This window comes from Sturnus vulgaris, unplaced genomic scaffold (genome assembly GCF_052056855.1).
Source record: "Sturnus vulgaris isolate bStuVul1 unplaced genomic scaffold, bStuVul1.hap1 Scaffold_192, whole genome shotgun sequence".
NCBI lineage: Eukaryota > Metazoa > Chordata > Aves > Passeriformes > Sturnidae > Sturnus > Sturnus vulgaris.
Window position 1 is genome coordinate 8,157,536 of NW_028276155.1, and position 71,508 is coordinate 8,229,043.

Sequence of the window (71,508 nt, forward strand, 5' to 3'; positions counted from 1 at the left end):
CTGGGGTAGGGTCCTAGAGCACTGGTATGCCTGATGGAAGCTTCAGACCACGGCCACTGGGCCGAGTTTTGGCCATGGTGTGGTGGTAGGATACAGAAAAATATCAAAAAGATGATCATGGTTCGTCCAGTCCCCATGTCCCTCGGTGGTCTTCTGTGAAAGCAAACATAACAGAGTCTGCCACCAAAAGGCAGGAGGTCAAAATGATGGAACAATCCAACGGGTACTTATCCGATGCTCTTTTCCCAGAGCATTGGTGGCTAGCCATGCATATTTATTCAGAGGAGTTTTTAGTACTAGTGGTACTTCTCCTACAGTAGGGAGGTTTACCAAAACAGGTTGCCCAGGATAATGGACTGGATTTTTAGAATCATTAGGTCCCTGTAGTGCAGGAATGATGCTTGGGGCTTTTAGACAAAAAGCAGTTATTTTGGGACACCCGTTTACCCCCCATCTATCATTTATACCTTTTACAGCTTGCCATAATCGAAGATCCCAACCTCCCTCATGTGGCTTTAGGAGTCGCTTTAGAAGACCATTGGTCCTTTCTACAGTCCCGTTGGCTTGAGGATAATAGGGGGTGTGAAAAGTCCACTTTATTCCTTCCTCCCTTGCCCATTCCTGTACTACTTTAGCAGTAAAGTGGGACCCATTGTCAGATTGAATCTCCTGCGGCTTTGGAAATGTTCCAAACCATTCTCGCAATGCCTTAACAGTATTTTCTCCTGTAGCTCTATTAAAGGCTTCAGCTTGAACTAACCCTGAAATCATTTCCACTCCCACCAGCACGAAGTGTTTACCACCAGACTTCTTAAAGGGGCCGATATAATCTACCTGCCATGCATCCCATAGGCCTTTACCTTTCCTTAAGTGCAAAGGGTCATCTTCCAAAGGATGCCTTTCTAGTCGTCTGCGGCATTGCTCACAGGCTGATATGCATGTTTTACACATTTCCCTGGTGACAGGCCAGCCACGAGCAAGGGCTTCTTTGTATAAATCTTTGGCACCTGTGTGTTGTCTTTTTATATGCAACCATTCTAACAGATGTTCCCAATCTTCTGTAATTTGTTCCTTTTTCAGGGGACTTAGTCTTGCTAACTCATCAGCAGCATTATTCCATTCACCAGCTAAATTTCCATCTGTCTGATGAGAAGCCACCCACCCCACAGCAAAGTTCCCGTGACTTGCTATATCTAGAATTTCTTGCCATTTTTCCTTGTGCCATACTGGGATTCTGTTGACTTCCCAATCATTTTGCTGCCAGAAAGGAAGCCACTCTATACATCCTTTAAACACGGCATAGGAGTCAGTGTAAATACAAACAAGAGAGGTATCATGTGCCTCCTGCTTGAAAACACTCCAAACGGTAATCAATTCACCAACCTGAGCACTGCCTTCTCCCTCAGTAATAATTCGTTCACCAGACGAAGTATGAAGGGCTACTGCCCTGTATTTCCACACTTTTCCCTCTCGTTTAGCAGAGGCATCAGTAAACTAGGAATTCACTGATTGTTCAGGGGAGAAAGGAGGGGCCACTTTAATTACTGAGGCAGGTTTATCGTGGCTGTTAGCCAAATTCTCAGTTTCTTGTATAGCCAGATTTTTTGCAGCTCCTTCTGTTACAGAGAAGATGTTACAGTAATGTTCTATCTGGGCATACCACTTCCTGACTGAGGATCTCTGGGCCACCCCGTCAGGGGGAGGGGTCCCGCTGGTGACTGCTTTGATAACTTTGAAGGGGCCTCTTAATACAATTGGTTGTTGACGTGTAATTTTCTCCACTTCTATGAGAGCTATGCTAACAACAAAAAGCCCCTTTTCCCAGGTAGTGTATCTTTTTTCGGCATCTTTAAAACCACGAGAATAAAAGCCAACCAGCCTTGTAGGGCCTTCTGGACCCCGTTGCCATATGTGCACTGATAGCCCCGAGGTAGCAAATCCCCATTCTACCTGGAAAGGATCTGTGGGATGAATAGGGCCTAGGGCTTGATGTGCAGTTGCTTCAAAAATCAGAAGTTGTAGTGCTTCCTCCTGAGAAGTCCAATCCCATTTTACTCTTTTCCTCAGCAAGTCATAAAGGGGTCTGGCAATAATTGGAAAATCAGGGATGTGTTTTCTCCAAAACACTAATAATCCCAGAGCTTGCTGAAGCTCTTTCCTGGATCCGGGCATTTTAATTTGATCCAGGGAGGTTAGGGTATCAGGTGGAATACATGTCATGCCTCCTTTCCACCAAATCCCTAAAAACTTCACTTCCTGTGAGGGTTTTTGAATTTTTTCTGGGGGAATTTGTAAATCAAGGCTTTCCAGATGAGAGATTATTTTCTGTTGGGTATCCCCCACTACTTCTATTTCATCCCCTCCCACCAGAATATCATCAATGTATTGATAGACAGCTACATTGTCAGGTTTGGGTAGCTTTTCTAATTCCTGTGCTAAAGCATGGTGGGCCAGAGTAGGGGAGTGTTTATAGCCTTGAGGAAGCCTAGTGAAGGTGTATTGCTGTCCTTCCCAGGTGAAGGCAAAACAGTCCATGTCCTCTGGCTGTATAGGTATCATAAAGAACATGTCTTTGACATCTATAGTTGCCATGATTGTATGAGCCTTCTCCTGAATTGAAGTTATAAGTTCAGCTAAATTTGGGACAGCTGCTGTGAGAGGATCTGTGTTTGCATTTAGTCTGCGAAAATCTACTGTCAGCCTCCACTTTCCGTTAGGTTTATGGACTGGCCACACTGGGGAGTTAAAGGGAGAATGAGTGTCAATTATCACTCCCTGATTTCTCAGGTCCTGAATAACTGGCTTGATTCCTTCTTTGGCACCAGTGGGAAGTGGGTATTGTTTCACATTAGTAATTTTACTGAAAGGTAAGGAGGGTGCGGTTTGGAGCAGACTAATATTAAAACGTGGTGTGCCAAAAGACCAGAGACAACCCTCCTCGTCTTCCCACTGTCTCCCAGCAAGGACATCCATTCCTAATAAATCATTTGGAATATCCCCAATTACAATTTTAATAAGTAACAAATTCTCCTCTCCAGGTAGTAAGATTTTTATCAGAGCTATATCCATAGCTTCTGTGGTCCCCAAGGCATTAAGAACAAAGCATTGTCTCCTCGTTGGAACAACTCCACATTTCTGTGCAGCTTTTCTTGTTAGTGCAGAAATTTGGGCTCCAGTGTCAACCACAAAAGTGACAGGTGACCTTCTAGGACCAACTATTGCTGTTATCAGGAGGTCCCCAGTATTAGGATTTCTGGTGAGCGTTCTAAGAAATAACCAGTTTCCCCCCCCATCCCTCTGCTCACCCACGAGAGACGGGGTTTCTAGTTTCCCTGCTTCTGAAGCCGTTTCAGTTCCATTCCCAAAAACTGAGAAGGAGAAAACTCTGACTCAGCTCTCAGAACCTGTAGAGGAGATTGATTTGGCTCACCGCCCAGAATCTGAGGAGGGGTTAAGTTTGACTCACTGACCACGACTGGTGGAGGAGGTGCACTAGGCTGAACAGTAGGAGAGTTTGATGTAAGGATCTTAGGGTAATGCCAATTCACAACAATTTTTATCAACTTGTCAAGTGGTAAGCCATCCATAACATCTTTAGGAATTTGTTTCTTTAACCCCAATGACCACCAGTACTGACGAGAAGTATTCAACTTCACCTTTTCTGGCTTATCACTACTAGGAGAAATGATGTGTCTAACACCTTTGGTTTTCTCCACTTTATCCTCTGGGATTTTTACGGGTCCATATTTCCTACTGAAATTCAGCAATTCCTCTGCAACTTCGCTCCATGTCCAAACTTTACGGTTATTGTCCGGAGACTCTGGAGTCCGTCTAGAGGGGGATTCATAGGGAGGGAAAGAGTCCACGGAACCAGATCGCTCATGTGAGTTTCCAAGAAATCTATCTAATCTTTCTACAGGTGTCATGGATGCAATAGTTTTTTTGAAGGAGAATTGTGGTAGATTTGAGAGTTTCTGGGAGACCACGAATTAAAGGGGTCATGATTTTCAGGCATTACAGGTAATTGCATAGGTGATTCATAGGTGGTGGTCAGTTTTCTCTCATGCATCATTTGCAAGCAAGCAGCTTTGTGAATGTTTTCCAAAAGCTGGTCGGGAGCACCAACTAAAGCTATAGGGTCTCCCCTTTCCAGGGGGTTAAGCCCCCCGGCCCAGAAAGCTGCACGTTGGGTCAAGGACCATGGGTAGCTCTTATCTTCGGTTGTTAAGAAAACCCCATGTCCCCAGTACCCACTAGCTTCGCTTTCTGATAATTTAATCTGATCTCCCCCAGTAAGAGACACTCGAAATACATATTCAGTCTCTGTTTCATGAGGGAGTCGCCCATATTCCTTTCTCAGTTTTGCTAATTCAGTGGCAGAATATGGGATTTCTTTTGAAGATATGTTTGGTTCAAAATCATCAGGACCAAGATAAGCATTTTGTGTTTTTACCACAGGTCTCAATTTCAGGCAGCAGTGTTCCCCAAGATTTTTCATTATAGTTAACTCCTTTTGGGGATAAATTTGATTAATGTGAACAATTTCCTTCTCCTCTGTTTCTGTGTGTGTTTCATTCTGCTTTGATTTTTTGGCACGTTCTTCTCTTAGGGCAGCCTGTAGCAAATGATTTTCATCTCGCAACAAACGGTTCTCATTCCTTTCTTGATCTGATTGTTGTTGCAGAATTTGAACAAGATTTTGCAAAGAATCTATAATTGTACTTCCCTCACTAACTCAGAGCGAGTTTCTATGGCTGCCGTAAGACAAGCTCCCAAAACTGAGCAGAGCATGATTTTATTTTTGCCCAGTTTGAACTTTGATTCATGTTGCCAAGAACATTTTCTATCAATCACATTTTCTAGATTAAACCAATTATTGTTCGCCCATTCCTCCCTACCTTGGGACAGTCTGGCGCTATACTTAGCTAATAGAGCATAAAATGCAGCTTTATCTGTTACAGTGGAATTCTCAGTCATTTTGTGAAGGGATAGGAAAAAACCAAAACAGGGAGGTCTATTGCTTAAGTTACCACACACAACGAAACAGCTTTCGCTGTGTGCCCCCCCCCCCCCCCCTTTCGCTTCCCTGTGTGGGTGAAGAGACCAAACTACTTGGGAGGCACTCCTTAGTTACAAAACACCAGGTTGTCTCTTCACTGCACCAAGTAGGCAAACGTCATAAAAAACAACAACAACAACAACAACAACAACAACAACAACAACAACAACAACAACAACAACAACAACAACAACAACAACAACAACAACAGTGTCCCGCCTTTTGCACCAGTAGATCTTTTGTGAAATTCTGATGACAAAGCCCTCAAGCTAGTCTGGGGATGCTCCACACCAAGGTGTCTGCAGTGTGTGGGAAATCAGAAAAACCCCCCTTGCTTTCTAGACAGGCTCACCCATTCAAGGTGGCCAGCTAGGGGCGGCTGGACTAAGACTTCCTTCCCCTGATACAGACTACAGACAACCTTGCATCCCTTCTGTCTGCCAGAAAATCCTGTCCGTGACGCCAATTTAATGTCACTATCCACTGTTAATACGGAGCGGGGGTCGTGATGGTTCGTTTGATCTCAGAGGTGTAAACAGGCAAAATGCAGGGGACAAAATCAGTTTATTCAACAACAGTAATGCATTTTTATTAAATGCCAACAACTCAGTTGCGACAGAGGGGAGAGATATAGGAAACAAAGTATAGAGAGAAAAATAGGGGGATGGGAAAATAGCTACCAACCAGACGAGACAGACGTCCTCATGCACCAGTCAATAGATGAGTTTTCATCTCAAGGGAGATCTCAAGGGTCTTCTCCAGAGGGTCGCTCTTTTATAGTCCTTCTCCAAAGTGAGTGTCTTCTGGTCCAGGAGTAGGGAGATTTATGGACCATTGTGAGGGCTGCTGCAATAAACAGGTGTACAGAACCTGCCGCTCAAACAAGTGCCTGCTCTAGATCAGTGCACCATGAGGCACAGCGAGCACCTGCACACAGTCCCTTGGCAAGCATCCACCTTGGTCTGGCCAGAAAATCATTGTCCAGAGTCAGCCTGGGTGGGGGTCCTCGGGGTCTTCTTGTCACGGTCGGGAGGCAAAAATGAGGGAAACTTGGGACCAACCCTTACAAGGGGGAGGAGAGAGCCAGTGTGTGCAGCCCCGGGCACGGCCCCGAGAGGAGGGGCTGGGGGTCAGGGCCTTTTACAGGGAAGGCGGAGAGGGAACCTCCCAAAGGGGGAGCGACACCTCCTCCATTCTCAGGCCTGTGAGGTGCCATGGCAAACCAAAGGCCAGGGAGCTGCCTCGGAAGGTGAAATTATCAAAGATTGCAGACACACAGCCCGGCAGCGGAGTCGCAACAGGTCTTGTATGATGCTTTCCAGGATTGGGACCAGCCGAGATCGACTCTTGGCTACAACAGAGTCAGACAGCTCTTACTCAAACGACTCTGAGGAGGAAGAGGAGGATGAGGAAATGGACGAGATTATTGCTGCCTTAAACAGGTGGAGGAGGGGAAGGATAGCAAGAAAAGCCCTCAGAGAGCATAGCCCAATTGCTCACCGCACTAGATCAAAAAGGGAAAGAGACAGAGAACCAGTTTTGCAAGCCCCTTTATGACAGGCAGTCGGTAATCAGGGGCCAGTATATGTGAAAGTACCATACTCCCTTATAGAGTTACAGCAGTGGAAAACTACTGTGGGAAAATATAAAGAGAACCCAAATAAAGTAGCAAAATTGGTGGAACAGGCTATTAACTCACAAACCCTGACTGGGCAGACTTAAACTCCATGTTAGATACATTACTCGACCACACTGAGAGACAAATGGTCAATAAAGCCATCATAACCTCAGTGGAGGGGAGCATAGCCAGTGGATTGCTTCAAGGTACTGTCACTCAGATATTTCCCCTTGAGAATCCTGGGTGGGATCCAAATATACCAGAACATATCGCGAGGCTAAAACGATATCAAAGTCTTGTGGTACATGGGTTAAAACATGGAGTACCTAAAGCTATAAATTGGTCAAAGCTTTATGAAGTAAGACAAAATGATGATGAATCATCATCTGATTTTTTGAACAGGTTAAGAGAAACTGCTATCAAATATACTGACCTAGACCCTGAATCAGCTGATGGTAAAGCACACTTGGTTTTGTTGTTTATGGGCCAGGCCTCAAATGATATAAGAAGGAAGCTGCAGAAGATAGAGGGGTCCGAGATATGGAGAGACTGCTAGAGGTTGCCTGGAAAGTGTTTTGAGATAGAGGTTCAACTGAAAGAGTTAAATCCCAACCCAGTAAGAAGGCAGCTCAGGAAAAGTCACCCAACAAAGCTTCCCCTATACAGAAGGACCAGTGTGCATACTGCAGAAAGTGGGGACCTTAGAAAAAGGACTGTCCAGTGTCAAAAGAAAAATCCTCAGTTCCCCAACTCTCAGTAGCACAAACCTCAAGTGGCTCAGGCTCTGAGTGATGGTGATCAAGGGCTATTCCCCCAGCAGGGTCCTTGATTATAACTAAGCTGGGGAAAATTGACATCAAGTAATTTTTGTAGATTCTGGAGCAGCACATTCTATGTTAAATACCTTCGAAGGGAAACTGAGTCACGACACTGTACATATTATTGGGGTGGCTGGGGTAAGGGAAACACAGTTTTTCTTCTACCTTTGGAATTCAAATTGGAGAAGCATCAATTCCTTTACATGCCTAACTCACCAAAACCATTGCTGGGGAGAAGAATTGGAAGCTTGGAAGCTTGTAACCAGACTGTGTTTAGTAACTTAAATACGTGTATTTGTAATGTAACTACAATTAGAGACTGTGGTTTTGTGTATAAACTTAAACACTTGTAAAAGAAATGTTACAGCATGCAAATCTGCAGCAGCTGCCAGAAAATGCCAAGGCCAAAGCTAAAAAGATCCCAATAACAGTTCACCATGATGGTAAAGTTATAAAACAGGGAATGGAACAAATTAGGAGGGCAGGAGAACACCACTGGTGGGAAGTTCCTTTTGGCTGGTTCCCCATGGCCACTGGCATTTTCAACGAGCTGCTGCACCCCATTGTAGTTCCACTGTTAATGCAAATTTGTCTGCTTTGGTAGCCACTTGTTGCCGGATGAGGCAGGTGAAACTCTGCTTTGATAACCAGGTGAAAGGAGCAGGGCTGGCCAAGACCCTCATGAAATAATCAGGGGCAAGCCTGGGTTGGCCTCTGTGTTTGCCACCAAGAAGATCCTATGGCTCTGCTGTTGGCTGCAACCCAGCAGGTGTTGGGTGGTGGGGACACACGCCATGCCAGACCTTGATGAAAGGGAGGGGAGGACAGGCCAAAGAGCCTGCAGTTAGTCTGAACCAACCTGCTCAAGTCAGGTCACCTAGAACAGATTGTCCAGAACTGCATTCAGCTGGGCTTTGACCATCTCCACAGATGGAGACTCCACAACCTCTCCAGGCAAATATGTTTCATTGTTTGATTGAAGCAAAAGTTAACATATGGTAGACCATGTAAAACCCCACATATTCCAGGTGAAATTAATCCACATGAAGAGGAAACGGGATTTACAGTGTTATTTAATGGCTCTAAGTTTCACTTTGCAGAAGTTCCAAAAGCTTCAGAGTTACATTGTGCTATCCAGACCCGTAGGACTGGACACCCCTGCACATCTGTTCCAGCCTGGAGACTGGGTCTATGTGAAGTGGTGGGACAGTGATCCTCTGCAAGCCAAGTGGAAAGAACAATTTAAAGTCCTGCTGACTACCTTCACTCTAGTCAAAGTTGCTGACAGAGGACCCTGGATTCACTACTCCAGAATTAAGAAAGCTTCTGCTTCTGAACAGTTGTAGCAACAAAGACTGGTGGAAATGATAGTTTTTCTTCTGGGTCTAATTACTTTTCTTTTATATAACATTTGATTGTGTAAGATATTGTTCTTGTTGGAGGTTTTTTATTATTATTAGGTTTATGTTTACGTTTATTATGATGTATGCATTTACTACTAGGTATTTATTTAATGTTAGGTATTTATTATTATTGGTCACTTATCTGTAATTAGTTGTTGTTAGTAATATTTAGAATAGAGACTCGACAAGGCAGAGGCCTTCTCAAGCCTCTAAAGGGGGGAAATGATGCCTTTAGTTTTAAGTTTTCCTATTCTCCTTGGATGTGCTTTTCTGATGTGCTAGGGTAATGAAGACAAGACAGTCCTATTCTAGTTAAGAACTCAAGGACAGTTTCTCCAGACTTCAGACCCTAAGCACAAACTACGTGGAAAGGTGGAGGGTGGGTTCATGCAAATTAACCAGAACCTATCAAAGTGTAAGATTTTGTGACCAGCCCCTCCTTTGCTTCCATCTTGGAGCCATCTGGGCAGGGACCACGACTGTGGCAATTATATTGCTGGGGTGTGGCTTTTGGAGGTCTTTCGTGGGCCTCACAATAAATACCCATTTTGCTCCCCTTAACTCTGTGTGTAGCCTCTGTTCCAGCTCCTCAAGACATCAGAGCACCCCCAGAAGTTGCTCCCAGTGGAGTGCCAAGCATGCCCAAGCTCCCTCCCAGTATAACCCAGTACACCTCAGTTTAGCCCAGTAAAATCGAGAACATCTCTGTATAACCCAGTATAAACCACTACAACCCAGTCACTCCCAGGACCACATCCCAGTATAAACCAGGATAACCCAGTATAACCCAGTGACCCCAGCACACCATCCCAATATAAACCAGTGTAACTCAGTATAACTTGCAGTCGGCCACCAGATCCTCCCAGTCATCAGAGGGCACTCACACACGCTTCCTCTCCCAGTATAACCCAGTCCAAACCAGTAACACCCCAGCACCTCATCCCAGTACAAACCAGTATAACCCACTACAACCAGTACACACAGTGCTAGGTCCTCCCGGACACTCACACACTCTCTCCCAGTATAACCCAGTACAATCCAGTAACCCCAGCCCTATCCCAGTATGCCCTGGATCCTATCCCAGCACAAACCAGTATAAACTAGTACAAGCCACTCACAGTTGCAGGAGTCGGCCACCAGGAGGTGCTCGCACAGTGCCAGGTCCTCCCTGGCCAGCAGGGGGCGCTGCAGCGCGGCCCAGCACTCAGCCCTGGTGGTGCCCCACCCCATAGGATTTGGGGTTCACCCCCAGGCACTGCCCAATGAACAACAGCTCCGATGGCACCCTGAAACCTATATAAACCAGTCCAGACCAGTATGGACCAGTATGGACCACTATGGACCAGTGTAAGTGGTAAAAACGAGTAAAAAACAGTAAACAACAGTGTAATGCAAGCCAATAGTAACCAGTACAAACCAGTATAGACAAGAAAAAAACAGTACAGACCTCTACAAACCAGGAAAATAGGTAAAAACCAGTACAAACCAGTGAAAACCCTTCTCTGTTTCAAGAGCCAAGCTGGCTGGGCCCGGTAAAAAACCTGTTGCCCAAAGTCAGTAGAAATGTTACGACCAATTTTAAACACCTTAACACCCATCCCTTCACCCACCAAATGATTTGTAAAGACATGAGCACACATCTTTCCTCTCACATTGATGGTTCCTGTGCTGGTGACAGTCTGTTAAACCCAGCCTTCAGCCTGAGCTCTCTGCTGTTGCAGTTCCATGCACAGAGGTTGTTGTCTCTCAGCCCTTCCATGGGCAGGCCGGTGTTCAGCCATCTCCAGGACAGCAGGGCCCCAGCCCACATCACTGTGCCCTGGGAAGACAAAAACCATCACTCCAAATGTCCCCTCCTCCTTCTTCCCAGGCATTTGGCCCTGCCAGTGGGGTTTGCTGCTGGTTGCCACAGGGAAAAGGAGACCCCTGTGACACTGTGGGGCCCCACGGAACCAAGAGTCCATTGTGAGACACCTGGGCCACGTGGAGCCAAGGAACCATTGTGACACTGGGGAAACTCATGGGACCAAGGGGCCACTGTGACGTTGTGGGGCCTCATGGAACCTGTGAGCCATTGTGACACTGCACGGCCTTGTGGAACCAAGGAGACCACGGTGACACTGTGGGGCCACCTGGAACCAAGAGTCCATTGTGACACTCTGGAACTACAGAGACCATTGTTGAGAGATTGGAACCTCGAGGACCTAAAAGTCCATTGTGACAGAGCAAGACCTCATGGAACCAAAAAGCGCATTGTGTCACCGTGGGGCCCCATGGACCCAAATCTCCATTGTGACAGAACAGAACCTCATGGAACCAAGGGGCCTTTGTGACACTGCAAGGCCTCAGGGAACCAAAGAGTCCAGGGGTCTGAAACATTCATTGCAGATTTCTGAGTTTGGAAAGGGGAACCTGATGGTGGTACCTTGGGCTGGCACACACTAATCTAATGTGTGTTTTCAATGAGGAAATTAGGGAGTTTTAGATTGAAAAAAAAAAAGGAAAAGCATCTCTTTTCCTGAAAGTTGCCTATTCTCCAAACTAAGCAGGTCCCAGGTGAGTAAGGACAGACAGGATGGGGCTGGGGAATGTGGAGCAAGGTTATCCACAGTGGCTCAGACCTCATGGCACAGCTTCTCTGAGCAGGCCAGACCTCCTGAGGGGAGACCCTGGATGAATATCAATCACAGAATGCTGCAATCACCCCTGCTCTAAAGAGAATAGTAATGAAATACACCCTTTAAAATAAGATTGTGTATTTCTCAGAATCTCTTGGAAATATGTCTCCATAACTGGATTTGAAAATCTTCCTAATGAATGGCACCAGACGAGAGGGAAATCAAGGCAGAGCCATGGTTTGTCAGGACGAGCTTGATCCCAATCAGCCCCGTGGTGCATTTGGTGCTGAGCCCTTGAAGCTCAGGGCCTGAGAGGAGATTGCACAAACCTTTCCACGAGTCCAAGGCAGAAGAAAAACCCAAAGTGTCTCAAAGCATTAATGGGTCTCACTGAAGTCCATCCCCAACACAGGCTCCTCATGGACTCCTTGGAGGAGAGAATTGGACAGCAGGATTGCCCAAAAACCTCTCAGAGAGTCAGAGAGGAAAGGAAAATCCAAACTACCTTTAAAACCTTGAGTATCTCAATGTATTAATGAGACCCACTGAGTGTCAATATAAAGCTCTCAAGGGACTAATTAAAGTAGATAATTGGGGCCATGATTGCATAAACTACTAGAAGAGTTGGTGTAAAAAGGGAACCTCCAAGTACCTTAAAAAATGAAGTATCTTGAAGCATTAATCAGCCCCGCTGAGTGTTGTTACTGACAAAGCCTCTCAAGGGACTAATTAAAGAAGATAATTGGAGGCCATGATTGCACAAAGCTCTCACAGACTCCAAGGAAAAAGCAAAATCCAAAGTCCTCTGAAAAACCTGCAGTCCCTGGGAGCATGAAGGAGCCCCCAGGGCCATTCCTGACCAAGGCTCCCCAGGGACTCGTCCCAGCACATCCCTGAGGCCACTGGGATGTGGGGGGATGCTGAGGGCAGCACAAGGGGTGACAGTGGCCAGCCTTGCTGGGGCTGTGCCAGGAGGCCCCAGTGGCTCAGGACAAGGTGTCTCCTCATAGCCCTTGGTGGCACAGACCCTGCTGTGCCCCAGGGCACCGAGACTTGGCTTCTCTTTGTCCCCACCTGTCATCTCTGCCTCCAATTTCCTGTTCTAACTGGAACCTGGGGACATTTTCTCAGTTGTGTCTCTCAGAGGGAACCATTAAAACTTTAGGAAACTTTGGAGTTTGATTGTGACTTGGAGTTCTAGAGAGGTTTCTTCAGCTCCCTCTCAGGGACTGATGCTCAGAGACTCAGCCCCAATCCCCAAGAGGGTCATTAAAGTCCTTGTGCTATGTCTGTGCTGATGAGCCGGGCTGGGCTCTTGGCTCAGAATGTGATCCTGGCAACGAAGAAGAGCTTCAAAAGCACATTTCCCTTGATGAGCAGCTCCTGTGCACAGTTCAGCAGGGCTGGGGCACTGCCTGCAGCCACCCCGGGCACAGCACAGAGGCACAGAGAGCTTCAATCAGTCAGGGCTGGGAAGATGCTCAGAAGTGACTGGGGCAGAATCACTCCCAGTCCTTGACACAGGAAGCCTCTGGCTGCAGGACAAGGCAGCTGCAGCTCCTGCAGTGATCTCCTAAAGCTGGAACATCCCAATGCCTGCAGACTGTGTGAGTACATTCTCTGATGATCTCTTGTGTAGAGCAGCCAGGGGTGCCCAGGGCTGTGGTGCAGAGCAGGGTCCTGCAGCCCAGGGCGCTGTGCTGGGGCAGGGACTCTGCTGCCTGCCAGGGACAGCTCTCAGCCAGCCCTGGGAGCTGCTCCCAGCACTGGGGGACAAGGTCTGGGTGGAAGGAGACAGCTGGTGAGGCTTGGAAGGGTTGTCCTTGTGTGGTGAGGATGCTGCATTGTTCAGGACTGCTGCTCCCAGCATTTAACTCCAGAATGTTTCTAGGTAGATTAGACAAGGAGCACAGTGAGGCAGGGCCTGCCTAAAAAAGAAAATCCTGATTCTATAATCTACTGCTCTGGGTTGCTTAGATGGGAAATTGCATATAGATATTAATCTCTAAGTTCAGTTTGGAAAAAATATAATATTTTTTCTTGGATTTTAATAAAACAGTCACTGACAGAAATTAGACCAGGGTCCCTCACAGGCAGCATCAGTGTCACTTTTCCAGGCTCCTCAGGATAGCTATGACATTGCCATCAGAGCCTGCAGAGGCAGAGCTGACCCTGGGCAGTGCCCTGTGCTGGGAGGGGTCTGCAGGGCAGAGCTGAGCCCCCAGGGCTGGGCTGGGCTCTGGCAGCACTGGCAGGGCCCAGCCCTGGGCACAGGGAAGCAGCTGCTGGCAGGGACAGCTCCAGGCAGCCGAGCCCTGGGCAGGCAGCGGGGGGAAAGTGACACCAAGCTGGGCTGGGATATTTCAAGTCCTCTCCAAACTGAACTATTCCATGATTACTTTTCTTACAGATCCCCACGCCAAGACACAGCAAATGTCCAACAGCAGCTCCATCAGCCACTTCCTCCTGCTGCCATTGGCAGACACGCGGCAGCTGCAGCTCCTGCACTTCTGCCTCTTCCTGGCCATCTCCCTGGCTGCCCTCCTGGCCAACGGCCTCATCATCAGCGCCGTAGCCTGCGGCCACCACCTGCACACCCCCATGTTCTTCTTCCTGCTCAACCTGGCCCTCACTGACCTGGGCTCCATCTGCACCACTGTCCCCAAAGCCATGCACAATTCCCTCTGGGACACCAGCAACATCTCCTATGCAGGGGGTGCTGTACAGCTATTTCTGTTTATGTTCTTCATCTCAGCAGAGTTTTCCCTGCTGACCATCATGTGCTACGACCGCTACGTGTCCATCTGCAAACCCCTGCACTACGGGACCCTCCTGAGCAGCAGAGCTTGTGCCCACATGGCAGCAGCTGCCTGGGCCAGTGCCTTTCTCAATGCTCTCATGCACACAGCCAATACATTTTCCCTGCCCCTATGCCAGGGCAATGCCCTGGGCCAATTCTTCTGTGAAATCCCACACATCCTCAAGGTTTCCTGTTCCAAATCCTATCTCAGGGAACTTGGGCTTCTTGCAGTTAGTGTCTGTATAGTACTCGGGTGTTTTGTGTTCATTGTTTTCTCCTATCTGCAGATCTTCAGGGCTGTGCTGAGGATCCCCTCTGAGCAGGGACGGCACAAAGCCTTTTCCACCTGCCTCCCTCACCTGGCTGTGGTCTCCCTGTTCCTAAGCACTGCAGTGTTTGCCTACCTGAAGCCCGCCTCCATCTCCTCCCCATCTCTGGATCTGGCCCTGTCTGTTCTGTACTCAGTGGTGCCTCCAACCCTGAACCCTCTCATTTACAGCCTGAGGAATCAGGAGCTCAAGGCTGCAGTGTGGAGACTGAACACTAGATGGTTTCAGAAACATTGAACTACTTGCCAATTTCTGAAAATCACTTGTAATAAAAGTCTCCTTTGATTCTTCTTGTGGGTTTACTTGTTGGTTTGTTCTTTTCTTTCCTTTGTTTTAGCTTTTCAATATTGCACACAAAGAAATGTCATTATTTGTGCTGTATTTTCTTTTGATTTTCTGCATCTTTTCTGTGACCCAGAGACTGTGTCAATGAGGAGCTGCGCTCTTGGTAACTTTAAATAAAATAAAATAAAGGATCTCCCAGCAAAGATTTCTCCAGAGATTCCCCTTCTGTTCCCTTCTCTGGAGCTGCAGCAGCAATGTCTGTGTGCAGAGCTGGGGCAGATCAGTGCTGGCACAGCAGCTGTGCCCAGCAGCAGCAGCAGCACTTGGTGTTGCCAGTGCTGCTCCAGTGCCTCTACCCCACTGCCCTCCTGGCCCTCGTGTTGCTGCAGGGCCTGAGTGCTCTCGGGGCCGGGCACAGCCCTGGGGGTGGCAGTGCCAGGGCTGCAGCAGGGACAGGCCATGGGCACTGCTGGGGCAGCACTGATGACTCAGGGCAGGGCCTGGGGGCTCCAGGCTCCTTGGCCAGGCTCTCTCCACAACACTTGGCCAGGACAATGCTGAGCACAGAAAAGCCCCGGGAGCAGCCCCAGGCTGGCCGTGGGCAGGCTGGGGGCAAACAGCATGGCTGGTGCTCTGCAAGCTCCCTGCAAGGGGGACACCCTGGCAAGGAGCAGCAGAGCAGGAGCTGATCCATCCCCACTGCGCTGGACACCCCAGGGCAGCGTCCCAGAGCGTCCTCATGCACCTGCCAACAACATCCCCCCTCTGCAGCCCTGGCCTCTCCCCCAGCTCACACAGGAGCCGCATCCTTGCAGGCACACACACGGCAGCACTGGCTCAGGAGCCCCTGTTTGCATTGCACACAGCAGGCTCAGCACCCCCATGGTGCTGCTGTGGGGACATGGAGCTGAGTGAGCACAAATGCCATCAGCCCCTGGGGCCAGCAAGGGCTGGGGGACGGCAGGGAAACCACTCAGCTTTGTTGTGGCCTCTGAAGTCAGCCAGGAAGTTTGTTCCCATGAGCTGTGAGTTTCCTGTCCCACTGCAGATGTTGTTGCTCAGATCCAGGGCTGCCTGGCAGCCACCCCCAAACTGCCCTGAGCATTTCCTTTCCTTCACCTTTCCTTTCTTTATTCTTTCCTGCTCCAGATTTCTTCCTCTTACCCATCCCTGTACCATCCCCAGCACACAGCCCATCCCTGTTTGCCCTTTCCTCTCTGGTCCCACTCTCCATTTCAGTTCCTGAGCTGGCACCATGGGAACATCCCTTGGGGAGCAGGATCATCCTCCAAGTGCTTCAGGAATTATCTGCAGGGTCCTGCAGTGCCTCGTGCTGCTCCCTTGCCAGAGGCACCACAGGCCAGGGGGGCACATCTGGGCTGCTGTGTCTGGGTGTGGGGCTCCCTGTTGTGGGCAATGAGGAGGGGCTGGAGAGGCTCTGCAGGACTGACAGGATGGGCTTTGGGGCTGTGTGGAGAAGCTGAGGGACCTGGGCTGCTGGACCTTGTGAAGAGGAGGCCCAGGGCTCATCCTGCAACTGCTCCAGGGGCAGTTTCAGAGAATCACAGAATCGGAAAAGCTGGAAAAGTCCTTGGAGATCATCAAGTCCAACCTGTGCCCTGACACCAGCTTCTCTCCCTGAGCCTTCTCTTCTCCATGTTAAACAACCCCAGCTCCCTCACCTGCTCTTCACATGACTTGTGTTCCAGACCCCTCACCAGCCTTGTTGCCCTGCTCTGGACACGCTCCAGCCCCTCCATGTCCTTCCTAAATTGAAGGGCCCAGAACTGGACACAGCACTCCAGGTGTGCTGAGCACAGGGGAAGAATCACTGTCCTGCTCCTGAAGGCCACACCATTCCTGATCCAGGCCAGGTGCCATTGGCCTTCTTGGCCACCTGGGCACACTGCTGCCTCATGTCCAGTCTGCTGTCCATCAGTGTCCCCAGGTCCCTTTCTTCCTGGCTGCTGTCCAGCCACTCTGTCCCCAGCCTGTAGCACTGCAGGGGTTGTTGTGGCCAAAGTCCAGGACCTGGCACTCAGATTTGTTAAACCTCACCTTGTTGGATTTTTGCCCTGGATCCAGCCTGTCCAGGTCCCTCTGCAGAGACCTCCTACCCTCCAGTAGATCAGTACTCCCAGCCAACTTGGTGTCACCACGGTTCCAGGAGTCCCTGGAGTGTCACAATGGTCTCCATGATTGCATGAGTCCTCCCAGTGTCACAATATTCCTTTGGTCCCATGGAACACCTTGGTTTCACAATGTCTCTTGGATCCATGAGCCCCACAGTGTCACAATGGCACCTTGGTTATACAAGGTCCTGCAGTGGCACAGTGGTCTCCGAGGTTCCACAGGGGCCCAAAGATTAACACTGACCCCTTGGTTCCATGGGGCCCTGCACTGTCACCATGGCCCCCTGTTATACGAGGTTCCACAGTGTCACAATAGACTCCGTGTTTCCACGAGGCCAAAAGGTGTCACAACTTCGTTCTGGATTTCCTAATGCCCCACAGAGTCACAGGGGCCCCTAAATTCCATAAGGCTCCAGAGTGCCACATGGACTCATTGTTTGCACGGTGTCACAATGGCCCCATTGTTACCCAAGGTTCCACAGTGCCACAATGGACTCCTCGTTTGCACAGTGTCACAATGGAGCCCTGGTGACACAAGATCCTGCAGTGTCACAATGGATCCTTGGTGCCATGTCACCCTGCAGTGTCAGTGTCACAGTGGTGTCTGAGTACATGAGGCCCTGCAGTATCACAGTGGGCCCTTCATTCCAGGGAGCACCCAGGTGTCAAAATTGTTGCCTTAGTTCCACAAGTCCCTGCAGTGTAACAATGGCCCCTTGGTTCAACAAAGCCCTCTGTGTCACTGTGGCCTCCTCGGTTCCACAATGACCCAGAGTCATCAATGGACCTTGGTTCCATTTAGCCCCACAGTGTCACAATGGGACCTTGCTTCTTCAGGGTCCTGCTCTGTCACAATCATCACAGAATCACCCAGGCTGGAAAAGATCTTTGAGAGCATCAAGCCCAACCTGTGACCCAACACCACCTTGTCACCCAGACCATGGCACTCAGTGCCACATCCAGTCTTTCCTGAACAGCTTCCAGGGACGGTGACTCACCCTCCTCCATGGGCAGCCCATTCCAATGCTCAATCACCCTTTTTGTGAAGAATATTTCCTAATGTCCAGCCTAAACCTCCCTTGGCACTGCTTAAGGCTGTGTCCTCTTGTCCTGTCACTGTTCCCGTAGAAAAGAGCCAGATCCCCACCTGGCTACACCCTTCTGTCAGGGAGTTGTAGAGAGTGATGAGGTCTCCCCTGAGCCTCCTCTTCTCCAGGATAAACATCCCCAGCTCCCTCAGCCGCTTCTCATAGGACTTGTGTTCCAGACCCCTCACCAGCCTTGTTGCCCTGCTCTGGACACACTCCAGCCCCTCCATGTCCTTCCTAAATTGGGGACCCAGAACTGGACACAGCACTCGAGGTGCTGCCCAAGCAGTGCTGAGCACAGGGTAAGAATCACTGCCCTGCTCCTGCTGGCCACACCATTCCTGATCCAGGCCAGGTGCCATTGGCCTTCTTGGCCACCTGGGCACACTGCTGGCTCATGTCCAGCCTGCTGTCCATCAGTGTCCCCAGGTCCCTTTCTGCCTGGCTGCTGTCCAGTCACTCTGTCCCCAGCCTGGAACACGGCAGGGGTTGTTGTGGCCCAAGTGCAGGACCTGGCACTTGGTCTTGTTAAAACTCACCATGTTGGATTTGGGCTTTGGATCCAGCCTGTCTAAGTCCCTCTGCAGAACCCTCCTCCCCTCCAGCACATCCACACTCACACCCAGCCTGGTGCCATCTGCACATTTGCTGATGCTGCACTCAATGCCCTCATCCCAATCATCAATGCAGATATTGAAATCCACGCTGGCTGGCTCTGATCCCTCAGCCATCCTGTAGGTGCCCTGTGATGGCACTCAAGGTGATCTGTTCCATCACCTCACCAGGCACCCAGGTCAGGCTGACAGGCCTGCAGTTCCCCACATTCTCCTTCCAGCCCTTCTTGGGGATGGGCTCCCATTGGCACCTCCAGTCCTCTGGCACCTCCCTGCTGAGCCAGCACTGATGAAAAATGATGGAGAGCAGCTTGGGCAGCTCATCCAGCAGCTCCCTCATCCCCCTAGGATGGATCCCATCTGTTCCCAGAGACATCTGTGAGCATCTGAGTGGCTCAGCAGGTCCCCAGCTGCTTCCTCCTGGATTACAGGGGTCTGTTCTGCTCCCTGTCCCCATCTACCAGCTCAGGAGAACACTTGTCCTCAAGACATCCTATCTATTATTTGGAAACTGTAGCAAAGAATGGGTTAAGCAGCTCAGCCTTTTTCTCATCTTCAGTTTCTCTATTCCCCACAGCATCCAATAAAGAGCTGAGATTCTCCTTGTCCGCCAGTTTGCTAATAACATATTTATAGAAATATTTTCTATTATTTTTCACAGAAGTGGCCAGGTTTTGTCCTAATTGAGTTTTCACTTCTCTCATTTTCTTTCTGCATGACCTAACAACATCCTGAAACACTTCCTGAGTTGCCTGCACCTCTGTCCAAAGGTGATGCACCCTCTTTTCTCTCTGAGTGCCTGGAAAAAGCTCCATACCCAGCTAGGAGAGTCATTTTCCTCACTAGCTCACTTCTGGCACACTGGGACAGGCTCCTCCTGCTCATTCATGATTTCTTTCTTGAATTGTCTCCATCCTTCTTGTAATGCTTTGTTTTTAAGGACTGTTTCCCTTAAAACAGTCAGTTATGCCCAAATCTATATCCTGAATAGGATGAGTTCTGCTCTCTGTAAGGGCAGTGTAGAAATTTTGTTGATGCCCCTCCTTCTTTCACAGAATATTTAAAAACTCAATAATTTCATGGGCACTGTACCCCAAACAGCCTCTGAGCACCACATCTCCCACCAACCCTTTTCTGTTTATGAACAGCAGGAGACAGAGCTTTCCTGGGCGGTGGGAGTGTTACCAAAAATACAGTTAATAAAAACTCCTTTACACCAATGTAGCATTAAAAAGCAGCATTCTTTATGTGGCTGGATACACAGGGGGACAGCTCCTCCCAAAGCCGTGCATGCTGAGTACAGGAAATTTCTGTTTATATTCTGTACTTTGCAAACTTATTCATTGATTGTCCTCGACTAAACACACATACGATAATCATTTCCCCAAAATCATGAACATATTTCCCCTCCTCTTTACCCATGGCTTCTTCTGTCCTGGGGGTCTCTCTGGTGGTCCCTGGTGGTCATGGACCCCAATGTTCCAGTTCAGCCTGGCTGAGCTGGCAGGACACTGAGGCTGGGGAACTTCCAGTTCTCTTTCTCACACAACGGGCATTGTGCAGGTTCCAGAGGCCAGTGGTTTTGGAGAACAGGAATTGTGTTAGCTCACCTGGGGCAGGCAATTTATCATCTGGTAACATGAGGTCACAGAGTGGGCTATGACATCACAGAGTGGGTTATGAGAGGTCATTGAGCAGCTATGACATCATATGCTGGCTGTGTGACATCATAAAGCTGACTGTGACATCACAGGACAGAGGTGTGACATCACAGGGCAGGCTGTGACATCACAGGAGGGGTTGTGTGACATCCCAGCAGGGCTGTGTGAGGTCACTGCGTTGGTCACTCTGCCCCAGCCCCCCCTCACAGTTTCCCCAGACAAGTCCAATGCTGTTCATGCCCAGCAGGGTCCCCTGTCCCCCGGGATCCCCCTGGTCCATCTGGAGCCACAGCCTCCCCCAAGGATGTTCCACAAATCAACCCCAGAGCCTGACACGGGGACAAGGGGCCAGGGCTGTGTGACCAGGACATCAAGGATGTGGATTATCCAGGTCACTGGGGCCTGGTTTGGGTTGCCCAGGGCAGGAAAGATGTCTGGCAGCTGGAGCAGGGTGAGGGAAGGGCCTCCAAGGTGGGGCTGGAGCCCTTTGGCTGTGAGGAGAGGCTGAGGGAGCTGGGCTTGTCCAGCCTGGAGCAGGGAAGGCTGAGGGGCTCCTCATGCCAGACTGGCAGTGCCAGCCAGGAGCTGATGGAGAACACAGAGCCAGGCTCTGCACTGGAGGGGCTGGGGAGGACAAAAGACAATGGGTGGAAGGCGAATGAGGGGAGATCAGACAGGATATGTGGAAAACCTTTGTTCCCATGGGCTTAGACAGGTTCTGAGATGCTGCCCCATCCCTGGCCTTTGGGATTTTCCAATCCACACCAAATCAAGCCTTGAACCCCTTGGTCTGACCCAGTTCCTGACAGGTTTGGCTGCAGACTCCCTGAGGTCCATTCCAACCTCAGCTCCTGGATGATCTTGGGATGATGCTGCTCCCCATTTTGGAATGGGCTGGAGCAGATGTTTATGGGACAGGAGCCCTCTGGGGCTGTAGGGGACCTGCAGCTTGTGAGGTGGACGAGCACATCTCATTAGCTGGGGCATTTGAGTACTTTAAAAAATGTCCAAAATTTCACACCAGAAGAGAATAGAAATTTCCTGGGTGTGTACTGATGGCAGGACAAGAAATACTGATCTTCCCCTGTACCTGTGTTACCACTACACTGTCTATTATTTCATGTCCCCCTTCATTTGGGTGTTTCCACCTCTCCTCTTTAAATGGCCATGTCTAAGGACATTTCTTCCCTAGACCAGCTCCTATGGCCTTGCCACTGCTCCCAGATTTCCTCCTCCACTTGTTCTCTGGTCATTCCACATTAGTCAACATCTTAATTGTGTCTACATCTATCACAGAATCACCCTTTCTAATGTCTGTGTCTAAAACTGTTCCTGTATAGAAATACCTTGTTCATGGTGGATACATCAGATACTGCTTTGACATTGCACAGAGCTGAGGAAAGAATTTTGAACTTTATTGAATTTTATCATGGGTGCTTTGTATTATGTTGGCCAAGAAGAGAAACCTTCTGTGCCTCTGAGTCTCACCAGTTGCTGACCCCCAAAGGGCACAAACCTGATGAGTTGTGGTTCCCACTGCAGTGCTGGAACTTGCACCTCCCTCCATCCCCACAGCAGAGCTCCCTTGTCCCAGAAAGTCCCTGGCAATGCAGGGATGAAGGAAACAGGACAGGCTGTGGGGATCAGGGGCAGGGCACAGGCAGGGATTTGGGGTGGTTGTGAGCCCAGGGCAGGAGCCAGCCCTTGGCCTTGGTGAACCTCATCCAATTGTCCTGGGCCCATGGCTCCAGCCTGTCCAGATCCCTCTGCAGAGCTTCCTGCCCTGCAGCACAGCCACACTCCCACCCAGCTTGGCCTCACCTGGACACTGACTCAGGGTGCCCTCCATGGCCTCGTCCAGATCAGCAAGAAAGAGATTTCACTGCCCTGGCCCCAATCCTGAGCCCTGGGGACACCCCTGGATGTGGCTCCATTGCCCAGCACTCCTTGGGCTGGAATTCTGTTTTTTATGGAGCTGTGCCTGCCTTTGGTTTTGTTTGCTGACAATAAATGAACATCCCTCTGTGTCTGGGGCAGCTCCTTCTCCAAGGAAAGCAGGTGGGAGTTGGTGCCAAGGAGCTGAAAGCTGCAGGCACAGCCTGGAGGGGAGAGAGCTCAGATTTTCACAAGGCTGCTCTGAGTGCCAGGGGTTGGATGGGGGAAATGGTGGGGTGGGTAGGGACAAAGTCAGCCACAAAGAGTCTTGATTTTCATATTTCTTCAGACTGCATTAGGAGGTGCTTGGGATCAATATCAACTGGAGATTGCTGATAACAGTGTATAGACTGGAAAAGAATAAACAGGAAAAAAATATTCTGTCATTACTTTTTAAATGTAATGCATTCATTTTCAGTACAATTCTGAAATCTGTCTAATTAACCAGAATGGAATTAAAACTCAAATTATTCCCATGGGCTTCCCTTGTTAGGGTGATTTGAAATGTTCATGAGCCCTGGGGCACTGAATTCCTGAACTGAAGAGCTGAAGGCTGAACAAGCCTCTGGAGCAGTAAAATTCAGCAGCAGCCTCCAAGATGCTGAGGATGTCAGCAGCCCCCACTGAGGCCATCCCTGCCCAGAGACCGTGGGGGAATGGGCAGACAAGGAGAGCGTCCCTGGGGCTGGGAAAGCAGAACTCAGAGGCACCAGCGGGTCCAGGTGGAAATGGACTCTGGAATGTGGCTGTGAAAGCCCTGCCTGGGCTGTGCCAAGCAGGACACACAAGCCCTGACCCCATCCCCTGGCAATGGGGACTGGTGACCTCACAGGATGCTCGTGGCTGTCCCTGAGCAGTGGGATGTGGGGTGGGAATGGTGAGGGCAGGAGAGCAGCAGGAGCCCTCCAAAGCTCTGTGGGATTGGAGAGGAGGCCACCAGCCCTGGGGCTGGAATAAACTGGTGTCATCTCATGGGTCTCAGTGGGAGGGACAGCAGCCACAGCCAGGGGACACAAATGTCATTGCTGCTGGCAGGGGGGGTCCCAGCCCCCCAAGGCCTTTGGTCACCCCCACTGCAGCTCTCCTAGCCTGGCCTAGGTCTGTGCTGGTTCCTTGGCAGACTTTACCCAGTGCCCCATTTCCCCAGCTCCCTCTGACCCTGGGAGCTCCCAGAGCTTTACTGATGTCTCTCTGGCCTCCCTCGCTGTTGCTTCAAATAAAAAAGGCAGTGTTTGGTTGAGGAATGGCCAATTCCTGTGGGATTCCCAACACCTGCCTTCTTCCCACACCCTGCTAAAGCTCCCGTGGCACTCAACCAGTCCCAGGCACAGCCTTGCTTCAATCTGTTCCTTCTCTCCCTCTGCCAGCACTGAAATCCATGTCCCATCCGCAGCCCTGCAGAGCAGCCCAGTCCTGTCTGGCCCTGCAGCAGGAACTGGAGGCACGGCAGGTCAGGGACAGCCACTCTGTGTCTGGAATGCTCAGCAGATGCTCAGCTCGGGCAGCTCCTGCAGCCCCAGGGCCAGCCCCGCTGCCCAGCACAGCAGCAGAGTTGGCCCCGGGGCTCCTCAGGCCCTTAAAGCACACAAACACACACGGAGTGAAGCTGGAATACACAGAGAGCAAACACTGAAGATTGAAAGGACAGGGCAAACTCTGGTGATCAGGTACCAGGATCAGCCAGCAAAGTCCACTGAGCAGCCCCTGTTCACCATACAGCCAGAGAATGATTTGGGTTGGAAGAGCTCTCCTCTCATCTGACCCCCCTGCAATGAGCAGGCACATCCTTCACCAGATCAGATTGCTCAAAGCCCTTCACTGTTTACAGGAATGGGACATCCACCACCACCCGGGGAACTCGTTAACACAGCAATTATCAATCACACTTGTTACCACAGCAACTACCACAGCAACTGTTAATTTAGGATTCCTTCCTAAGTGTGGTGCCACAGCAAGCAAGGCTTGAACCACTTGTGATGCTCAGTTGCCATGGAAACCAGCAATAGGACCCCATTGCTATGGGCTTGTGCCATGGGATTCCAGAGCTGTGATGTCACCATGACAAGCATCAGCCAAACGTGCTGCTGGTGCCCAACACCATGGCAACCAGACATGGAAATGCTAAGCCAGGGACTGTTTCCATGGTAACCACCACTTGGGATGGCTGTCATGGCAACCATCATGGATACACTGCCATGTTGCCATGGACATTTCACTGAGACCTGTTGCTGTGGTTGGCTGCCACCACAACCATTTCAGGTCCTGTTGCCAAGGCTGGTTGCCATGACAACCATCGGGGCAGTTGCCATGACAACCTACACAGACACCCTCCATTGGTGCTGTTTCCATGGCAACCATCAAATAACCAGTTTCCAGGGACTTTGTACAACATTTGCACAACTCATTTGCCATGGAAACGATCCCACAGTACTGTGGAAGGTCAGTGCCATGGCAACCATCATAAAACTCCATTGCTACAGTTGGTTGTTGTCTTGGCTTGCAAAGCAGGATGTAACCAAAAGTGTGCATTCTATCACCATCTGTTAAAACCAGGTGGGGCAGTGTTCTTTATCTTTCCCACAACCCATCCTTCCTCCAGGAGATATCTCCTGTTAATGGGCCTTTGACTCCCAGTGCATGGCTGATAAAATTCCATCATCCCATTGGGAGATGCTCCAGCCAGGGGGAGGAGCCAAGACTTTCCTACCTAGACAAAATCTGAGCTTTAAAACATCAGAGCAGCCTTTTTCCACTGGATTCCAGAGGAAAACCAGACCCTTCTGCATCATCACTGGACCTTCAGAGGAAAACTGCACCTTCTACAGGAGCACTGCTCCAACTGAACCACACCTGTCACTGCAGGAGGATGCAGCCACCATTTAATGGGACTGCACCAACACCCTGACTGACTGATGGGGTGTCAGGTTGGATTCTGACTCTGTCAATGTTTTGTGGTTTTTTGTATTACTGTATTTTTTTTTCCTAGTAAAGAACTGTTATTCCTATTCCCATATCTTTGTCTGAGAGAGCCTTAATTTCAAAATTATAATAATTTGGCAGGAAAAGATTTACATTTTTCCATTTCAAGAGAGGCTTCTGCCTTTCTTAGCAAACACCTGTCTTTCAAACCAAGACAGTGGCCATGGTAACTATCCTGATGCCTCATTGCCAGGGCTGGGTGCACAGCACTGACAGTGCTGGTCCCTGGTGCTGGGGACTGGTTTGGGCTGGGAGGAGTTAACTTCCTTCCCAGGGGCTTCTCTGGGGCTGGGCTTGGATTTGGGCCAGGAAGATTCCAGGAGGTTTTTGGTCCTGCCCAGAGCCAAGGCCTTTCCTGTTCCTCATCCTGCCCTGACAGTGAGGGGTTTGGGGGAGCACCAGAAAGGGGGAGAGACACAGCTGGGACAGGGGACCCTGACCTGGCTCCAGGGGACTCCCAGGCCATGTAGAAGAAGAATCAGTCTGGAAAGAAGGGACAGAAGCAGGAAGGGGGGGATGCTGGAAGTGATGGAGTTTGTGTCCCCAAGTGCCTGGAAAGGAGCCCTGCTTACCTGGGGAGAGATGAACACGCACCAGCCTGGGGGAAGCAGGGAGTGAATTCCTGGCTCTGCTTCCTTGCACAGCTTTTCCTTCCCCCATGGACCTGTCTGTGTCTGAGCCCTGGAGTTGTTTGGTCTCTTTCACCCTCTGGATTCTCCCCCAGTGGGTGCTGCAGTGAACTGGGAATGAGGGGCAGGTGCCAGAGAAAGGGACACAGAGATGCAGCTGTGGACTTGTCATGGCACAAGCACAGGGACCCTGAGGCACAGAAACAGGCAGGTATCATTTCACACCCTTCCCTGCTCTTTGCATTTCCTGCAAGCTTTCTGGAGCATTGCTGGAAATATTTTTGTAATTTCTGAGGTGATTTACACAACACCTCACAGGACACACTCATGGTATCAGGAGAATTATGTGATATACTATGGATTCATGTCCCTAGAAAATACCAAGGTTCTGATTGATTAGTTACTGTTTGAGTCTAGAAGTGGGCAGTACAAACTTCCATTTTTCACTTTCAACTGCTCATGTGGAAAGCACAGTATATTCTTCCAGATCTTTGCACAATATTTGTTAGTTACATACAAAAAAAAAAAATTATTTACATCCCTACCCAACATAAGGAACCCAAACTACTGGCCTATCCATAAGACTACACAAAAAGAAGGCAATAAATATGTTTTGCTTTCCACTTCAGACAAATCTCGGATTTTTGATTTTTGATTCTATTTGAAGATTTTTGATTCTATTTGAAGATTTTTCATTCTATTTGAAGATTTTTCATTCTATTGGAAGTTTGAAGAAACTTGTAGGTTTTTTGTTATCTCTAGGCTCTGAACTGGGAGTTGTCATTGTTGTGAAACCAAGATTAATCAGGATTAATACAGAAATAGATGTTCTAATCTATCCTTACACTTCTGTGGCAGAAGCTGCTGGTCCCTAGGAAGGCTAGCTGGTGATTTCTGTCTGTGTTCAAATATTTAAAGCAACAACATTTAGTCCCACACTTTATATTTCAGAAAAACAATTTAATGGCATCTTAACATTGCTTTCATATCTTATAACATGCATATTTTACTCTTTATGAAGATGAAATATCTTTTAATGCGAGTAACTCTATTGAAACTTCCATTTTAGAAATTTCAAAGCCGTTTTAACATAGTGAAAACAAAACAGTCTAAAAAGACAGGTCTAACAGCCAGTGAAATGGAAAAAACCAGAAGACTTCAGGCAAAAGTGCATACATTTAACACCTACATTTCTTTCACTGTGCTATCTATTCAGAGAAACAGTAAATTTAAAAGAACAGAAGTTCTTTAAAACCAGAATTTCTAATGACAGAAGCAGCTTTGAAACAACTTTCTATGTAGTTCTATTTTTTTCAAAATTTTAAATTGGCTAATTTGTGTCCCAACATTTTGAAGCACAAGGGAGGAAAGGTGGAAAATGCTCTGCAGGGGGATGCAGTTATAGATCTATGAAGTTTATATGTGTAAAGGAAATGAAAATAATATTAAACACACTGAGCACGACAGAAAAATGCAACAAAGTACTAACTCAGAGAATAACAACGCTGTGGAGGCACCAGGGAGCAATGCCAGGGCACTGGGCCTTTCTGCATTTTAAGCAAAGAGCTTTACAGCTTCTTGAATTTTTCTTTTCCTGTCCATTTTGGAAACCGCCGCCCACCCCGCCTGGCGCATTCTCCTCATGGTTTGGAGTTTCAGTGCAGAGCCTGGAGATTTCCCATGGCATGGAGCTGGTGTCTAGGAAGGGAAATAAAGCCATCCATCAGTTTCTGTAAACAATCTCATTAACTGTTTGGTTTAATCTTATGAAAGGATAACATACCTTTTTTGGTGCTGTCGAATGTAATTGTGAAGCTTGTGGATAATCTTTGTACAATTGTTTAAACATTTCTTCTTCTGAGACTATGCTCTAATAAATTAAAAAGTTGTTTAGTCACACTATATTAAAAAATACTTTTTCTTTCCCCCTCAGGATATTAAACTATTAAAAAAAAAAAAGGTAAGATGTTGTTATGAGGCATAACAGTTGAATAAAAAGAATGCAAATTATGTACATATAACCACAATTCCAGAAAGAGCCAATTAAGTAAAAATATACACATAAATACTGGCTTGAATGTAGAAGTCCCAACCCTTTATCTTCACTCTCAGACACAGCAGTGAGCACAAAGAACTGTTCAGCACAGGATTTGCTCTCTGGCTCTTACCAGGAGGTCAGTGTGCTCAGAGCTGTCTGACTGACAATCCAGCTGGACAAGCACTTTTTGCTTTTTCCTTGTGCTCTGCTCCGAGGGCAGGTTTGTGCTTCTTCCACTTTGCAGTTTATCTGTTGGAGGAGTCTTTATAATATATGTCTGGGAAAGAAAATGTTTGTAGTTTTAAATTTTATTTTATGGGGTAAATATAGAGTCTAAACCCAATCTCATGACCCACTTTACAGTCTGAGTGTCCAAGAAGACACCTGAGAGACGTGGTGGAATTATTTTCTTTCCATCCAAACACGAAGAAAAGGCCCAAACAAAGTGGGGTGGGGTAGAAATATCCTTTTTTTGGTTGCCAAACTAGGAGAATGAACAGGAAGCTGTGGAAGAGTTGAGTTTCATGGCACATTGTTCTTTATGTTTATCTGCAGAAATTCTGGTTATTCTCAATTGCAGCCACTACACGTGGACTGTATCAAACATCTCAGAAAATGGAAACTAACAAAACTGCAGGAAGAGGCTTTCAGAGAAAGATTGACAGCAATATCAAGATTGGTGTTACTTGAAACAGCCCTTTCACTAGAAGTTAAACTGAGAAACATTGCAATAGTCCAGTGCAGTCCTTTTTTAGAAAGGTAACACCAAAACGATGGTGGATTCTGTTGTTCCAAAATGAAAACCACAAGCAAACTCCCGACAGGGAAGAAGGGCAAGTTCTGCAGCATTCAGTATTCAGGAATACTTTGATACTTCAATAATTTTTGCAGCTATATAAACTTTTTTCCCTTCCATAGAGAAAAAAGTGCTTTTATAAATGGACACTTTTGAAGACTAAGTAAAACAATTCTAGAGATATAAAGCAACAACTGAGAAAGAAAAATGACACACTGGGAGCCCTTCCATAAACTGCTGTCTAATATCTCCATGGAATGGTATCACCCTTTAAAATCCCTGCTTATCTCAGGAAAAAAATTAAGTATCTACAGAGAAGTAAGAAATACAGAGAAGTAAGAACACAAAATGTGTTTTGATGAACACAAATAATTTATCATGGCACTTCAATTGATTCTACACATATAAATACTTCCAAACTCTAAAACCAATTAAAAAGTTAAAGTTACCTTGTGTTTCTTTTCACTTTCAGGAATCATATTTCCAGAGTGCTCTTTTACAAGATTCTCCTAAAACAGAGTTATGTGATAGGAAGGAAATATTTATTTGAATTCAGTTGTTAAGAATCTTCTTGGTGTAATTACAGAACACAGTTTATAATCACAGACTGTTACAAACTTCACACAAATATATGACCAGACACTGTTTTTCTATTCAGTTTCATTCCTTACACAACTTCTAGAGCACAAGCCCAGGCCACACCTCACCCACACTGCTCAGTTAGTGAAAAACTCCACCTTTTCTTCAATTTCTGCTTTCAGTTGTTCCTTAAGGGATGACAGTTCACGTTTCAAACATGACAGCTCATTTTCCTAAAAACAATTAAAAAAAGGCTAGGGTTAACTATGCCCAATCCAGAAAAAAGAAAACAGTCCAAAATACTTAATAGGGATATTCATTAGATACAAAAGATAATTCTATTTGTTTTTCAACCCTATACTTGAAGCTTTGCTTTACCTTGTTTAAAATTAAAGACTGAAGTACTATAGGAAACAGGTAGTTGATCATAAGTGTTCAAGATAAGACCTTAAAACACTTGGGAGAATGGGGTGAGAGGGCAGAATCGAACTATTTAAAACAAAAATTTCCTTTTCAAACTGTGAAGTCAGAACATGACACACTGGCTGGAAGAGTAGACACAAACACACTGCTACTCCCATTTATTTTTAGAAGCATTTGGAGATTTTAGTGCCCAGAATAAGATCTGTAAGACAATAAAAGGAAATAAATTAGTGGGCTGATTTTTACTGTTCAGTCCCACTAAAGCAGATAGTTAACCCCTCCCCAAATATTCAAAAGGAAGAAGTAAAACATGACATTTATAATTCTATTACACTCAAGGTGTGTGGGTTTAACACAGCTTGGCTCTCAGTGGGGGTGGAGTGTTATAAGAACATATTCTATTATTGGCTTTTCACAAATATTAAAATGAATGCTGTATGTATAATGTTGGAAAACTCTGCTGTATGAATATAGTTTCTTTTAGTTCTGCTATTAACAAAACTTAGAAATAGTAGTGTGATAAATACATATATTTTTCTTGGAGTATAAAATGATGATGTAAAAAGGTTCTGTTCATGTATGAGAACGATAAAAATGAGAGAATAGTAAAAAAGATAATCAGGAAATTGTTCACATTCTTGGATTATTGGACACCAGAACCCCAGGGAAGAAGAAAAAAATTGATTTACAGGTTGGGGGGGGGGATGATTTTGAATAATGCTTGAAGATCTATGAATATACAACATGTTGATGCATTTAAAGAAGTGTTGTCTGAGTTAGTGGGTGGTCTTGGCTGAATGTCAAGCACCAAGCCTTTATAAACTTTTGCTTTATTTTTTGTCTCATTGTTTTTTCTTCAACCTTTTAAATTTTACCAGGAAAGGGAACCTCGTTTTTCACAGGAGGAAGCCACAGAAGTGGCTTCTGAGAGAGAAAGCTTCTTCTGTGTCCAGCAGAGCCAATTTCTGAAGGTGCTGGTGATGGACACATTGCTGGCCCGATTGAAAAAGTTGGTAATGCCTCTGTGATGACAGATTTAAGAAAGAAAAAAACTGTGTGCACTTCTTCTTCTTCTTCTGAGGGGTGGAAATGTGCGGCAGTAACGGCGCTGCAGTGTTCTCATCCCCCATGGTTTGAGGGAGATGTTGCAGTGTGTTCTCATCCCTCATGGTTTGAGGGAGATGTTGCAGTGTGTTCTCATCCCTCATGGTTTCAGGGAGATGTTGCAGTGTGTTCTTATCCCCTGTGGTTTGAGGGAGATGTTGTGGTGTGTTCTCTTCTCAATAATTTGTTCCATTCCCCCCTGCATTGTTAAACTGTACCTTCCCACCTAGTTGTCCATCTTGCCCTAAACCTGCCCCTTGATCCAGAATGTTCCCTGTTCCTCCTCCCATTAAGTTGTCAATCCCACTTTTTACCTACCCTTTAGTTTGGAAACTTCCCTGTCAATTCCCTGCTCTTTGAAGCCCCATTGATCTGTTTCAATTGTTCCCTCCCCGTGTTTCCTTGGGTTATGTATTGTAAACCTCACCTTGTGCTCCTCCCCAGCCTTCCCCTATTGGTAAAGAATTTGTGCCCTCCCCGAGAACCTCCCCTGTATAAATGTCCCTGCACACCCAGTTTCTTGGTGTGTCATCCCTGGAAAACTGAGATCAACCTTTCAGAGCTGCAAAACCCTATAAGAACTTTACAATTGATTTTTACAAGTGACAAACTGACTAGAGATCACGTTTTGTCTCCCTGTGCTGTTGGTGGGCAACAGGGAGGGACTGGGATAAAAGGTGTTCTAAAGGTTTATTTTAATTCTCATTACCCACTTTCAAATCTATTTATAATACATTTTCTTGATATTGTTGAAGTTCGAACTTGTTTTACCCCTAAAGTGTTTTTCTCCTAATCCTTATCTCAATTCATGAACCCTTCAATTTTTCTTTCCCCTCCTCTACTCAACTACAGAGGAGGAAAATGAGTGAATGGTTTTTTTGTGTGTGCCTGAAGCTTAGCCAGTATCAAACCACTACACAAGAACATCAGCCCCTCCACTGAATTATTTAACATTGGAAAGTACTCCTTACCAGTGCTCTTTCTGAAGATAACTGCTTTTGCTGATTAATTTTATATACTCTTAATTCTGCATCTTTTTCTTCAACCATTTTATCATATTCGTTCTGTGTTAAAAAAACCAAACCAACAACAAACTCAAAACATGTGATTTGTAACATGGAAATGTTACAATTATAGATCTATCCAGTCTTAAAACATCATTTTTTCAAACAGGCTCCTCAGAAGATTCAGAAAGCACCATAAACAAACACTGATGCTTCTGCAGAAACTGCAGAAATCAAATGCTCAATGCAGTATTATTTTGTGGACTGGCAGAGAGTGCTTTATTTCTATGCAATATTGTTCAGCACCTAAGAGCCAGCCATGCTATTTTTATTAATGGGATCTGCTAAAGATACTGCAAAAGAGAGTAATAGAAAGGTAAACTAAAATGTGTCAAGATAAACTGCTGACAGGCACTAAGTAATTTCCCCAGAGAAGGAGGCCAAACTGATACTGAAAAATACTGCATTCAGAGGGTATTAAAGGAAGCCTAACTTTAAAACAAAAAATTAAATCCTAGAAGTTTAGAGAAATGAAATTTATCTGCCCATAGGCATATTTCCAAAATCTTCAAATGAATTTGATTTTAGGTGATGAAAAGTCAAGCATGTGTTCAGCTTCCTTTTCCCAGACTCAGGCCTCTTTGTGGGTTTGAAGGGTTATTAACACATTACAAATGCCAGCAATCAGTAAAATCTCTTACCTTGTGCTTTTCCATAAGTGCCACCATTTCAGTTATCTTGTGCTGACAGTGGATATCAGTTTCTCTCTGTATCACTGCTGCTTCCTCATAAAGCAACCTCAGCTTTTCTACCTGGGAGCAGTAAATTGCATTTCATTCATAAACATAGCAATATATATTTTAAAAATATTACTTTAATTTCTTCTTCCCCCTGTGGGTGCAATGTAGTCTTGGACTTCATTTGCTTTTGAGATCCTTTTCAAATCTGACATCTTTTATGGAGATTGTTAAAATGGGCAAGATTAAAGGTACAAGTTCACTTTGAACCCAAAGGCCATTTCAAGCACTCTGCCCTAACATTTCTTAGCATTACCATAAAAACATGTGTGGGCAAAAAAATACTAATATGGGAGAAGTTATAATCTCATTTAGCTATGCTGACTTTATACCAAGGGTAGAATTTATTTGAACTATATCAAGAAAGAAAGAATTTTTAACTGGGTTCTTATTTTCAAAGACATACTCAGATACTTCAACTTAAGCACCTGATGTACTAAAGCTTTGCTCACAGGCATACACAACAACCATTTCTGTTGATAAGACTGAAATGGAAGAGCAAGGGCTCTGGCCAATAAAGCTTCATAAAAATATTTTAAATAAAAAAAATTAATTGCAGTAAAAATTAACACCTCTCACCTGTTCATTAAGTTTCTTTTCATTCATTTTTCTTGTTTCTATCTCTTTTTGATAGATGTCAACTGCTTCCTTATGTTGCTTGTTCATATTTTCCATCTCTAACTGCAATTTATTCACCTTTTGAGAATGCAGAATTGCTGCTGTTATTTGTTTAGGAATTAATATGTTAATTTTGGTGTTTTGCCCTTTATTTTTGAGCAGAAGCACACTGTTACTTCTCAGGTATATGATTAAAGTGTTTCCTATTTAAAAGTTCAGCTTTTTTTTTATGAAGAACTGAACTTTGTCCTGAAGTGAGTTCGAAAATACTCAAAGAAACAATGGCAACAGCACAATGGGAAAGACTACCCTAAATGCTGTGAATTCCTTGGAAAAAAACAAATACAGATGGAGATTTTATTCTCTCTCTTGTAATTCTATGTAAGATTTTCGCAGGTTTTATGGGACATTTTCCTCCCAGCTGTGCATTTGGATTACAGTTTTTCCTTTTAAGTTTCTCATATGAATATCCTCCCAAAAGTCCACTTCTTTCTCTAAATGCAGTACCCAAAGCTGGACACAATGTTCCCATCAGAGGGATTTACAGTGCAGAACACATTTAAAGAACAGCCTGAAGTGAGTAATGTATGTAAGTCTTTTAAATGCTTTTCTGTCACAATGGGGTTACTGTTCAGTCCACTACCAATAAATGAAAAAAAAGAAAGGGACTGATTGGAAACATAATTAAATGTGATGTGAAGTCTATCTCTTTTAAATGTTCAATAGTCAGTGCCCAATGATTAAAAATGGAAGCATCTTCTAAAAACTATGAGCTCATTCCTGCACAATCTGTATCCTAAATCCATAAACCAGCTCACAATGTATTTAACAAATATTGTCATTAGTTACACAGGGACTTAAAAACACTCACTTCATCTTCTGTGTGATGTTATTTAAACCTACCTTCCCTTCATGAATACTGGTTTTCTTGCTTTCTGCAGTAATTTTCTTTTTCAGCACCTGATTCTGTTGAAATAAAACAAAACAAGCACTGTACTTTAATAAGTTAACAGAATTATGTAATGGTTTAACTGTTTCGAGAATGTCAGAATCTTCAAAATTCCAGCTTTCATCAAGTTCCTGTTATTGAATGGAATTCATTCCATAACTCTCTCTTGTGCAGTTCAGGTTCCAGAACAATTCTCCAAACAAAAGAATGCTCAGATAACTACTGTGAAAATCCTGTTTCTTCACGACCTTAAGAAAGGCTCCCCCTGAGCAACAACAGGGAATAACAAATGAGGGGCAGAATGGGAATTAAAACTAAGATGCTGCTGACAGAAGGTGTGAAGACGTCATGACCAAAAATACAAGTTATATATATTTTACAGTGAAGTTTCTACAATTTGTGCTAGTGCAGAATTCTTTTCTACAAGTGGTAACTGTGATGGGTCCTTTTTACAAGTACATAAATAATACTATATAGTAAATGAAAAAAGTGTAAGTTTGTTAAAGATATTATTTTTGTAATTGCTTTTTTCAAATTAAGGCTAACTTAACAGATCAAGTGATTCCAAAGACGACTCCTTAATTTGATCAGTTAGGATAAGAAAGGAACATTTTTAAATTACATAGGTGTATCAAAAGATATCACAGTAGATGAAAAATGCTGAAAAGTCACCCCAAAATACCATGTGTTGATGTATTTGTGACTCTCAAAATCTCTACACACCTCCTGCTGCAACTCTTCAAAGCATTTGGCTTTATTTTCCATCTGTTTCTTTAAATTATTAACCTGGAAGAGATATTTCAAACATTAATTAGTTAAGCCCTAAACATTATGCCCTGTGTTAGCAATTTCTGTCCACATTCTCAAACATGCACTTGCACCAGTCTGGTTTATTCTGATGGGACTGAAACACAAGCTGATGTCTTAGAATGACTGGAGTTTGAGCCATAAAGTATTACAAGATGTTAATTAATTTAATTAATAGCAGTGAACCAGTTCCTTAGTGGTTATAGAGTTAAGAAAGAAGAAGGGAAAAACCTCCAGTATCTTCACAATTTCAAAAATACTTTGTATGAAGTTCCCTACAATCTATGAAAAAATGAATTTTCCCAATTATTTTCTAGACTCTTCAACTGCTTTTCCTTTCTTGAAATTTCATTTTCAATACTCTCAATCTGAAATTAGAATTGTAAATCTTTGACTTTTACAATGAAATTGTGAAATCTGTTTTAATGCTAAAAACCCCAGGTTGCTTTGAAACTCCAGAAAGTAAAAATATTTGAATCTATTTAAGCTAGAACTCACATTACATATAAAAACTAATCTAGAGCCCATCCATCACCCAGTGGATATATGAAAAAAAAAAAAAAAAAAGAAAAACAGGTTCCCTGTTTGCCTGAAATCAAACAAATCTTTAATATTCAATTTCCCAGCAAGGAATAAACATCCCTGTGACTGTGCTTGTCTTTCAAAATACCAGGGCTCAGCATGTGGACACACAATGTCACAGCTGGCAGCAGCTGTGACAGGAGAAAGCCCCTGGCAGAGACCACATCCCCCAGGCAGAGCTTTGCAGAAAAAATCCCAACAAACATTTTACATTTCAATTCTGTCCTGCAGGCTATGTAACATATTTCCATACGTACGTTTTCTTCTTTTTCATCCAGTTTACTTTGAATCTCTTCACCTGTCTTTGCCATTTTCTCCTTCAGAGACTCCAATTCATTTCTAAGGGCAAAATTAACAAGCATTAGTAAATATTTACTTCTTACCTTCAACTTCCTTTCAGTACTAATAAACTCCTGTTTTATTTTCTACAAAGAGCTGCTGATGTTGATGGGAATTTCATAAGCTGCTCAATGAAAATGTTCTTAAAATGAAGCAACATGCCTAGTAAGTCAAGATGTGAACTGTCCATACTTTTTACTTTAAGTAGGAGAAGATGTTCCAGCTAACCTAAGGAAAAGACATCCTAACCTGGACTATTGTAATGCAGCTCTGAAACATGGGAGGCTGCCTGTCTATTGAACTGATGGTACAGAGATTTCTGCAGAGTAACACTCAGCCAGTTTTGCCTTGTCACATTTCATCCATAACCTTGAACTTCCATTTTCATTTCCTTCACACCTAACATGTCTAATGCACAACAGGACAGCTCTTTCTATGTAAAACAAAATGATGGCAAACATTGTTCCTGTAGCAACAGGTATTTCTAATCTGATAGAATTTGTACTTGCCAACAGCAGAACTGACTAGTTTCTGTTTAGCTGTATTATCTAGAAAAATATTAATCAAAAAAATCCCAGAAAGCAACACAGGAACACAACTATCTATCTGAATCTACTTCCTTTAACAATATCAGATATTAATATTTGTTTTTACTTGCCTTAGCTGGCCATTTGCCTCTTCTAGGTTTACAACTAACTGCTTTGTATTTTCTTCCTTTTTCTCACTATCCTAAATAAAGACCAATGTCAGCAAAGAAATAAAATTCAAAGCGACTTCTTAAAAAATTCAAAGACATCCAAAGCACACTGACCTGCCTTATTCACAAGTGTAAATACACTTCTTTCCCAATTCAAGCACAAAAATCAGTTTAGGTATTCTACAGAACCATGTCATGTTGCAGTTCATCATCTGATTTGTAAAACTGAGCACTGTCCTTTAAAAAATCTGGGATTTTACAACTTGCCTCTTGTTTTTCTTGCAGTTTCTTGAGTTCTGCAGCCACATCATTTCTCTCCTGTGCTATTTGATCTTTCTCTAGTGAAAGCTTATTGAGACACACTGTTAGTTGTTCATTCTTTAACCTAATTTAAAACAAATGGCCAAGAGGAATAAGAACATGCATTTTGAAATCTCCTTTGAAGTTAAATATACCCATTATCAAGTGTTACTCCATGCTGAAAAAAGTCCAGGCCTTTATCTACCAATAGAGGATTTGCAGCAGTCACAGTGATATAAAAAGGAGACAGAAGAAGAAAAGAAAATCAGAGTCAACTTTTATATAAATATAATGGTCCGTGAAGATTATGTAGTTCAAAGCAGGATTAACAATGAATTCAGAAATTTTCTCTTCTTGTTAACAAAGTCGGAGATATGGAAGAACTACATATTCCATAGAATAATACAAATAGAGAAAATGTAATTTACAACTGTAAGTATCTAATTTATGTTGTATTGTGTGATTCAAAACTTCCATTAGAAAACAATCACCGCTCATTTCACTGTTTTTAAAGTACCTTAAAGTAACTTCTATATAACACAAAAAAGAATTAAATACTATATTTCAAAATGGTCATACATCTCTTGTTGAAGATCTATTTTCAGAGCCAAAAGCTGGTTTAAATGATCTTGCTCCTTTTCAGCTGTACTAGTCAGCTGTGCTTTCAAACCATGCATTTCTTTCTGCAGAAGGAAAAAGAAGAGTTTTGAGCACACATGTGTAAACTACAACTCATGGTGGTTGTCAGACACGAGCTAACAGCACAAGGCTTTCAGAAGAACCAAACAACATCCACACCATGGGTTATCCAGACTGTACCTTTACATATCTCTGCTGGGATATGAAGTGGTGTGAGATGAGAGCTCTGACACCAGTGCTGTACCTGGCCCCTGCTGTGAGTTTCATTACCCAGTCTGCAAAACTATTAAATTAGAGTCCTTGGATATCATTTTAAATAAAGATACTTGCTTCAGACTTTACAAGCTTTTGCATTCATCGAAATAAAAAAGACTAAAGAAACATCAGAGAATTCCAGTTCTATAGGATAGAGCAGAAAGGCAATCAACAGGGCTGTGCCTCCATCCTCAGTACAGGCACTGGAGGAGTGCAAGGGGCAGCAGCCAGGCCCCTGTGCACAGGAGGACAGAGATCTCCTGCTGTCACTGCTGTGAGCAGAGCAGCTCAGGGTGGGACACTGCTCTGTGTGCTACTTCCATGTACTTGTGTTCAAGTTAGGATGTGTAACTTGACTATTTATAAAAACATGTTTTATTATTGCCCTATTTCACACCTCTCTGATTTCTCTCTCCAAATTCTTCTCTCTCTGCAATTTTTTTACAGTACCCTCAAGATCCTTCTTCAGCAAGAATCCTCCAATTTGCCCATTTTAGAAAATTAGTGAAACTCAGTTCAGAACACTCAATGCACAGATTGTACAAAAAGCAGAGGTAGTAAAATGCACACCTGATTTCACACTACCTTAACTTTAGTTGATATGGTTTCTTGTTAGACTTGCAAATATAAAATCATCATGAAAATAAACCTCTGTTAATAGTGTAATTCATATAGCTTAGACATCTGTGACAGAAAATGGGCCTGTGCCACAGTACAGCAGGGTGCACAGAGGCCAGAGCTAATTACCTTCCTGTAAGTAAGAAAAAAATGGGAAAACTTTCTATCCAGAGAGATATAAAGGCATTTGAATGGGCATGAATGAAGAAGGAAATAACCAAAAACCTGACAAGAAAACCCAAAACACAGGAGACAAGAAAAACAGTGGTAATAAACAAGATGTTCAAAGAAAACACTGAAATTGTGGATGAGAAAGTTTAGTAGAAATGTTAAGGTAGACTAGACTGTATTTATTTATGGCATTTAAGGCACTTACAAAGCAAGAGGAATTTCATATGAAAAGCAAATGCCATGAGATTAATAAAATGAACATTTACCAGAGTTTCTGACAGCTCTTCAAATTGCACTTCTTTGTCACATTTTAACTTAGTCATCTCTTCTACAGCACATGTAATGCAAAATTAATGGAACAGAAATAATTTTTCATACTTAGCAGGCAGTATAACACACTTACCCTTTTGCAATAGCCAGTTCTCAAAACTTACTGGATTAAGTTCAGAAACTGTAAAGCTCATTTATGACTCAATCTAAATGTAGACTTTGAAAAATGATTAAGAAAGACATGAGCAAATCTATATCTGAACAGAAACTAATTATTTATCTTAAATAAAATTCAGAGCCTATTATGTTTTCCACAATTATGGCTTCAAATAAACCATGAACTGTAAGACCAGAGTATTCTCCAAGTATTCATGCATCTGCATTGTTCCAGAAATAAAAAAAAAAATCTGAACTGCTGAAAGTTAAGATCACATGGATATGCTGAAAAAGAAAACCAGTTATTACTAACTTCCACATGTTTTCTATGTGCATATTCACAATACTGGTATTTTTTGCAAGTACTCCACGCCAAGGTCGTGTTTGGTGTGGAATTCTCACAGGTCTCATCCTGCCTTGCTCTAGACAAGCATTAGCAGTTCACTTTGGAACATTTCTCTTCAGATGCCCTCAATGTATACAGGGACATCCAATTCTATTTCTCATCTGTCAGATGAGATCCAGCCCCATGTGCTGCACAGCAGGAAACAGTGCTGAAGGCAGAACTCTTGCTCTGGGGGCTGAGGAGCACATCCCCAGAAACCACACGATATCAAAGCAGGATTTAAAGATAAGCCCTGCCACATCCAGCATGGGGAGGGTCTGCAGAAACCTTAATGGGAGAGTTTTATCTCTGCTACAAGCTACAGAAATCCTGTCTGCTACTCCTGGCACCTGCAGTGCTACTGGTCTTAGCTGGAAACCAAAACTGCTTCCATGAGAATTCATGCATGGATGGCTTTGCCATTGGAGCTCTGCACAGCACTGCCCTTTGGCTGTGCAAGGACCAGTGACCACCAAAGAAAGGGGAGTCAGGTGAGTCCAAATAAATGCAGGCATTCCTGACAGGTACAGGTAACATCATTCCTCCAAGTACTACAGACAGTCCATTTCCAGAAAGCAGCAGAAAACATTTTTATTACTGCCTAGCTCATTTTCTGCCTTTCTATAAGCCTTACCCAGATCAGCAGACTTCTTTTGGAGCTCCAAGGTAACCAGCTTTGATTCGTCTTCGTATTTCTTTGATCTAAGAAAATGATAATTTAAAACCTCCAAATGTACAGTACAAAGCACTGCATTTGAAACTTGAAGGACAACAGGACAGTGTCTTACCACAAGCACTTGAAGAACATTTACCTTTCAACAGGCAGACAATATATCAGCTGCAACACCTACCAAATTTCACTTTTACAACTTCAGAACAGCAGACATTCAAGTCAACAAATATATACTTACAGAAATTTGTATTTCTTGAAGACAGAATTATGGAAGTTGGAGGGGGAAAAATTTTACTTTTTATAGACCAGTATCAACCAGCACAAATATAAAAATATTACATTAAATTCCCTGCATTTAGACCACTGTATCAAAAAACCTCCAAATTTCAGCTTCATTTCCAGTTGTTCTTGATTTTGTCATAGACTGCAAACTGTAAGATGACTCTGAATGGAAACTCTTGAATTTACCTATTTTGCTCCTTTTGCAGCAAGCTTTTCAAATTGGCAGTAGAAATCTCAAACTCCTTTGTCACAGCTGCAAGCAAAGCCTTCACTTTTTTACATTCTTCCTCCTGTGCTTCCTTTTCTCTGGTGACCTCAATTAATGTTTTCACTGTAGTTTGGAATTCAGCTTCTAAGTTCTTCTGAGTAGCCTTCAAAACATGATCTAATTTCTAACCATGTTTTGCAACAAACAGCTACAGTTGTTTCATATCTAAAGTATCCATAATTATTTATGCAAATACTCATCTAGTTTATTTAAACTGTAAAACTGTAAGCAAGGTGTACCTCTGCCTTTTGCAATGAAATGTCAGCCTCTCCCAGCTTTGCCCTCAAATGTTCTTGACTGACCTGGGATTCCTTTAACATTTCTTCTCCATGTACTAAGCAAAAAAGATGTATGTTTATATTTTTAAAAATAGGATATTTACTAAAAAAATGCTGTTAGAAATTCGAAAATACATACATTTATAGAATTTAACAAAGGCCAATGGTACTGACATCATATACTATAAAAACTTTGAATATAGATGGCTTAAAAATATTGAAAATCAAGGTCTGAAAAGTAAATGTCCTCAGTGGCACCTGCCTGACTGTAAATTTGTAAAACTGAAGCAATGTGTTTTCCCCTTGCAATTTTCAAAACTTCTCACTGCTTGACTCACCCTAAAAATTACCCTGCCAGTTCTCATCCCACATAAGCAGCTTCTGTTTCAAAGATAAGCCCCAAAATTCTGCTGCCAACCAGCAACAGAACAACTATCACAACCCTGTTTCCTATGCTTCTAAAACAATTACATTTAAACACAGCACACAGAATGTAGAGAGCCTGGTGCAGGAATGGCTGGAAGAAAAAGGCCATAGTCAGATCAACTTGGTGAGGCTAGCAAAGCAGGCCTCAGTCTCAGGAATACAGTGTCCTTGAGATAAGGAAGGCACGCAGAATTGAGAAAAACATGAATGCCGAAGTGCTTAGCTAAGCAGCACATCTAGACCAATGATGAGCTCAGATTTTGCACTATGCATGAGCTAATTAAGCACTGTATTTAATCGCCACTCTGCGTATCAATAAACGAGACTTTGCTGATGACCATATGGTGTCCGCGTCTCCCTTCTCCGACAAATGGTGAACCCCAACGTCCCTCCGTCGCTGAAAAGAAAACGGGGGAGAACGCGCCACGGTCGGTGAAGTAGAGTTGGGGCCTGCTGCAACCGGGTCGGTGTCAAACGACGTAGGGAAGACACCCCCAGGAGCTACAAAGGTGGTCCTGGGCCATACGTGCTGCCGAAGCCGGAGAGTTGCAACAGCGCTGACGACGAAAAATGGACAGGCAAGCAGCATATGATTTATTTATAGTACATATACATATACTACATATATACATATATATATACTATATACTACATATAGATAAGCTAGGGTTAAAAGAGATTAATCCCAGGAAGGACATACCGGGGTTGTTAGCCTGGGGTTATGCTAAAGGTTTATTCTCTAACCCTCACACCGTGCATGATTTAAATGAGTGGCGTAAGTTAGGGGATGCACTGTGGGAGGCGGTCTTAGAGGATGATAAAACAGCAAAAAAACTGGGGAAGATCTGGCGGGTAGTTCATAACGCGCTACTGAAGCAGCAGGCGGAGAGAAGGGCGGCTCGGGAGGCAGTAGAGGCATATAAAAGAAATGCTCAGTATGGCGATAATGAGCCCCGAGCACCCAGCACGACCAGAGTAGAAATACCTATCTCTGGGGAGGCGGCAGGAATGACGGACATGGCCAGCTGCGCTTGGCCCTCGGCACCCCCCTTAGAAGAGCTTGAGGAGGATTCCGCCGCGGCGGCGGAGACAATTGCAGAAGGCGGAGTAACCCCGCCTTCCGAGGGCGAAGGGCCCCAGACCGGCGGCGAAAAATCCCCTTGCCGGTCTGAGCCTAGCACCCCTAAGCCCGCCGTGGAGCCAGCTCCGGTCCCTAGGGCGGAAAGCGACCTGTGGGAGGAGATGGCAAGACGGCGGGGGGAGGCGTGGAGTATGCTAGCCAGACACAGCTTGGAGACTGGAGACGAGGGCGCTGTTGACGCAGCGAAAGCCTGGGCTTTTCCCGTCACGTATACACAGGGAATAAATCAACAGGGACAAGCCGTCCAAGTGGGAGCGTATTCGCCTCCCGACTGGAAGCTGCTAGCCCAGCTGAGACAGACAGTGAGTCAGTTTGGTTTCCGGAGTGAGCCAGCTAAGCAAATGCTAGATTTCTTGTTTGATACATACCTGCTGTTGCCAAATGATATGAGAAGTATAGTGAAACTGATTTTCACGCAACATCAGCAGTTGCTGTTTAATGCACATTGGCAAGCTCTTGTTCAGGAGTCAGTTGCAGTACAGAGAAGTGCGAAAGATCCGTTAGCTAGAATTACCATAGACGAACTAATGGGATTAGGTCAATACCGCAGGACAGAGGCTCAAATGATTTCAGGACCTGATAAGGTTAGGGAAGCCATGCGTCTAGTAAGAAGTGCCATCGATCAGGTCAAGGATAGCTCAGGCATACCCATGTATATGGGGATAAAACAAGGAAGAAATGAATCCTTTGGGGACTTTGTAGATAAGGCTGCTGCTGCTATTGAAAAGGCAGGAGTCCCAGAGTATATGAGAGGGGCGATGCTAAAACAATGTGCGTTGCAGAATAGCAATGAGGCAACAAAAAGGGTATTATCAACTTTGGGGGCCAATTGGACGATAGAAGAGGCATTAGAAAGGATGGCTCTACAGCCGACAGGGGCGCAGGTTTTCTTGGTTAATGCACTAAAAGAATTAGGCTTAGGGCTACAAAAGCAAGCCGAGTCCACACAGTCACAGGTGCTAGCCGCTCTTGCTCCTCTCTGTGCTTCTACAGCAGCCCCGGCCACATCGAGCGACCACCGGCCTCCTTCGGCGCGATGCTATAGATGCGGAAGCGGAGGCCACTTCCGACGTGAGTGCCGTGCCCCAGGAGTATGGTGCCAAAACTGCCAGAGCAACACGCATAACACGTCAGCTTGTCGCCGCAAGTCGGAAAACTCCCAGCGGAGCGCGCCCGGCAGCCGCGCCCGGACACAAGTAGCCGCCGTAACATCAGCGCCATCTCCTGTCTACAACCAGTCACAACAGGGAGCCTGGGACTCGACCTGGCAGCCGCAGTAAAAACATCTTTGATGACAGCTCGCCCCGTCAAAGTCCCAACTGGAGTTTATGGCCCGATAAATATCAAAGGACAAGCTCATGGAGGACTAATAGTAGGACGCTCGTCGAGCTCCATTGTAGGGCTGTTTGTGCTACCAGGTGTCATCGATGCAGACTACACGGGAGAAATACAAATAATGGTTTATACTCCTTTTCCTCCTCTGACAATTGAAGCAGGTCAGCGTATTGCTCAATTTATTCCACTTCCACAGTTGAACCAGGGTGTTCAACCACAAAGACAAACCCCACGTGGAGACCAAGGATTCGGATCATCAGGTATTGCTATGCTCACAATGGATCTCCATACCAGACCCAAAAAGAAGGTGAAACTAACCTATGCAGGACAGACAATAGAAATGATGGGACTCCTAGACACTGGAGCAGATACCAGCATTGTCTCTCCAGAAAAATGGCCCCACAACTGGCCATCGGTGCAAACTACGGATACCGTCACGGGCGTCGGGGGATTCACCCTCGCTAAAAAAACACCTCCAGTAAGGGTCACTATAGATGGGCAAGATTTAGTGACTGTGTTGTCCGTAGTTGCGTTACCGCCATTGGTACATTGCTTGATTGGAAGGGACATTTTGGCTCAGATGAGGGTCGTTCTATCCAATGAGCACCCTTTGGGGTAATTGCCATTGCTTGGACTTTCCCGATCCCAATCACCTGGACTACCAATGAACCGGTAATGGTTAAGCAATGGCCTCTAAAAAGGGAAAGTCTAATACAAGCACATCAACTCGTAAAAGAACAATTCCAACAAGGACATTTGAAACTCTCGACAAACCCATGGAACACGCCAATTTTGTGATCAAAAAGAAGTCAGGAAAATATCGTCTTCTGCACGATTTAAGAGCAGTAAATGATCAGATGGAGGTGATGGGGGCATTACAGCCAGGCCTCCCCAACCCAGCAATGCTCCCACAGCATTGGCCTCTTCTGATCATTGATCTAAAGGACTGCTTCTTCACTATAACCTTACACCCTCAAGATACTAAAAGATTTGCGTTCACCCTACCAGCAATAAACAGAGGAGAACCTGATAAACGGTATGAATGGACTGTTCTTCCACAAGGAATGAAGAACTCGCCTACCCTGTGCCAACTGTATGTTGATGCCGCATTACAACCATTGAGGATACAGTGGCCCAACACAATTATTTATCATTATATGGATGATATCCTCTTTGCTCAAGAATCAGCATTTACAGACACTCAAATGCAGGAGATTCAAAGCACCCTAGCAAAGGCATCCCTCGTGATAGCTCAAGAAAAGATACAGCAAACTACACCGTGGAAGTATCTGGAGTGGTCTATTACAAATCAGATCGTACGGCCACAAAAGCTCCAGCTCGCAACAAAAATCACCAATCTCAATGAAGCCCAACGATTATTAGGAGATCTGCAGTGGCTCAAACCGATTGTTGGGATACCCAACTCCTTGCTAGACTCCCTCAGGCCACTACTTAAAGGAACTGACCCAACCGCACCCGTAACCGTAACCCCGCAACAATATGAAGCCCATTCTAGATGACCGAACTAGTGGAAAGATTCCTGAGGAAGCGGCTGGCTCCAGTCGACCAAGAGCGGATCCAGCAAAGGTTGACGGTGACCTTACGGCCCTATTTACAGAAGTTGGGACGCTATAACAGTGCTGCCCGTGAGGCGCTAAGGCAGCCACCACCGAATTGGGCTGATTGGATTGAGAGCCACGCCCACCAGGAAGAACAGCCTCTCAGCAGCCGTCCTTGTTGTGCGTGTGGGGGGTCATGGTGTGAAACCTAGGTAGCCCTAAAGTGCGGGGGCTGTGAGGACTGCTCGTGGGTAGAACAGAGAACAGTGTTTAGTTTGTGGTGCTGGAGGTGTCAAAGTGACGACCTAAGAGATTCAAATTGGGGTCGGGCCCTAGAAAAAAAAGCAGGAGTGCCATATGCCCAGGTACGAAACCTATACGAGACACCAGAACAGCTCCTGTTAGCTTGGGCCCGGTGGGAACTTACCAACTGGATTAAGAGGCAGCACATCTATGCAAATTCGCACATTATCGCTGCAAGATGCAGACATAAAGTCCCACACCTACCTTGGCCTCGGGTAGGACCAATTAAGCCCGGTACAGACCCAGAGGAGGTATTAAATCAAAGTATAGAAGAGGTGAAACAACTGCAGATAACAGGGAGCAATACAGGGCGTAAAAAGAATAGGCCGCCAAAGAAATCAAAATGATGATCATTACACTGCTTATGCTTGCTAACTTTGCTCGCACAAAAACTTTTCCAATGCAGCATGCGCCTCGGGAGAACGTATGGGTAACATTCGCTAACATAACAAAGCAAGAATCAATCTGCTTAAGTCTAGAGGGAGTACAAAATCCTTTTAAAACCTGCCTAGTAAGGTTGCCAGTATGGTTACAAGGAGTTCGAGGGAATGTGCTGCATGAATTTATCTAACCACTCTGAGTCCATCCACAAAAAGATACAAAACATGCAGCAGAAATTACACAACCTAAAAGAAGAAGATGGTTGGGGCATTGACGAGTGGTTAAAAAGCCTAGGTCTTGGGGGATGGATTCGAACCGTTATTAAGTATGCTATTATGGTGTTAGGTATATTCTTGTGCTTAGCTTTATTGCTACCTTGCTTGATAACTTGCTTACAAAATTTTATTCAAAAGACTGTCAGCAAAGCTTGGCATGCCACTCTTCTAGCTCAAAAAGAAAACGGGGGAAGTGTAGAGAGCCTGGTGCAGGAATAGCTGGAAGAAAAAGGCCATAGTCAGATCAACTTAGTGAAGCTAGCAAAGTGGGCCTCAGTCTCACGGATACAGTGTCCTTGAGATAAGGAAGGCACGCAGAATTGAGAAAAACATGAATGCCGAAGTGCTTAGCTAAGTCGCACATCTAAACCAATGATGAGCTCAGATTTTGCACTATGCATGAGCTAATTAAGCACTGTATTTAATCGCCACTCTGCGTATCAATAAACGAGACTTTGCTGATGACCATATGGTGTCCGCGTCTCCCTTCTCTGACAGCAGCCGGCTGAAGAAGGATTCCCCCTCCCTCCCTCCCTCCGTCTTCCCCTGTGCCAGCAAAGAGGAGAACCTCCGCTGCCCAGCTGGGCCCTGGCTTTGGGCTCACCTGCCATGTGGGTGTAGAACGTGTCCTGGAGGAAGGTTCCGCAGCCAAAGTCAATGAGCTTCACCTCGCCCGTGGCCAGGTCAACGAGGATGTTCTCGGCCTTGATGTCGCGGTGCAGGACGCCGCGGCTGGTGCAGTGCCTCACGGCCTGCAGCACCTGGCGGAACAGCCCCCGCGCCACGGGCTCTGGCAGGAACCCCCCCGCGTCCAGCAAGTGCCACAGGTCCCGACAGCGCTCCGGACGCTCCATGACCAGCGCGAAGCCGTCGGGCAGCTCAAACCAGTCCAGGAGCCGCACGACGCTGCGGAAGCCAGGGAACGACACCATCCAGAGAAGCACCAGCTCCAGTGGCACCAGGGCGCCGTTGTGCTGCGGGGGGACCGCGATGCCGTCAGCGGGGCCGATGCTGCGCCGCGCCTTCGGCAGCCCCTGCCCGGCGCCACCGCAGCTCACATTGCCCGGCCCGGGACACTGCGCGGCCCCCGCTCACTCCACGCTCGCTCCCCTCGCAGCGTCCCGGCTCCCACCCTGCCGGGCCTGGCCTTAGCCCCGCCCGGCACGCCCCGCCGGCTGCTCCCGCTGGCCCCGCCCACTCACCAGCCGCGCCCACTCCCAGATGCAATCCCGGCCCACTCGCTTGATGGCCACCTGCAAGCCAAGACAAGCGGCGGGCTGAGCTCGTCACCCGCCGATCCCCCCCTCCCCGCTCCGAGCCGGCCCCGTCTCTTACCGGAGCGCCGTCGGCGAGCCGGGTCCCGGCGTAAACGCTGCCGCAGCCGCCCCTCCCCAGCAGCGGGCCCTCCCGGTAGAGCTGCTCCAGGGGAGGCTTCTCCGCCCGTGCGGACGGCACCGCGCTCTCGGCATTCTGCCCGGGGCACCCACTCGCCCCAGGCGCTGCTGCTTGCCCAGCCGCCCCGGGCTCCGGCGGCTCGGGGCCGGCGGCCGAGCTGACGGGCGGCGGGGCTCGCACCGGGGAAGCTGCCGGCGACAGGGCGGGAGCCGGGCGGCTGCGGGGCGGCTCCGGGCGGAACCGCGGGAGGGGCCTCGTTCGGGGCCGGGGCCGGGCCAGGGCCCGCGGCAGGCAGAGCCAAAAGGCGATGATGCTCCAGCAGCACCACCAGCAGAGTGAGGAGCTCCTGCAGAGGCTCTTCAAAAGGCGCCGCAGCCAGTGCGGACAGAGGCGGGCAGGGGCCTGGCTCGCCCTCGGGCGCCTTGCGCAGCGCGGCATGAGCCGGGCTGGGAGAGGCGGAACACGGACGGGATGGAACGGGAGTAGAGGGAGTGTGAAAGGGAGAAGGGGACGGAGAGCGAGTCGGAATTCGAGCGGAAAACCGATCGAGAGAAGCGCTGCTGCTGCTGCTGCTGCTGCTGCCGCTGCTGCGGAGCCGCCGGAGCGCGCGGCCGTTCTTCCTCCGCGAGCCCAATGGAGGAGCGGCCGCGCGCCCTGCGGAACGAAAGAAACAAACAAAGAAATAAAAAACGAAGCTAATTCGTATTAGAGAAATAACCAAATAAAGAAGTGTAGGCATAAAGAACATTGCTGGCTTGTGGCTTTCTTCTTTGGGTGAGATGAAGCTTTTTGTGGAGAAGAATTGCCTCTTCTGACAGTTTTGCCAGTGTGAACAGGAGAAGAGCATTTAAATTTCAAGTAGAAAAGAGAAATCTTGTGAGTATTGTCATCTGTCTTCATTCTCTGTTGAGATAGTTGCAGGCTGCCAAAAGACATTTTCTGCAATGTGGAACTTGGTCCCAGGTTTCTTTTGCTGCCAGAGGATGAGAAGGGGAGGTATCCCAGCATCATGGAGTCATGGCATGGTTTGGCTGGGAAGGGACCTGAAAGATCACATCGCTGCAACCCCCTGCTGTGGCTGGGGACCCCTTGCTCTAGACCGGCTTGTGTGGAGCTCCATCCAGCCTGGCCTCGTACACTGTCAGGGATGGGGCATCCACAGATTCTCTGGGCAACGTGCTCCAGGAAAGTGTTTTTTTCTGAATTTCTGTTCTAAACCTACTCTCTCTCAGTTTGGATCCATTCTCCCTTGTGTTCGCTCTGCCTGTCCTTATACAAAGTCTCTGTCCAGCTTTCTTGTAGGTTGCTGTCAGGTACTGGAAGGCCACAGTTCAGTAAAGCCTAAGCCTAAGCCTCAGTCTCTTTTCAAGGCTGAAGAAGCCCAGCTGTCTCAGGCTTTCCTTGCAGGAGAGCTGCTCCAGCCCTCGCAGCATCTCGCTGTCCCTCCTGGGCACCTGCTCCAGCGCGTCCCTGTCCTTGCGGGCCGTGCTGGGGAGCCCAGCAGAGCCGGACGCGGCCCTGCAGGTGCAGCGACAGCGGCTGCAGGAGACACGGCCCTGACAGCGGCTGCAGGAGCCGGTAATTGGCGATTGGCCGCCCGCTCCGCAGAGAGCCGGGGCCTTTCTGCCTGCCCTTCTCCCTGCCGGGGCCTTTCCCCACTGCTGGCCCGCTGGCCCGCTCGGGGGAAATGCAGCCTGTGCCGCCCCTCAGAGCCGGCCCTGCCCGCTGCCCCGGGGGCTCCCTGGCGCCATCTTGAGGGCCCCAGGCCTCGGCCTCACCCTGCTCACCCGAAGGCCGTGCAACAGTGGATAAAAACACACAGGGCAAACAAAGTGCCCTGTGATTCCAAGGCTAATCTTTTGTCTACAGCATCACTTTGCTTTCAGAGTCTGGACGAGATGATAAAATCACCAGGAAAACAGAAGTGAACAGCTACTGCTTTGGCAGTACCTCAAGGCTTTGAGGGATAAGGTTTATGGTGTCTACTTGCTCACAGGGACACACAGAAAATGTTGAAATGGTAAAAATTGTCAAAACCCCTTAGTAATTGGAGGGAACATCTGAGGAAGTGGCAGCTAGCATCTCAGAAACACGTGGCTTTTCCTTCTGTATTCTACCCTAGAGCTTCCTGGGCAGGGGCAATTCTTTCGACTGCATCAGTGTGGCCATGGCTAGAAAGGGCAACGAGCAGATGAATTTAGCTTCTGCTGCCAGCCCCTGAAATCTCAGTTCTCATTTGTGTGCGCTGGGCATTGTGCTTCAGGCTCTGAACTTGCACAGCTGCTCCTTGGATGCTGCTGGCACACGGGCGCAGTGGTGCTGCAGCAGCCGTCCTGCACACGGGGACGGCACTGGAGCCTCCCCTAGGCCACCAAGGACAGGACGAGGGAATGCATTCCCGATATGGTGCTGTACCCTGGAGCTGTGGGAGATCCTCTGGTCTCTTTGACAGGTGAGGGAGGAAGGCAAAGGGAATCAAGATGAGACAGGGATCAAACAGCCCCATGGCAGGCAGTGTTTTCTCCTACCAGAGCTCCTCTGAGTTTCACAAGCCAGTGCAGCCTGTGGAGCACATGAGACCCGGGAATGAGGGAAGGGCTGGCTGGGAAGGGTCAGATAAAGCCCATGGGGGCATTTCTCTTTCCGAGGGGCTCCTGGGGAGATAAAAGAGAAAAGAAGGATGTCTCATCTCACGACATTTCAATTTTTCCTTCAGTAGCGGTATTGCAATCACTGCATACAAGAGTTTATTTGATCCCTTTGATGCCAGGGAGCACCAAGAACTTGAACCTTGCTGTAGTCCAGCCCTGCCTGCCTATCTTGGAGCAGAGAGAAAAGATGAAGAATTTGGGCAGCATTTGAGCCAAGATGGCATTCTGCCCCTTCCGATTTCCTCCCAGCTTTTGCAGTCGGGTGACAGCTCTAGCCCTGCAAAACACTCCCTTTTGCAAGGCACACGCAGACCTTGCTGGAAGCTCAGGGTTCTTGAAGGGGCTGCTGCAGTTGGCAACAGATGGTGGCTGGCTGGCCATGGTAGCAGCCGAAGAGGATCCACTCTGGCAGGCTGTACTCCGGCGTTCCTACAGGACACGGGCACAGCTCATCAGGACGATGCTGCTCCCTCCCTCCCAGCCAGCTCAAACACAGCCCCTGCCCCCGCCAAAAAACAACTTGGCTGCAGCCGGCTGAAGAAGGATTCCCCCTCCCTCTCTCCGTCTTCCCCCAGCGCCAGCCAAGGGGAGAGCCTCCACAGCTGCGACATCTCTCGGTGGGGCGCGGGGCATGACGGGAGATAAAGTCACGGCTCAATAGCGCTGATGGGCACCGCGGAGCATGATGGGATCTGTAGTCCCGGAAATGGCTCAGGAAGGGCGTTTGGGCGTCCGGAAAGGTATTGAGGGACAATTTTGCCTCTGAACGGCGACTTCAGGTCCTCAGGGGGATACGTATACAGTTCGAGAGCACTTGGGGGGAGCTTGGGGAGCTCTAACCGAGCTCTTTAGGGCGTACGGCACGAGTTTTAGGCATGGAACTGTGTTATGAGGTGCTGTGAGGTCGCAAGGGATGGCAAATGAATTCCGTGAAGTGTCTCTTTAGGGCATCTATGGGATTAGGAGCATCCAGGGGATCCAGGGACGCTTCTCGGGGGTCCTGAATGGGCGCTGAGGGGGCACTTAGGGATCCTGGAGGGTCTGGGGGACACATATGGGACATAAAGGGCGTTGGTACCGGGATTCTATGGAGCGCTGGGCATGACGGGCGTTGTAGTCCCGGCTCCAATGGGGCTCTATGGGGCTGCGGGGCATGATGGGAGTTAGAGGCAGACAGGAAAGATGGCCCCGAGTCCAGGCACCGCCCCCGGAACACTGAGGCACAGATCCCCGGGGCTGAAGCTCCTTGGTGGGGCCTTGAGCCGGCACACACCTGAGGAGTGTGTCTGTTTGCAGTGGGGAAAGTTTTAGACTGCTTCAAAAGTAACAATAAGGAAAACTCTCTTTCCCTCAGTGCAGCCAGCTCTCCATGCAAAGCAGGTGCCAGGTGAGTTAGGACAGACAGGATGACGTTGAGGAGTGTGGAGCAAGATTGTCCTCACTGGGTCAGACCTCAAGGCACAGCTTCTCTGAGCAGGCCAGACCTTCTGAGGAGAGAGCCCGGATCAATATCAGTCACTGAATGCTGCAATCACCTCTGCTCCAAAGAGAACAGCAATAAAATACACCCATTAAAATGGGAATGCGTATTTCTTAGAATCTCTTTGAAATACTTTTCCATAAATATTGTGATAATTGATAAAAGATTCGTATTAATCACAAAAGCACTGGGGTTTGTATAATACTAAGCTATATAATCCACGTCCTTGATGTCCTGGTCACACAGCCCTGGCCCCTTGTCCCTGTGTCAGGCTCTGGGGTTGATTTGTGGAACATCCTTGGGGGAGGCTGTGGCTCCAGGTGGAGCAGGGGGATCCCGGGGGACAGGGGACCCTGCTGGGCATGAACAGCTTTGGACTTGTCTGGGGAAACTGTGAGGGGGGCTGGGGCAGAGTGACCAACGCAGTGACCTCACACAGCCCTGCTGTGATGTCACAGCCTGCTCTGTGATGTCAGACCTCTGTCCTGTGATGTCAGACCTCTGTCCTGTGATGTCACAGCCTGCTCTGTGATGTCACAGGGACAGCCTGTGATGCTCAATGGCCTCACATAACCCACTCTGTGATGTCATAGCCCACTCTGTGACGTCATGTTACCAGATGATAAATTGCCTGCCCCAGGTGAGCTAACACAATTCCTGTTCTCCAAAACCACTGGCCTGTGGAACCTGCACAGTGCCCGTTGTGTAAGAAGGAGAACTGGAAGTTCCCCAGCCTCAGTGTCCTGACAGCTCAGCCAGGCTGAACTGGAACATTGGGGTCCACGACCACCAGAGACAACCAGAGAGACCCCCAGGACAGAAGAACCCATGGGTAAAGGGGAGGGGAAATATGTTCATGATTTTGGGGAAATTATTATCATATGTGTGCTTAGTCCAGGAGAGTCAATGAATAAGTTTGCAAAGTACAGAATATAAACAGAAGCTTTCCTGTACTTGGCTTTGGGAGGAGCTGTCCCCTGTGTATCCAGCCAAATAAAGAATGCTGCTTTTTAATGCTATATTGGTGTTTGGGAGTTTTTTATTTTACTGAATGTTTGGTAACAATCCCACCGCCCAGGAAAGATCTGTCTCCTGCTGTTCACAAACAGAGAAGGGTTGGTGGGAGATGTGGAGGTCAGAGGCTGTTTGGGGTACAGTGACCATGAAATTATTGAGTTTTTAAATATTCTGTGAAAGAAGGAGGGGCATCAACACAATTTCTACATTGCCCTTGCAGAGAACAGAATTCAGCCTATTCAGGATACAGATTTGGGCATAACTGACTTTTTAAAGGGAAACAAGAAAAGTTTTAACAACTTAAAAACAAAGCATTCCAAGAAGGATGGAGAAACTTCAAGAAAGAAATCATGAATGAGAAGGAGGAGCCTGTCCCAGTGTGCCAGAAGTGAGTTAGAGAGGAAAATGACTGGCCTGGCTGGGTATGGAGCTTTTTCTAGGCACTCAGGGAGAAAAGAGGCTGCATCACCTTTGGACAGAGGTGCAGGCAACTCAGGAAGTGTTTAAGGATGTTGTTAGGTCATGCAGAAAGAAAATGAGAGAAGTGAAAACTCAATTAGGACTTAACCTGGCCACTTCTGTGAAAAATAATAGAAAATATCTCTATAAATAAGTTATTAGCAAACTGGCGGACAAGGAGAATCTCAGCTCTTTATTGGATGCTGTGGGGAATAGAGAAACTGAAGATGAGAAAAAGGCTGAGACACTTAACCCATTCATTGCCACAGTTTCCAAATATTAGACAGGATGTCCTGAGGACAAGTGTTCTTCTGATCTGAGAGATGGGGACAGGGAGCAGAACAGAACCCTGTAATCCAGGAGGAAGCAGCTGGGGACCTGCTGAGCCACTCAGATGCTCACTGGTGTCTCTGGCACCAGATGGGATCCATCCTAGGGGGATGAGGGAGCTGCTGGATGAGCTCCCCAAGCTGCTCTCCATCATTTCTCATCAGTGCTGGCTCAGCAGGGAGGTGCCAGAGGACTGGAGGTGCCAATGTGAGCCCATCGCCAAGAAGGGCTGGAAGGAGGATGTGGGGAACTGCAGGCCTGTCAGCCTGACCTGGGTGCCAGGTGAGGTGATGGAACAGATCACCTTGAGTGCCATCACAGGGCACCTACAGGATGGCTGAGGGATCTGAGCCAGCCAGCGTGGATTTCAATATCTGCATTGATGATCTGGATGAGGGCATTGAGTGCAGCATCAGCAAATGTGCAGATGGCACCAAGCTGGGTGTGAGTGTGGATGTGCTGGAGGGTAGGAGGGCTCTGCAGAGGGACCTGGACAGGCTGGATCCAGGGCCAAAATCCAACAAGGTGAGGTTTAACAAGATCAAGTGCCAGATCCTGCACTTTGGCCACAACAACCCCTGCAGTGCTCCAGGCTGGGGACAGAGTGACTGGAGAGCAGCCAGGCAGAAAGGGACCTGGGGACACTGATGGACAGCAGGCTGGACATGAGCCAGCAGTGTGCCCAGGTGGCCAAGAAGGCCAATGGCTCCTGGCCTGGATCAGGAATGGTGTGGCCAGCAGGAGCAGGGCAGTGATTCTTCCCCTGTGCTCAGCACTGGTTGGGCATCACCTCGAGTGCTTTGTCCAGTTCTGGGCTCCCAATTTAGGAAGGACATGGAGGGGCTGGAGCGTGTCCAGAGAAGGGCACCAAGGCTGGTGAGGGTTGTGGAACACAAGTCCTGTGAGCAGTGGCTGAGAGAGCTGAGGATGTTTATCCTGGAGGGTGCTCAGGGGAGACCTCATCACTCTCTACAGCTCCCTGACAGGAGGCGGCACCCAGACTGGGATGGGGCTCTTCTCCCAGGGAACAGCAACAGGACAAGAGGACACAGCCTTAAAGCTGCACCAAGGGATGTTTAGGCTGGACATTAGGAAATATTCTTCACAAAAAGGGTGATTGGGTATTAGAATGAGCTGCCAAGGGACGTGAGTGTGTCATTGTCCCTGGAAGTGTTTAAGGAAAGAATGCAGATGGCACTGAGTGCCATGGTCTGAGTGAAAAGGTGGTGTTGGGTCACAGGTTGGACTTGATGCTCTCAAAGCTCTTTTCCAGCCTGGGTGATTCTGTGGTGATTGTGACACTGCAGGGCCCTGGGCAGAAAGGGGCCAGTGTGACACTGCGGGGCCTTGTGGGACTGAGAGGACCATAGTGACACTGTGTATGACATGGCACCACAGAGCCAAGAGGCCACTGTGACACTGTGGGGCTACATGGAAGCAAGGAATCCATTGTGACAGTCTGGGTCCTGGTGGAACCACAGAGGCCACTGTGAGGCACCAGGGCCTTGTGGAACCAAGGGGCCATTGTGCCACTGCAGAACCAAGGAGAGCCTTGTGAGAGCCTGGGGCCCAATGGAATCAAGGGGCCAATTTTCCATTGCAAGGACTCTTGGAACTGAGTGAACAATTGTGACACTGTGGAGCCCCATGGAACCAAGGGTCCCTGGTGACACTGCAGGATCTTGGATAACCAGGGCTCCATTGTGATCCTGCAGCACCAAGGAATTCATGGTGGCACTCGGAGCCCTCATGGAACCAAGAGGCCACAGTGACACTGCAGGGCCTTGTGGAACCATGCAGAGCATTGTGACAGAGCGGGACCTCGTGTAATGATGGGGCCATGGTGACACTGCAGGGCCCATGGAACCAAGGGGCCAGTGCTGCTCCTCAGGGACCCCTGGAATGAAGGAAACATATTTGGCACTGTGGTGGCCCTTGGGACCAAGAGACCATTGTGACACTGTGGAAGAAGGAGAGCATTGCTGCATTGAGAGACCTCATGGAACCAAGGATCCACTGTGACAATACAGGGGCTTGGGGGATCAAGGTGCCACTGTGAAACTCTGAGGCCCAAGGATCCAAAGGACTTTGTGACACCAAGGGCTCCCATGGAACCAAAAGGACACTGTGACACCGGGAGGCCTCATGGAATCATGGAGACCATTGTGACACTCTAGGGCCTCATGGAACGGTGGTGACACCAAGTAGGCTGGGAGTGTTGATCTGCTGGAGGGTAGAAGGGATCTGCACAAGGACCTGGACAGGCTGGATCCAAAGCCCAAATCCAACAAGGTGAGGTTTTACAAGATGAAATGTTGGGACCTGCACTTTGGCCACAAGAACCTCTACAGGGCTACAGGCTGGGGACAGAGTGGCTGGACTGGGGCCAGGCAGAAAGGGACCTGGGGACACTGATGGACAGCAGGCTGGACATGAGCCAGCAGTGTGCCCAGGGGGCCAAGAAGGCCAATGGCACCTGGCTTGGATCAGGAATGGTGTGGCCAGCAGAAGCAGGGCAGTGATTCTTCATCTGTACTCAGCACTGCTGACACTGGACCTTGAGTCCTGTGTCCAGTTCCTGGCCTCCCCAGTTTAGGAAGAACATGGAGGGGGTGGAGTGTGTCCAGAGAAGGGCAAGAATCCTGGTGAGGGGTCTAGAAGAGAAGTGCTGTGAGGAGTGGTTTAGGGAGCTGGGGTGGTTTATCCTGGAGAAGAAAGGGCTCAGGGGAGACAAGGTGGTGTCAGGGCACAGGAGAGATGTGATGATCTCCAGGGTCTTATCCAACCTTGCTGATTCTGTGATTCTCTGAAACGACCCCTGGAGCTGTTCCAGGATGAGCCCTGGGCCTCCTCTTCACAAGGTCCAGCAGCCCAGGTCCCTCAGCTTCTCCACACAGGCCCCAAAGCCCATCCTGTCAGTCCTGCAGAGCCTCTCCAGCCCCTCCTCATTGCCCACAACAGGGAGCCCCACACCCAGACACAGCAGCCCAGATGTGCCCCCCTGGCCTGTGGTGCTTCTAGCAAGGGAGCAGCCCGAGGCACTACAGGACCCTGCAGACAATTCCTGAAGCACTTGGAGGATGATCCTGCTCCCCAAAGGATGTTCCCATGGTAGCAATTTGGGAATAGAAATGGGGAGTGAGGCCAGAGAAGAAAGGGCAAACAGGGATGGGCTGTTTGTAGGGAAGGGGATGGGGATGGACAAGAGGAAGAAATCTAGATGAGGAAAGAGTAAAGAAAGGAAAGGTGAAGCCAAGGCAATTCTCAGGGCTGTCTGGGGATGGCTGCCAGGCAGCCCTGGCTCTGTGCAACAACATTTGCAGGGGGACAGGAAACTCACAGCTCATGGGAACAAACTTCCTGGCTGAATTCAGAGGCCACAACAAAGCTGAGTGGTTTCCCTGCCGTCCCCCAGCCCTTGCTGTCCCCAGGGGCTGATGGCATTTGTGCTCACTCAGCTCCATGTCCCCACAGCAGCACCATGGGGGTGCTGACCCTGCTGTGTGCAATGCAAACAGGGGCTCCTGAGCCAGTGCTGCTGTGTGTGTGCCTGCAAGGATGCAGCTCCTGTGTGAGCTGGGGGAGAGGCCAGGGCTGCAGAGGGGGGATGTTGTTGGCAGGTGCATGAGGACGCTCTGGGACGCTGCCCTGGGGTGTCCAGCGCAGTGGGGATGGATCAGCCCCTGCTCTGCTGCTCCTTGCCAGGGTGTCCCCCTTGCAGGGAGCTTGCAGAGCACCAGCCATGCTGTTTGCCCCCAGCCTGCCCAAGGCCAGCCTGGGGCTGCTCCCGGGGCTTTTCTGTGCTCAGCATTGTCCTGGCCAAGTGTTGTGGAGAGAGCCTGGCAAAGGAGCCTGGAGCCCCCAGGCCCTGCCCTGAGGCGTCAGCGCTGCCCCAGCAGTGCCCATGGCCTGTCCCTGCTGCAGCCCTGGCACTGCCACCCCCAGGGCTGTGCCCGGCCCTGAGAGCACTCAGGCCCTGCAGCAACACGAGGGCCAGGAGGGCAGCAGGGCAGTGGCACGGGAGCAGCACTGGCAACACCAAGTGCTGCTGCTGCTGCTGCTGGGCACAGCTGCTGTGCCAGCACTGATCTGCCCCAGCTCTGCACACAGACATTGCTACTGCAGCTCCAGAGAAGGGAACAAAAGGGGCATCTCTGGAGAAATCTTTGCTGGGAGATCCTTTATTTAATTTAAACCACCAAGAGCACAGCACCTTATTTACAGTCTGTGGCCACAGCAAAGTTGGAGAGAATTAAAATTAGAAATGGAACAAACAATTGGTTTTCTTGAGGACAATATGATAAAATTGAATCAAAAGAAAAATAACCCCCAACCACACCATCAAGAAGTATCAAAGATGACTTTTATTACAAGTGATTTGCAAAAACTGCCAGCAGTTTAATGTTTCTGATATCATCCAATCATGAGTCTCCACACTGCAGCTTTGAGCTCCTGATTCCTCAGGCTGTAGATGAGAGGGTTCAGGGTTGGAGGCACCACTGAGTACAGAACTGACAGTGACAAATCCAGGGATGGGGAGGAGATGGAGGGGGGCTTCATGTGAGCAAATGTTCCCGTGCTGATAAGCAGGGAGACCACGGCCAAGTGAGGGAGGCAGGTGGAAAAGGCTTTGTGCCGTCCCTGCTCAGAGGGGATCCTCAGCACAGCCCTGAAGATCTGCACATAGGAGAAAACAATGAACACAAAACAGCCAAAACCTAAACAGACACTAACAGCAATGATCCCAAGTTCCCTGAGGTAGGATTTGGAGCAGGAGAGTTTGAGGATGTGTGGGATTTCACAGAAGAACTGACCCAGGGCATTGCCATGGCACAGGGGCAGGGAAAATGTATTGGCCGTGTGCACCAGTGAATAGAGAAAGGCACTGGCCCAGGCAGCTGCTGCCATGTGGGCACAAGCTCTGCTGCCCAGGAGGGTCCCGTAGTGCAGGGGTTTGCAGATGGACACGTAGCGGTCGTAGCACATGATGGTCAGGAGAGAAAACTCTGCTGACAGGAAGAACATAAAGAAAAAGAGCTGAGCAGCACATCCAGCATAGGAGATGTGTCTGGTGTTCCAGAGGGAATTGTGCATGGCTTTGGGGACAGTGGTGCAGATGGAGCCCAGGTCAGTGAGGGCCAGGTTGAGCAGGAAGAAGAACATGGGGGTGTGCAGGTGGTGGCCACAGGCTACGGCGCTGATGATGAGGCCGTTGGCCAGGAGGGCAGCCAGGGAGATGGCCAGGAAGAGGCAGAAGTGCAGGAGCTGCAGCTGCCGCGTGTCTGCCAATGGCAGCAGGAGGAAGTGGCTGATGGAGCTGCTGTTGGACATTTGCAGTGTCTTGGCATGGGGATCTGTAAGAAAAGTACTCATGGAATAGTTCAGTTTGGAGAGGAGATTAAATATCCCAGCCCAGCTTGGTGTCACTTTCCCCCCACTGTCTGCCCAGGGCTCTGCTGCCTGGAGCTGTCCCTGCCAGCAGCTGCTTCCCTGTGCCCAGGGCTGGGCCCTGCCAGTGCTGCCAGAGCCCAGCCCAGCCCTGGGGGCTCCGCTCTGCCCTGCACACCCCTCCCAGCACAGGGCACAGCCCAGGGTCAGCTCTGCCTCTGCAGGCTCTGATGGCAACATCACAGCAACCCTGAGGAGGCTGGAAAATTGACACTGATGCTGCCTGTAACTGCTAATTTCTGTGACTGACTGCTTTATTAAGATCCAAGAAAAAAAATATTTTTCCCAACCTGAACTTAGAGATTAATATCTATATGCAATTTCCCATCTACGCAACACAGAGCAGTCGATTAAAAAAAGCTGGAATTTAGGTTTTATGCAGCCCCTGACTAGCTGTGTTCCCTCTATAATCTTCTTGGAAATGTTCTGCTGTTAAATATCATGTTGGGAGCAGCCCTGAACAATGCAGCATCCTCACCACACAAGAAGAAAACTTCCAAGCCTCACCAGCTGTCTCCTTCCACCCAGACCTTGTCCCCCAGTGCTGGGAGCAGCTCCCAGGGCTGGCTGAGAGCTGTCCCTGGCAGGCAGCAGAGTCCCTGCCCCAGCACAGCGCCCTGGGCTGCAGGACCCTGCTCTGCACCACAGCCCTGGGCACCCCTAGCTGCTCTACACAAGAGATGATCAGAGAATGTACTCACACAGTCTGCAGGCATTGGGATGTTCCAGCTTTAGGAGATCACTGCAGGAGCTGCAGCTGCATTGTCCTGCAGCCAGAGGCTTCCTGTGCCAAGGGCTGGGAGTGATTCTGCCCCAGGCACTTCTGAGCATCTTCCCAGCCCTGACTGATTGAAGCTCTCTGTGCCTCTGTGCTGTGCCCGGGGTGGCTGCAGGCAGCGCCCCAGCCCTGCTGAGTTGTGCACAGGAGCTGCTCATCAAGAGAAATGTGTTTTTGAAGCTCTTCTTGGTTGCCAGGATCACCTTCTGTGCCAGGAGCCTGGCCCAGCTCATCAGCACAGACACAGCACAAGGACTTTAATGACCCTCTTGGGGATTGGGGCTGAGTCTCTGAGCATCAGTCCCTGAGAGGGAGCTGAAGAAACCTCTCAAGAACTCCAAGTCACAATCAAACTCCAAAATTTCCTGAAGTTTTAATGGGTCCCACTGTGGGATACAACTGAGAAAGTGTCCCCAGGTTCCAGTCAGAGCAGGAAATTGGAGTCATTGGTGACAAGTGGGCACAAAGAGAAGGCAAATCTCGGTGCCCTGGGGCACAGCAGGGTCTGTGCCACCAAGGGCTGGGAGGAGACACCTTGTCCTGAGCCACTGGGGCCTCCTGGCACAGCCCCAGAAAGGCTGGCCACTGTCACCCCTTGTCCTGCCCTCAGCATCCCCCCACATCCCAGTGGCCTCAGGGATCTGCTGGGACGAGTCCCTGGGGAGCCTTGGTCAGGAATGGCCCTGGGGGCTCCTTCATGCTCCCAGGGACTGCAGGTTTTTCAGAGGACTTTGGCTTTTCCTTTTGCCTTGGATTCTGTGAGAGCTTTGTGCAATCATGGCCTCCAATTATCTGCTTTAATTAATCTCTTGAGAGCCTCTGTCAGTAACAACAGTCTGTAAGGCTCATTAATGCTTCAAGGTACTTCAGTTTTTTAAGGCACTTTTCTTATTCCTTTCCTCTCTTAGTTTCTGAGAGGTTTTTGGGCAATCATGGCCTCCAGTTCTTTCCTCCAAGGAGTCCATGAGGAGCCTGTGTTGGGGATGGACTTTAGTGGGACCCATTAATGCTTTGAGACACTTTGGGCTTTTCTTCTGACTTGGACTCCTGGAAAGGTCTGTGTAATCTCCTCTCAGGCCCTGAGGTTCAAGGGCTCAGCACCAAATGCACCACGGGGCTCACAGGGATCAAGCTCATCCTGACAAACCATGGCTCTGCCTTGATTTCCCTCTGGTGAAGTTCATTCATTAGGAATATTTTCAAATCCATTTATGGAGAAATATTTCCCAGAGATTCTAAGAAATATATATTCCTATTTTGAAGGGTGTATTTCATTGTTATTCTATTTAGAGTAGAGGTGATTGCAGCATTCTGTGATTGATATTTGTGAGAAATGGATTTGTAAAGGATTCTCAAAGCCTGACTGAAAGCTCACACAGTCTTGTACATCTGGATGCAAACTCTGAGATAAGGTGTGCTGACTCAGAATGGCCCTGGAATAGAGAAGACATTGCTGAGAGAGAGACTGAACTAGAAAGAAGTTTCACACCATGGCCTTGCAAAAAAACCCAGATGTTTTGGAGAATTAGAACTGTGAAAGATGCATTGGTGCAAAAACACGTGGGGTACAATAATGAGTGGTTGGTGTTAGAAGTATTAGCACCATTGTGTAGCAGAAGCTGATAGACTGAAAACATTAATAAGGTATGGTAAACACGAAATAACTCGGCTTTGGATAGAATGGCATTGAGTTTTACATGTCTTATGTTTCACCCTTCAAGGAGTCTAATAATGGAACAAAATATTTTTAGAAATATGCCTCTCAGTTGCCCCGTCTGTGTAGAGCTGGGATTTTTCAACAGTGCTGAGTCCCTGGACATCCGTCCCTGAGAGGGAGCTGAAGGAAAACTTCTCAAGAACTCAGAGTCAGATTCAAACTCCAAAGTTTCTTGAAGTTTTAATGGGTCTCACTGAGGGACACAACTGAGAAAGTGTCCCCAGGTTCCAGTTAGAGCAGGAAATTGGAGGCACTGATGACAGGGGGGGACAAACAAGGGAAAGGTGTCTCTGATGCTGAGCACACCTGGATGTGTTTCAGGAATGCAAAGGGCCAAGGGCTGAGCCCCAGTCCCTGGCAAGGCAGATCCTGTCCCTCCCTCATTGCTCAGGGCTCTTCCCGGGCCACTGGGCTCTGGGCATGTGCAATGCCAAGGGCAGCACCATGGGGCGGCCCCTGCCAGGCTGCTGAGCAGGGACAAGGAGGCAATGAGGCCCCAGCACAGCAAGGCTCACTAGTCCCGTGCTTTCAGTGAAGAATTTTTTCCTGATGTCAAACCTATACTACCCCTGGCTCATCTGCAGACTGTGTCCTCTCATTCTGTCAGGTGTTGCCTGGGAGAAGAGACCGACCCCCACCTGACTACAGCCTCTGTTCAGGTGGTTGTAGAGAGTCTCACTGGAGACCATTGTAGCCATTGGGGCCATTGTAGCACGGCAGGGTCTCATGGAATCAAGGGGACCACAGTGACAGTGTGGGGCTCCATGGGACAAAGGGGCCATTCTGGCACTGTGGAACCAAGGAGATCATTGTTACACTACAGGGCCTCATGGAACCAAGGAGGCCATGAGGACACTTTGAGGCCACATGGAACCAAAGGACCATTGTGGCACTGCAGGGCCTCATGGAAACAAGGGCACAGGAGTGACCCTGTGAGCTCCAAGGGACCGAGGGGGCATTCTGACACTGCAGAACCAAGGAGACCATTGGTACACTATGGGGCATCATGGAGCCGAGAGTCCTTTGTGACAGACCAGGGCCTCATGAAACCATGGAGGTAATTTTTAGAATTTGAGGTTTTGTAAAACAAAAGGGTCATTGTGGCATTTCAGGGCCTTAGGAAATCAAGAGGCCATTGTGACACTGCAGGGCCTCATGGAATCATGGAGTCCATTGTGACACTACAAGACCTCACTGAACCAAGGAATCGTTGTGACACTATGGAGTCCTGGCAGGCCAAGGGACAATTGTCACAATGTGTGGCACCATTGATCCAAGGAGTCCATTGTGACACTACAGGGCCCCATGGAACTGAGGATTCATGGAACAGTGCTGGACCCCATGGAACCAAAGGTCCATTCTGACACTGTGGGGCCTCATGAAATCCTGGAGGCCATGATGACACTTTGAGGCCTCGTTGAATCAAGGGGCTCTGCAGGACCTTGTGGAGCCAAGGAGACCCTTCTGCCATTGTGAGTCCCCATGGAACCAAGGGTCCATTGGGATACTGCAGTGTGGGAAATGCAGGCACAGAGAGCTCTCAGGGCCTTGGGCATACAGGCTCAGAGATAGAGATGGGTACAGGGTTTGACCTGAGACCTTGGAGAAGGCTTAGAGAATTAGACCATTAAAGTGAAACAGACATAAAACAAGAATATAAATTTGTAGTTTAAGTCAAAATATGTTTCAAGAAAACAGAAATATGGATTATGTAAGCAAAGCAGTATGTTAAGTGAGTAAAAGATTTTAAAGTTCAGCAAAAATAACTTGTTATAAAGTTAATTAGAGAATTAGGGAATTTCCATTTCAGGATCATGGTGCTGACACTCTGGAAGTCCTGGCATGATTCCTGGGAACTAATCACAAATTCTTGATCCCACACCTTCAGTCTGTGCTGGAGCTGTGTCTCCACTTAAGCCCAAAATCTTTGTTTTCAGCCCCAAATCTGAGAATTCCGAGCCCAAAGTTGGGATTTTTGGCACTAAAAATTTTCAGACATTGGGTCTACCCATTGAAGTCAAAGGGGATTGAGGGATACCAGGACTACCCATTAATAGGGCTTGATTGGGAAGGGTTAGTGGTTGGTTCAACTGGGAGCATTGGGAAGGGCTAAGGGGAGACAGTGGGAGAGATTTATAGAGATAAATGGGGATAAACAGGACTAAACATGCACCCTTTAAAGTCAATGGGGATTCAGGGACACCAGGTCCACCCAGTCAAAGTGATGAAGATTTTTGGGACACCAGTTTTGGGGGCCCTCAGGGGTTTTTGGTGATTTAGGTGTTCCATGGGTACCCAGGTGTATCCCGGTGATTATTGGGGTAATCCAGGTGATTTTCAGGGGTACTGATGTGCACTGAGGTGATTTTTAGGGATACACAGGTGTCCCCAGTTGATTTTTGGGAAGATCCAGGTGATTTGGGGGAGTACACAGGTGTACACAGATAATTTTGGGGGATCTCCAGGTTATTTTTGGAGCACCCAATTGTTCTGACTGACCTGGATGGGCCAGGAGAAGATGATGGCCACTGTCCTCCCAGTCGACGTGGACACAGATGACCCTTGGCAGCCGAAGGGCTGTTGGGGGGCACCTCAACATTCAGGGGGTACCCCAAAACTCCAGGTGAGGGCCTCAAGGGTGGGAGGGAGCCCTGAGTTACCTCAGGAGAGGATGCAGTGCAGGTACAGCCAGGTGCTTTGATCCGTGGGGTTGCTGAAGACAGTGTTCTGCACCAGCTCTAGCTCTGGGAGGGGGCAAAGGGGGCACCCCAAAATCTCTAGGGGGCCGTGAGGGACACCCCAATATCTGAATACTCAAGTGTACCAGAGTTCAGGTGTACCCATTAAAGTCAAAGGGGATTTAGAGACACCAGTTCTACTCATTCAACCCAACAGGACGCATCACCTCCCACTTTAGGTGTGGGAGGGGGTGGAAAATTTTGGGGATCCTGTGAAATTGTGGGAATTTTACTGGGGAATTGCTCACATTCCTACAGCCTTTCGTGGGGCAGTGCCCCAGCCTCGCCCTTTCTGGAGTCCCTGGCAGCTGCAGGCAGTGGTGCCAGGCTGAGAAGTTGGAGAAGTCACGGCTCAGCAGTGCCCCAGCAAAGGATAGCTTGGCCTCAAGGTCCTGCCTGCCCGCCAGCACCCACTGGTGTTCCTAGGCATAGACTGAGAGGGCACCAGTATGAACCAGTAAGCACTGGGAGCCACTCCTGAGCCCCTGAGACCTGTGGCAGCAACTCCCAATATAAACCAGTAAGGGTTGATGTGCCCAAAACTGCTCCCAGCGTGGTCTAGAGGCTCCCAGTGTGATCTAGTGAGATGGGGAACATAAATGGTTTTTAAAATTCAGAACCTTAGAAGTCTATGATATGCTTAAGCAGGTAGAGGGGAAATTGAACACATAGCAGAAATAGTGTGTAACAAACCATATAGGAACTTATTTGCCAGGAAAAAGCTTTAAGATAACAAATATTGTAAAAACTCAGCAAAGCAAGACCTGGCTATTGTACAAACCCAAAAAAGCAGAAACCTGTGGCTCCAGAAACCAGCCAGGACCAGCCAGGTGGTTTTGAGTGGGACAAGCTGACCTGAGGAAGAGCCAAACCTCCACTGCACCTGCCCAAAAGCAGAGCTCAAACAGCGATTACTGAGGAAGACATACAGCCTTCATCCCAAAAACCACCAAACAGAACCACCAGGAGGGGTGGCAGCTGATTATAATACAAAGGGAGAGAAGGAGGAGATGGGCGGGCAGGGAGGTGTGGACTTGTCGGATCAATGTATATTTATACCTGGAACCTGTCTTGACCAGGTACACGTGGTTTGGAGGAAATATCCCCCCATGTGTCCCCCATGTGCTGCCAATCAAACACTCTCTACAATTGCAGTGTCAAGTGCTGATTCTCGAAATCAGTTGTTGAGCCAGCCAGAAGGTCTTCGCCTGTCTGCTGGAGCACAGGGGACGTCGACATCCCAGTGCACCCTGGACTTTTGCTGGAGCTGACCTCTGCTCCCCGGTCACTCTCTGCGGGGATGAGCAACCAACCTCCTATATGGCCTGGAGGAACGTTTTACCAAAATGTTTTGGGGGAGGCCCAAGGTAAGGTGAGCCTGTAAGACACTAGGGATGCCTGCACATGGCTAACAGTGTGTCAGAGACATCCGACACACAGAGCTGACAGGTTTGGGGAAGGTATTTGGAAGCTGGCAAAGGGGTTTCTGTTGACCACATCGGGTGGCCACTAGCAAGTTTGGGGGTAATTTGAATGAACCAAGGTGTTATCAATATTATTAATGGCATAACTCATTGCTAGAACACTAACTGCCATAAATTGTGCTTGTTGTCTGTTGTAGGGTGGTGGAAGGAATCATTTTCTATGGTGGTTGATGTTTTGTGTTTGCATCACTCTCATTTTGGTGGTGGAGATTTTGGATTTTGGGGAATGTCTTCTCTGTTTTCTGTAGTGGACCTGTGCAATATCTGGTGTAACACTGCCCTCTTGTGTTATTAACTGTCATTGCAACAAGTAAAGATTTCTGTTCTTTTCTGAGGCGTGAGATTCTATTGTTTCTGATGTAATGCTGCCCTCTTGTGTCTGTAACTGTTAATGACAGGTCAGTGATTTTTTTTTGAAACTGTCAGAGTTAAAAAGGTGGTGGAAGCTGGGAGTGAGTGCAGAGGGCTCGACCAAGCAAGGAGGAAGCCCTTTCTAGGGGGCTCCAGATTGAGCCCCCGGATTTCTTGAGGGATCAAGGGAAACTTGTACGGTTGGTACGGGAGGACGAGGGAGTAGAGCAGGTACACTTGGGAGGAATATTCTCAGATTCCATAGATAGCTATCTGGGATTTGATTGGGAGCAACCTCTAATCGAAAGGGAACCTAGAAGGGTTAGACCAATTCCTTGCTTTGCACGTGGACCAGCAATTTGGACACCAAGGTGGCATCCAGCCTGGGACCTCCTACAGTGTCATTGGTGCAAAAGGAAGTGGCACTGCAGATCTAGGAGGTGGACGCCTACATGCCCCAGGTGTACCCCGGACCCATGGCATCATATTCAGGAATTAATACAGGTTGAGTGTGAGATTGTGAATTTGATCTGTGCAAAGAGTCTTTCAGTTCCCAAGGATTGGCACGTTTTCGATGACCACTGGGAGGAAGTGAAAGAATATTGCCAGCAGAGGTTTGGGAGAGGAGATAAGAGAAATAAGGAGATAAATCATGGGGACCCAGCAAAATAAAGAGGTGCCCAGAAGGAGCCCTTTAGGATGTATACTAACCCACTGGAAGGAAGTTGTGGGGACAGGAGAAACGGAGAGCAAAAGGGTTTTCATCAAATACTCAAATCAATAGTGGCCTCTGTATAAATCAGAAGATGGGGCAAAGTGGCCATTAAATGGAACATGGGACTATAACACCATGTTGAAGTTAATGTTGTTTTTAAGGTGGGAAGGAAAATGGGATGAGGCACCATATGCAGATGTTTTTCATCTTACAGAACCACCCAGAATGGCAAAGGGATTGTGGTATTAACCCTCCACAAGACCCACTGATCCTAGCAATGGAAAGAGAAAACACAAGGCTCTCACATACATTAAAATGATGCTGTTCAGCCTGTAGTCTTGGTCAGAAGTGCACTAAAAATGACAAGGTATATAAGGAAGAAGACTCTGATCTGGATGATCTCCCCTCCTCCATCATCACTAGAGTTGGGTGGGAGCCCAGGAAGGGCACCAGATCAAACTCCAACACCCCTGGGAAGTCCAGCATCCTCCCATACAAGGGCAAAGCTAAGGAACAACCAGCACCTTTGCAGGCACCTCTTAGAGAAGAAGTGGGATCAGACGGAACAATGATGCTACTAAAGGTTCCCTTCAATACCAATGATTTGGAAATTTGGAAAAGGAATGTAAAGGATTACAGAAAGGACCCTCTAAGTATAGCTGAACACTTTTGGTTAATAGTGAAATCACACAACCCGGATTGGAATGCTATACAGTAACTGTTCCATGCAATGACAGAACCAGAGAATCAGCTGATCCCAAAGGTACCCTGGGATTTGGCCCAGGAGCACTGTAAGACATGGGAGAGGATGTAAAGGAATTCTTTCCCCCCCAGGATTCAAAGTGGGATGTGAATAGAATGGCAGGAAGACAGAAGGTACAAGAATATCAGGAGTGGATTGCAAAGGGAATAGAGAAAGCCATCCCCAAATCTATTAACTGCTCAGATTTATATGCTATTAAACAAGGTCCCTTTGAGTCACCACCTGAGTTCTTAGACAGGCTGAGACACAATGCGTCGTAGCACACCTTTGGACCCAGATCAGATATCAGGATACAGCAGTTAGTGTCATTATTTTTAGGTCAATCCACCGGTGATAGAAGATGTAAACTTCAGAAATTCAGACCCACTGAAGGAAGAAACTTAGAAATATTACTGGATGAAGCCTGGAGGGTGTTTAGCAATCAGGAAGAAGGGAATAAGGGGAAACAAGGAATGGTGATGGCAGTAGTTAAAAAGGAAGATGAAAATTTTAAATAGGGGCTTCCCCCTCCGCGCTTAGGAAGAAAAGAATGTGCTCTATGTGAGCAATTAGGCCACTGAAAAAATGAATGCCCAGAACGCTGAGGAAAGGGAAACAAAGGGGCATGGGTAGTGGCAAATGTAAATGAACACTGACAGGAACCAAAGGGATCTTCCCTAGCTGATCCTTTGGTTATAATGAAGCCAGGGGAAGGAAAAGATCAAAAGCAAATAAAATTTTTAATTGATACAGGGGCAATGTGTTCGATTTTAAACACAGTTTTAACTCAGGTGGGAGAAGATTATATTATGGTTAAGGGAGCCACTGGCCAAGCTGAAAAGGCTTATTTTTGTGGACCACTAAAATATCAATTGGGAAAACTAGTAGGCTTGCATACGTTCTTATACATGCCTAATTCACCACATGCACTCCTGGGAAGAGATTTGCTTGAACAATTGAACGCAACAATCAGATTTGAAAAAGGGGAGATTACTCTGGAGGTGGATACTCAAGAATATATTCAAATAAGGAGGTTCCCATAGAAGGAAGAATCAGTGAAGATATCATCAACCAGGTGTACCCTGGTGTGGGGGCCACTGAGAAGCCAGGAAGAGCTAAGAATGCATCACCAGTAGAGATAAAGCTTAAAGAGGGACAATGACCAGTAAGGATAAAACAATATCCCTTAAAAAGAGAGGGGAGGGAAGGAATCCAGCTGGTAATAGAAAAATTCTTGCAATGGGGTCTGTTAAGGGAATGTGAATCTGATTTGAACACTCCCATATTACCAGCTCACAAACCTGATGGAACGTACAGAGTAGTCCAGGATTTAAGAGCAGTCAATAGAATAGCAGAGGATTTATGGCCTGTAGTAGCAAACCCATACACTTTGTTAACAGTATTGACACCTTAACTAACCTGGTTTACTGGTTTAGATTTGAAAGATGCTTTCTTTTGCCTCCCTCTCTATGAAGCCAGCCAAAAGATATTTGCCTTGTCCTAGGGTGATGTTATAGTGTTTCTATCTCCAATCGTGTGTCCTGATTATGTTTGGTATTATGTCCTGTGCTTCCAGGACTGAGTCTGAGAGTGAAGCTTTGTTTTGTCTTATTATCAGCCAGCTCACCTCCCCCATGGTCTATGTTTAGGAGAGGTTTTAGCTCGGCTTGCTTGCTTGCTTGCTTGCTTGCTTGCTTGCTTGCCTGCTTGCTTGCCTGCTTGCTCGCTTCTGCCTTTTTCTTTCCTTCGCTTTGCCCTTGCTTTCTGCTTATTAGTTAGTTCAGCTAGGCAGTCCAACTTTTTCCCTGGACTGTTTTCTCTTCCACCCCGTCCCCTCCCTCTCCTGGATACCATCTGAACGGACGGGGACCTGGGAACCCCAAGAAACACCGGGAGGCTACACTTTGTCACCTGCAGCAGTCATCCCCAGCGCCAGAGACTGATAACTGAGCGACCACTCGCCAGAGAGACTGAGTTTGTCATCCCTTCAGAACGGTGAAAGAGTTTTTTTGTCAGCTGGTGTTGTCTTTTTTCCCTGTGCTGGGGAGTGTCTTGCTTGTTAAATAAACAGGTTTTTTCTCCCACTCTTCTCCGAGGAAATTCTTCCCGAACCCGGTGGGGTGGGGGGGGAGGAGTCGGGGGGTTTGCTGTCTGGGGGCTCCTTCTGGAGGTTTTCCCCCAAATTTGCCCAAAACCAGGACAAATAAATTGGCGCCCAACGTGGGGCTCGAGAAAGTGGGAAAAAAACCTGTTCTAATAATAATAATTTGGTTTAAATTCTTTTGTGTTGGTATAGAGCAGTTATTGGCTATGTTGTTGGAATTCATGTCTTTTGGGGTGGAGGCCTGCATGGGATTATGGTCCCTAGGGTTTTTTGAAGTCTTAATACCTTTGTGGTCCCTGGGTTTATTTGCTTATCCAGAAATAGCTCCGGTATTGTCCCTAATGCGTAGTTTCTGTAGCAGAGGGGCATTGACCAAAATATCCATCGGGCTGGGCTTGGTTTTAATGGCCTGCAGGAGATTTATAAAGGTGCTGGAATCTGTTCCAGGAATGTATGGTTCTTGGCTGTGGTTGTGCACTCAGTTTGTTAGAGGAGAAGCAGGGGATGAGGCTTTTCAGCCTTTGTTCTCCTTCTTCTCCTCTGAATTTGTTACATCCTTATTAGAGAATGTTCAGTTCCCCCTGAGTGTTAAAGAGACCATCTTTCTGGTGTTTAATATAGTAAGCTTTCTCTATACAGTCTGCAGTTTCTCTAGAATGAGAGCTGAGATTTCTAGAGGGGCTGAGACCCTTGACCCCAGAGTAGAGCCAGGCGTGAGGAATCCTGAATGGTGTGGGAAATGGGAGGATATGGGCCAAATCTTAAAGGAATTTTCTGACCCTACATCCTGGGATTTTCCATGTGAACAAATTCAGAACCCAGCTGAGGTAGCAAAGTACCTGAAAGAGAAGTGCCATGGTAATTCTAAGGAGAAGAAGATCATTGCAGTGAGCTGGGCCCTGGCATATGCTTACCGTACCCTGCTAGATACTGTAGGGCAGCAGACAGAGGAAGGGGGACAGGCAGATAAATCAGCCACTATCCCAGTCACTCAGGCTGCAGCCAACACCCCAGGCTCGAGGCCAACAACTACACCAGACAGTGAGCCTAAGCCAGCAGCTAAACCTGTCAGTAAGCCTCAACCAATGGCTGTTGCTACCAGCACGAGAAGTGGAAAGTGCACAGACAAGACTGATCGACCAGTGGATGATGATGATGATGATGCAGGAGAAGGACCCTCGACGCCTCCTGACATAAAACCAGGAGTCAAAGCAACTGGTAAAAGATCAGAGGCCAATATTGAGTCTTTTTCCCTAAAGGACCTCCGTGGCCTAAGAAAGGATTACACCCGACGACCTGATGAGTCTATAATTAGTTGGTTGGTCCGTCTTTGGGATGCTGCAGGCGAGGCTACAATTCTGGATGGCACTGAAGCCAGGCATTTGGGATCCCTGTCACATGATCCTGTCATCGACCAAGGAATGATGAGAGGGCCTAACCCTCACAGCCTCTGGGCACGGGTCCTGGACAGTGTAGCACAAAGATACCTGTGTGCAGATGATCTCTATATGCAGCAGACCCACTGGAAGACGATAGAACAAGGGATCCAACGCCTGAGAGAAATGGCAGTGGCAGAGATTATCTTCTCAGATGACATAACAACTAGGAATCCGGACTTGGTACCGTGTACATCTGTGATGTGGCGAAAACTTGTACGACTTGGGCCCCATGAATACGCTTCTG

The 71,508-nt window shown here is 47.6% G+C and overlaps 2 protein-coding genes across 2 annotated transcripts; one reads left to right on the plus strand and one right to left on the minus strand.

The window, feature by feature from the left end:
- The first annotated feature begins 14,294 nt into the window (after positions 1-14,294).
- On the plus strand, positions 14,295-14,949 carry LOC148218297 (olfactory receptor 14J1-like). Its single transcript, XM_088157901.1, has one exon. It carries the CDS (start codon positions 14,295-14,297, stop codon positions 14,880-14,882), a length of 588 nt encoding a protein of 195 aa, XP_088014027.1. The 3' UTR covers positions 14,883-14,949.
- An 18,104-nt stretch (positions 14,950-33,053) lies between these two features.
- LOC148218298 (synaptonemal complex protein 1-like) lies at positions 33,054-36,003 on the minus strand. Its single transcript, XM_088157870.1, has 5 exons — positions 35,923-36,003; positions 35,000-35,062; positions 34,231-34,293; positions 33,289-33,405; positions 33,054-33,062 (listed from the first exon to the last, which is right to left on the minus strand). The coding sequence occupies exons 1-5, from the start codon at positions 35,974-35,976 to the stop codon at positions 33,054-33,056; spliced, it is 306 nt and encodes a 101-aa protein (XP_088013996.1). The 5' UTR covers positions 35,977-36,003.
- Between the last annotated feature and the right edge of the window lie 35,505 nt (positions 36,004-71,508).

Coding starts and splice junctions, on each gene's coding strand:
- LOC148218297 (XM_088157901.1), top strand. CDS start 14,295: ATGTGCTACGACCGCTACGTGTCCATCTGCAAACCCCTGCACTACGGG.
- LOC148218298 (XM_088157870.1), bottom strand. CDS start 35,976: ATGGCAAAGACAGGTGAAGAGATTCAAAGTAAACTGGATGAAAAAGAA. Junction 34,294..34,999: donor TTGAAGAGTTGCAGCAGGAG/GTGTGTAGAGAT, acceptor TTATTTCAACAG/AATCAGGTGCTGAAAAAGAA. Junction 33,406..34,230: donor CCAGTATTCATGAAGGGAAG/GTAGGTTTAAAT, acceptor CATTCTCAAAAG/GTGAATAAATTGCAGTTAGA.